The following is a 72,089-nucleotide window of genomic DNA, read 5'->3' as shown; positions in this document are numbered from 1 at the left end:
TCTGAAGTCACCAAGAGCCCAGAGCTGCCACCTCACACAGAAGACAAATTTAGTCATTCAAATAACATTTGTTTTCCTATTAAGGTACATTTTGTTTGCCTGTGCAGGTTATTGTCTTGTTTTAGTCTCTCTTGCCGTTTTCCTTGCATCCTCAAATATTAATTCACTGAATAATTTCTCTCAGGGCATCCACAGTGCCAAAAGAAAGACTAACATAACTCTGTGGAGCAGGAATTTTCTGCAGTCTGGCTTGCTGCTGATGAAGGGTTTGCTTTGTTTTCATTTCATGGGCTCAACGACTGCTCTAGAGTGCGACACGCTGCTGGACACTTTCCTGTTTGTGCAGTTTCCAGTGGAAAGTATCTGGGTTTTAAATATTTCTTTAAGACTTTTGAGGGTTTGCTACTAATTTTAAACAATTTGGTCCTTTCATGCTTGATTTACTTTACAGCAAAACAAATATTTGAGAGTGGATGTTAGCAGGGAAGGCTGTGAGACTGTTTTCACTTTTCCCACTTCCTTCATCTCTAAATGAACAAACACATGGTCAAGTAAGGAGTTCACAGGATGACTTGGCACTTATTTTGGAAAAGAGGGCAATAATGAACAAAGTAGCATATTGGTTAAAAAGGTCAAACAAATCATGACTTGTGCATTCAAACAGGAATCTAAGAGTCAACATTGATTTAAACAAACATGCTAAAAAATGTTCTGAAGTAGTCTGATTCATCATGGTTTTAAAACAGAAAAACTCAGAGAAAAATTAATAAAAATCTTTTAAAAAATCACTTCTGGATCACAAAAGCCAGAATGTTAGTACTGTCTGCAAGGTACTCAAGTTTGGAATGGGTTTCTGAAGCCAATATACTTGCCAGTAGGGACGTAGTTCCCTTTTACTCAGTGCTTTGTGTTATTGTTTTGTCCTGAATAAATGGTTCCACAAGTGAGCTAGTGAAATAAATTGCCTTTAATTTAATTCACAAAAAATGAATTGAAAACAAAAGGACCTTCACAGTTTAAAGGAGAAACATTAGGTTCTGGTCTTCTTGTATCTGAAAGTCCTGAATATCTTGTAGAAAAACACACATACAATATAAATGCTGCAGCAGATTTGTTTGCTCAGAGAATTTGCCTATTGACTCAGTATAAAGTGAATCCATTCTCAGCTAATACTCCAGCTGAGCCCAGGGGGTGAAATTATGTGATAACTTTGTAAAGTGCCTTCCATGGGTGAGGCTTGCCTTCAAAATCTAAGCATTTTACTATCATATATCAGAAATTATATTTCATGAAGTGGTAGCTAAAACCAAGCCACCTGTGGCTGCCAGAACAGTGACCTGAAGCACAGAATGTTCAAAGAGGGGTTAAAGGATTTGTGCTTGTTTAGTGAAGCAAAAATGAGGCTAGGATTCTTGCTGGCAGTGGCTGCTGTCTGCTCTTATGATGCCTGTGCTGTGTCTTTTGAGCAGGGGAACAGCAGCACACAACACTGGGACCAGGGGCCAATTGCTCAGGGAAGTGTCAGAGATCCAGAGGCACAGACAGCACAACTCAGCCACCCTGACCTCTTTGTTCCTTCTCTGACTGAAACTGCCAACTTTAATTCACCCACAGAGCGGTCAGAGCAAGGAGGTCACTGCACAGAGACTGGCCATGCTGCCAGGCACTGGCAGTTCTTCATTCCTTCCCAACCCAACTCATTTCCTAGATGTGACAGAGCCTGCACTTCACTGACTCTTCTGTGGGCAAGGCAGTCCTGCCGTACAAGCCTGCCCAGAAGGCTCTAAAGTAACACACGTCTTTTAACTGCTCAGGATTTGACCTCTGACAGTAATAAGAGAGGCAACCTTACATGAAAGTAAACAGCCTGAACCTTTTGAAGAGGGAATTCAATGTTGAAATTTCACTGTCAAGTTTCATACCACAAAAACACCCAGTTTATGTACCTTCCTCTGCTCTCAGAAGAACATTTTCCTCCTCCTACCCAGGTGTCCTGGTCATTTGGTAGGGTTTCCTCCTCAAGAATAACTTTTTTTCCTTCTTTTTTCTTTCTCCTTTTTCTTAATTTTTTATTTCAGAAGAAAGCAAGGAAAACACAAATCTGCTGAATGGCATTCAGAACCTCTCCTTTAGTCCCCCATAGGATGTTTATACCAACATTCCTTCCTGGACTTGCTTTTTCTGCATCTTTGAGGGTTCTTTTAGCCCAAATAAACACAGTGCATCCCAAAGCATGGATTTGCAGCACTTTGGTGCAGCAGCACGAATATCCACCCCTGGCACTTGGGATATCCTTCCCTCCCACTCAGGGCAACTGAGAGCAGAGTGCTGTGCCATTCAATAGCTGTGGCAGAAGCAAGGCAAGGAGAAAAAGGAGGGTGTCAGAACCAGATTTTTGTTGAAATGTATTTTCTTTCCTGGAGACCAGAGCTCCTCCTCCTCTGTTGTGTTTATGCAGGGCTGACTCAGCTCTGTGGACAATAAGAACTGAAATCTCCCCTCACAAGACTTCGTGCTGAGCCACCCACCTACTCAAATGTGCATCCAAGGCTGCCTGAAGGTCTCCCATGTAGTAGAGAGACAAGTTTATTTTCTGTTTCTGGCCTTTGGCTGTGAGGGTATCTTATGCTCCCACACAGTGTCAGAGGGCCGTGCTTCTCCCAGCGTACCTCTGACCATGAGAAGTCTTTGCCACATAAGCTGAAGGCCTGAACAATCCCTTTTCCCTTGCTGGTGACCAGAACTCTTGTTTTACAGCTGCTTACAGATAGTGTCTTATCTTTAATCCATAAAGGAAACTGTTTGAGCAGCATCTGGGAGTTGTGGAGATGAATAGATGTTTATCTGAGTCTTCCTCTTTCAGGATGCCTTAGCTCAGAGATAGGGGAAGGATGCTAAGCCCTTTATTTGTTTTCTAATGTGAAAAAAAAAAAAAAAGACTCTGGGGGATTGAGAGACTTTAAACAAGAAGTAAGGAGGCTTGAGTGAATGCAAGGAGTTCTTACATTTTTCTTGAAAATAAAAAATCAGAAAGTGAAAGAAGCGGAGCAGGGTGAAAAGAGTAAACAGGTCTGATAGGCAATGGAGAGAAGTAATGAACAAGACCAAAGCTAGACATAAATAAAAGGGAAAAGTAATAATTTTTCAAAATGGAAACACAGTTCTACATTCTTCAAGCCATTACCTCTTTCTGAAGGGGAATACTTGAACAGTAAACAAAAAACAAAGATACTGGGATATCTCCCATAGGATGTCTTCCAGCAGATGACTGTGGAGCTCCATCAGTGGGCTGTTGTCCTCTGTGGACAGGAATTCAGCTTTGCAGGATGCACAGGGCATCCCTAGGAAGGGAGGATGACTGCCCATCTTCTGGGGTTTTGGCTCTCATACAGGCTGGGGTTCCAGAGCTGCATAGGGAAGAAATTGGGATGGCAAAATGGTAAGGACATTTTTGGCTGCCTGTTACCCTGCTGGTTACCCAACATTGCTCTATCCTTCCTCTTGCTCTTCCTCAGGAGCAAAGCTGTGGCTGCCAGAGTCTCCTTCCTGCCTCAGTGGCTGCAAAGCCCCTCTCAGTGGAATCTGAGACCAGGAAGCCAGTGCAAGTGTTAGGGATCCCAGGACATAATCCTGACCCCTTCCTTTCCTTTCCCATGGAAATTATTCCAGCTGCTGGTTTTGTGCTTCAGATTCACGGTCTTCGTGTTTGGAACCTCACCATGATAAAAATTAGGTCTTCAAGAACAAAGAAGAGAAAGTGAAGAGAGCAATACTAGCAATACTAACAACAACAACAACAACAACAACAACAACAAATTATTATTATTGTTATTATTATTATTATTATTATTATTATTATTATTATTATTATTATTATTATTATTACTAGGAATATGTTATTTTGCAGAATTTTTCAGAGATAAGGCAGCTGGCGATGGAAAAAAGGTCAGGAAAGTTTTCTGGTGTGCTTTTAAATACCAAGGCCGAAGTTAACCAGAGTTTTTCCCAGGGAAAAAAAAAACTTTCTACTTCAGTTGCATTGTGTTTTCTTCTCAATGCAAATAAAAAACCCCAGAGCTCCTGCTGACATCAAGAGATTCTTCAAAACAAATGCTAATATGATGTTCCTCACTTCCCAGAGACAGGCTTTAATTTTGAACAGAGCTTGTGAGTGTTCCCAGTTTCACCCCCTCAAACTCCAGAAGAAATTAATCCAAGCTACAGTCTGGAAAGACAAACACCCACTTTAAATTAAGGCTTTAAAATTACTCTCTATGAGTACTCCAAATGAAACAGAGGATTTGTATTATTGTGATTATATGACTTGAAACATAGCTGGAGAATCTAATCTAATATGCCACACTGCCTTGCAATGCTGAAGTCCATTAAACCAAATTAATTAACCAAGGGGAATTAATTAATTCCTTTTGATACTACCAAGTTTGAGAGTAAGTGTTTGGAATTGTTTTTTAAACCTTCAAACGGGCAGCTGAGAGAAATTATTTCTTTTAAACAAACACAAAATTTAAAAATATGCATGCTGAAAATAATGTTTTCTCTGTATTGATCTAAGAAAACTTAGGTTTCTTCCTCATGTTGTAATTTTTCCTATTATTATCTTCTTCCCTCTACCATTCCAGATGTTGGGTTAGAATATAAACATTATTTTTATTGCCTTGGCCCAAAGTAAGCCAAGGCAATAAAATGTTGGGAACAGAACCTAGGTGTGAAAGCAAGTATGGAAGCAGTGAACTAAGGAGCCCTTTTCTTCTCCATTATCACTGACTCCATTATTTCTTCTCCATTATACAAGACTACTTTAAAGCATTTTGCTTCTGTTACTTCTTGTCTTGGCCCTGCAATCATGAAAAACAGCATCCCTCTATAAATTTGTATATTTGGGATTGTTTCTGCACTCTGTGTTTTCTTTAGGCCAAGGGCCTAAATCACCAATTTTTTTCAACCAACATTCAATTCCAGATTGTGTTTATTAGAGCAATGATCATTCATTCATACAATCTCCCCTGAAGTTTTCAGTTGCTTCACATCTTTTCTATGGTATAGTATAGAAAGCTCTGCATTGCAGTTCATGTGAAGTCAATGCTCAGATAACTCTCTGGATTTTATGGGTGATACCTCTGCTTATATATTTGCTTTTCCCATGACATCATGAATACGACATCATGATTTGTTCAATTGCTGTAACTCTTCATCTGTCTGAAGAACTATTACTTATTTTTCACCTTGTGTTTCTACTCTCAATTTTTGCTTTCTCATTCTGGCATCTCATTTTTTTTCTTTTTATGTTGTGTCATTAGAGATTTTTCCCAATCATGTCACCAATATACCAGAATTAGTTTGAATTCTTACCTTCTTCTCTGGTATCTTTGCAAGTGCTTCTACAGTTTTAATAAACATAGATTCTATTGCACTAGGAAGGTTATTCATGAAAATGTTAAAAGATCTGGGTGATACGCCTGCAGAATTACAGGCAAAATCCTATTCTTTTTGAAGATGGAATCACTGAATCACTACATTTCTCTCCCTTGATATCCACTGGATATCAGTTTCATCACAGAAGCCTCCCTCTCTCCCTTCATTTTCTTTTGCTGTCTCACAAAGTCCCTGTGTGTCCCTTTCCCTCTCTCATGCTTTATTTCACAACTGAGGACAGAGGGTAGGAACAGGAAAATGCCGTGTGAGGTTTGACTCTTCAGTGTTTCTCACTGCCTGCCCGAGAGGCTGCTGGACCCCATTTCTCCTGCTTCTTTGCTTTGCTGCTAAGCTGATACAAAGTGTACAACAAAGCAGCATCTCATTTTTTTTCCTGGGGCCTGGTAAAATGCATTTTCTTATTAAAGAACAGAGATAGTTTCCTAGTATTGTCCCCCCAATGATGACCCCAGTCATTTCCTTCTTCCTGGATGTACAAAATAATTTGTCCAGCCGTTCCAGACTCCCCTTGTCTCATTATTCAGAGGTTATGGGGACATGCTACTTGAGGGGGGGAACAAACCAAATATCTAGTCCAGATTTATTAGGAAAATTGAGCGGAATAAAGAACTGAAGTCTAGGCTGTTCAAAGGCACTAATGCAGTAAAATACCCTTTTTATTGTTGAGTGCCATTCACTGTGGTTTTATTGTGACTGATATATTTTGTATATATATATATTTGTGAATCCTAGCTAGCATTTCCAGACCACATTTAGACCACATACTGCAGCACTAATGCAGATTCAGTCCACATTATTACATCTACTGCCAAAAAACAACCAGCAATATAAACACAGGTGATAACAGTCTCATCACAGATGATCTAACTTGCACAGCATCTTAACTTGTAAATTCTTCAGGGTTTGCATCCATGGCTGAGGTTTGCTAGACTCCCCTTAGAGACAGTAGACAGAAATAGGAATTTCTCAGTGGTGTTTTGTCAGAGCCTAAATTGCATGTTTCAGAAGGACTAGATGAATCATGGCTTGCAAACACCTCTTGCTTTCCCTGAGTCATAAAATGAATCAACATGATTGGTACATACATCAATATCCAGACCCTTCCTCAGCCTCACTGCCCTCCTTTGGACCTGCTCCAACACCTGTGTCCTCTTTGTGGGGAGGGGCCCAAAACTGAACTCAGTGTCCAGGTCACACCTTGTCCTACTTCTCTTTGCTGACCTGATGGGCATAAACACACCCCTGGAAGTGTCACCATTCCCTGGAGGCTGCATTAAGTGTTCAAGCCCCTTTCTGTTGTGCTAAATGTCAGCAGAAGGGTAAGACCTAGCTGGATAATGTCAGATAACTCTGACTTTCAAAAGTGGGTCACAGAGGACAAAAAATTAATTATAAGTTCATTTGGCTAACTTTACTGTAAGAGGCAGCCTTCTGAATTGCTCACTTAAGCTGAAGCAATGTTTTACCAGGAAAGGGAAGACATTTATCAGGCAAGGAAGAGTAAATCACTTGAAAATAACATAAAGCATGTCTTTGAAGGCATAATACAGCATCCTTGGAAATTCAGGGTAGTGGATGTGACTTACACAGTTTTCACCAGGATTTAATACATTGTTGCGCATGGGCAGGTGGAGAATGAGATCAGTGAAGGCAGAGAAAAGAATGAGGAACTTGGTATGAAGAAGTCCAAAGATGTAACATTTAGGCATTGCAAGGACACAGAAATCATTGCTGGCAAACACAGCATGAGAATCTAAAGAAAGGAAAGATCTGTTGTTATTCATCCATGCTTTCCTTGGGATTGGTTCTGGATTGGTACAATAAATGGTAGCTCTGGAAAAAATGAGACTTGGTCAGGATACACAGGGTCAGACCCTCAGTTTGGAGCAGTCAAACCTTAATTGTACTAGTTGTTGAAACAAAATATCATAAAATTGCAAACCGTATTTGCTAGCTGGGAAATAACAAACTGATGAGGTGACAGATTTCCAAGTTTACAGAAAGCTGAAAAACAAACCCTCAATTTAGCAAAACCCCTCAATTTCTTTTAAAGGAACTGATGGGGCTGTGAACGAGCAATACAATAACTACATGCATGTATATTACTCAGTATTTTTGTGTTACAGACATCCAGAACCATGTTAACAGTGTCCAGCACAGAGCCAGGTGTCACTAACTAACAGCCCCTGGTAGATGAATGAATAGAGAGTGAACAGCCTCTGAAATGAGGAGAGGCCACAAAAAGCTCAGGAGAATAAATTTGCTGAATATAGGGAAGAAAACTGGTAGGAGATTTCACTACCATTTCAGACACCCTAAGAGAAAGTGCAGCTCTTTAGAGTGCCCCAGCTGGTTTACCTCTGAGAATCCTCTTAAACATTGGTCCTGCCTTTCATGGATCAGCTCCAAAATAGAACAGGAAGGAATGATCTGCTGTTTTTAAACAGGAAAAAACAGTGAGGACAACCTGAAAGCAGGCAGCAAGCACTCAGCTTGCTTCACCAAGTGGACAGCACATCAGAGAGACCAGAAGAGGCATAAAAGAAACTCCTGTCATTTTGGGATGTATTGTTTAGAAACATTTCCTTTCTGCCTGGACATTTAACATTGCTCTGTATGAAGTGGCTGCATATCCTGCAGTGTTGAGGGGCACAGACTCTTCAGCCTCTGTAAATTTTAGTGGCTGCTAGCATGGTCCCAGCCAGCACAGTGCAGATGTGTGACTGAAGACATGACCACTCTGCAGCAGTCACAAGACACAAGTGGGCAGATAACATCGGTCCTTGGCACCTGGAGGCGTTGAGCTGTGTGAAACATGCTGAGAGGGGCTGCCTTCTCTTCTGGCCTTGGATTGTGACACCACCAGAGAGAACAATGCCCCAGAGCTGGGACTTGGTCCTACTGTGGATGTGGTGTGTTGGACCTACACATGCTGAAAAGTAGGAGGAATAGTTGGCTGGCTGGTGTGCAATTGCCACTATTTTTTACATGCAATAAGTGTGTAACTACACTCACTTTGTTTCCACTAACTGATTAGTGTATCAGCAAACTTCACAGATAAAGTGATGAATTTCTGCCATAACCTTCCCCTCAAAGTTTTCAGTCATTTGGGATCTTGTTATTTATTTCTTTTGCCTTCAGATATTTCTACACAGACAGGAATTACAGGAATTTCCACATGTTTGGTACAGAATTATCTAGACATAAGAGTTTTAAAATTATGAAAAATATTCGTCACAGCAAAAGGAGTAATAAAAGACATCTCAAAATGCAAATTATGATTCAAGATTTTTGTCAAGACAGTTTTTACTGCTACACTTAGATAAGCAATGGCATATCTATATATGAAAAACTATAGCAGGTTCCTCTGCATAAAGGAATAACAAAATACCTGCCCAGACATCCACAAAGCAGCCTTTTTCTAGTGAAAACACCCACCAGCACTAGTCTGGAGAATGAATAGTAAGATTCATCATTGGGATTGCTGGTTTGGAGCCCTCCTTTCTGTCAAAGGGCTTTCAGTGACAGTTCATCAGCACTGGTCTCCATCTTTTTCTTCATTGTCTCCCAAGGATATATTCCCTTCCTGAAGAAATGCACACAGACCTTTGAAGTCTACAGGCAAATCATCATCTGCACTATGATACAAGGATTTTTCCAAGGGGGAACCATTTGTTTCCAGAGTCTGCAGCCCCATCCCAAGGCATACAGACCCACTTTGATACAAGCTCCTTCCAGAAACTTCAGTGGAATTGCACATCACGTAATTCAAACTGAGGAAATTTAGGGACATGTGCCCTCAGATTTGAAACCAGATGCCTCATAAATAGCATTCAGATGTTAGAAAACCCAGGGACTCCAGAGGACTTCATAAAGCATAAAAGGAAGAAACATTATTACATTGTTTGGAGAAACCTGGTGTCAAGAAAAGAGTAGATATTAAAAGCAAACATGAAAAAGAAATAAGAGTTGTTTTGAAGAGCTGCTATAGTGTTAAGCATTGGGAAGCTGTAAAACCTCCTCAGTCATTCTTGTTGCTTCATTTTCCTACATTGTTACTAATATCCAAGCTACTATAGTGATTTAATTTTACTTTATTGCACTGCTTTTCCAGCCCTTCTAATGAGATAAACATTTCTGACAGTGTTGAAAATTGAGGTGACAACAATTTTCAAGACAGACCAGACAGAATATGAACTACACATATTATGAAGTTATAAACAAGAGGGAGGAAGGGAAAAAAGAAGTATATTCTGCATTCCTTGGAGTCAGACCAGGGAAGAAGGACTCCAGTTCTCACTGCTGAGAACCATTTGAGGCACTGGGGGGGTTGGCTCAGTGCATGACTAGCCATAAATTTGGCTCCCACACAAAACTGGCTTTCTGATTACATTAAACAAGAGGATGGATGCCTTTGTGGTTCATGTCCTTGAACTCTGCTCAGGAGGATGACCACACTGAACCTCCTGGTCGACCTTTTACAGGGCACATAGAAGAGGCTTGCTTTGTGTGGGGAGGGCATGTCATGAAAAGCTCATTTATTGAGTAGAGCTACATCCAGCAGCAATAGGAATGCAGAGCTCTGCCAGAGCTGCTTTCCTTTCCAGAACTCCCCATGGTATTGGCACACCTGCCCTGGTTCTTGAATGCTGAAGGACAGAGACAGATAGATCATCATTCAGAGGTAGCTTTAGAACACTCCTACACTGAGCAGAATGGAAATAATCTCTCTCTTTTCCTCCTTTGACTGTTTCTAAAAGGAAAATTTCTTCTCCACTCCTTTTTCTTCCCATTTGCATCCTCCAAATCAGTTTACAACAATATCACATGATAAAATACTTCAACTACTACTATTTTTTATCTTGTTACCTTCCACTAAATCTCCTACTTCTCACTTCCAGGCACCAAACCATCCCTGACCCCATTGTTTGCCACATGTTTTGTCAATATAACCTTTGCTGGCAACACCACATCCTTCCGAGAGCATTTTGGGAAAGGAACAACAAGCAGGTTATTTTTGGTAGAGCACATTTCGTCACACCAGGGAAGAAGAGGCTGCACTGCAAGGACAAATATTTCATGATTTCCAGGGGACACCAGTGTGTTTAGGAGCTGTAGCTGCAGGTGCAAAGAGAGCTCATGGCATCGTCCACAGCAGGGTAGCAGAGAGAGCCTGTAGTGAACGACTCTGCAGCGAGAAATTTTGATGGCTTGGGCTCCAGCTGAGAAAAGCAGTTGTACTGAAATCATGGAATAAAGTAGAAAACAATATATCTTCCTGCTCAATTGTTCTCTCTGGGTAGTTTCTAAGTATTCTGAATACCAGGTCAGAATCTCTTTTATTTGCAAGTGAGTCCCTATTGCTTTACATTAGCAGAGAATTTGGCCCTCTCTTTCACACAGGGATGGGTGATATTAAATCTAACACCTAATATCACTCTTGGTTGCACAGTGATAAATCTGAAGTTACTCTATTCTTGAGCTTAGAGTACTGAGTGCAAATCCAACAGGTTTGTCCCACTTTTACAGGGAGATAACAGAAAATAAGCTGAGCTTTGGTGCATTAAGAACAGATAAAAAATACTGCAAAATGACCAACTTTGGACATAAATTATTTGTATTATACAAATACAAGAAATTAAAATTTTCAAAGGCAAGGAGAGAAGAGCTAAGGCACTCTGCCTGGAATTGCAATCTATTTTCTTTTCCCAGTAGAAGCTGCCCTGGACCTGATATGCCAGCTGCTGTCTGATATATGTCTCCTGCTTCCCCATATGCTTCATGTATATGCTTACATATCACTTTGCAGTCAGCCAGCAGCTTGAAAATGTCACAATGACGGCTTGCTTGGTGCCATCCCGCACCCTCTGTGCTCATGACTGAATGTGTAGGTCTCAAATCTACCTATATGCACAAAAAAGCAGAACAAAGAGGGTGGTTTACAGTGAGATTCTTGAGCAGTGAGCTCTGGAGTGAGCCAACACAGATGGTTTCACCTGCCTGGGGCCTGTAGGGACAGAGGAGACATCACGATTGTGTTGTTGGATACTCTGCCCTTTATAGGCCATAGATTTTCACTGGCTGATTCACAGATTAATATCTTCAAGGCCACTCCGGCCACAGAATGATATTGAACTAATAACTTATGCTGGACTCATAAATCTTTCAGGAAGGTGTCTGTAAGATTTCAAGAAATAGAAAAATTCACCCTTTTTCTCAGTGCTTTCTTCCAAATCTTGATTGCTAAAAATTGTCTCTTTCTTATCACTTGCATTGTTACAGAGTAATTGCACAATTGTTAACACTCATTAAAATTTACTCCTTTTAGTACCTGATTTTTGCTTCTCACCGATATCCTTGTGAGCAATAAACATATTGCTTCTTTCTGATAAGGTAAACAGAGACATTTCTGCAGCAAGGCCCTGGCCTTGCATGAACCATGAGTCCAATATACTTTAAGACATTTATCTTCCATGCTTTAAAGATGGGAAAGAGAGAGGTCTTCCATGCTGTTGCATCTTGTTCTTCAAATGTAGACAAGATCACAGAAGTTAGCTCAAGCCACCAGTTTCCAGAATAAGTAAGGTCAGCCATGGGCTGCTCATCACAGACTTTTTACAAAGAACTGCAGCTGATGAGGCATTTTTGTAGGAGAGGAAAGACACATTCAGTTTCAGAGAGTCAAATGGCCTAGCCAGGAATTTCATCCAGTATATAAAAGGGAGCTAAAGTCCCTGTACAGTCAACAGAGGAAAATTAAATGACACCAAAAGGCAAGTTAGTGAGCCTAAGAGACATATTCCTGTGCTCCCCTTAACCTCTGTTTCTCCATGGGGTGATCAGACCCTCTGACACTCCATGGGTTCCCACATGGACCTCCCAGCCTGGAAACAGCAGGGCTCAGGGAAACTCCAAATATGAATCCAAGGAAATCCTGTGCAGCAAACATTCCACCTTCACAATGATTAATGCACTATTCAAAACAGATGCCTGATAGTGGAAAAATCAACGAAGAATGAGCTCTAACCACAGCACTATGCCATGACCCCAGTGGAAGGTTAACTTCTCAGCAGAGAGTTATCAATATCTATCTGTGGCAAAGACATCAGTTAAGAGTAAAGTGGACATGACCTTAATTCTCATTGTACTTGTGCATATTTACAAGGAGACAGATCATGTTGGTAAAATTTTTATTCTGGCACGATTTTTTTTACTTTATTTATGTCAAACTAATGTGACTTCTAAATGGAGAAAAGCCCTTTATAGTTCAATATTGTAGGTATATTTCTCTTTATAGATAATATTTGCAGTGCAAGATGTTTCTAAATCTTTTTTTTCCCCAGTGATCAAAAAACTCAGCATTTCCAACCTTTTCTGGCAGTAAATTTTAGATGATGTTTTGTTCCTCTAAGGGATCCAAATAATAGGTCTCTGCCAGAAAATGGCAATTTTGCAATATCAGCACACTGGCAGAGTACAGAGAATTGTTAGAAACACATAATCACAGAATCACAGAATATTTGGGGTTGGAAGAGACCTCTGGAGATCATCCAGTCCAAGCTCCCTGCCAAGGCAAGGGTCATCTAGAGCAGATTAGGCAGGACCTCATCCAGGTGGGTTTTGAATGTCTCCAGAAAGGGAGGATTCACAGCCTCCCTGGGCAGCCTGTTCCAGGGCTTTTCCACCTGCAATGTAAGGAAGTTCTTCCTCATGCAGAGGTGGAACTTGCTTGCTTGTGTTTTAGTTCATGGTCATTGCTCTGTCAGTGGTCACCACTGAAAAGAGTCTGGCACCATTCCCTTGACAGCCAGTTTTGAGATATTTATATGCATTGATGAGGTCTCCTCTCCTCCAGGCTAAACAGGCCAAGCTCCTGCAGCCTCTGGAGCAGGAGTGAGGAGCCCTCCCACTGAGGAGGAAGGAGCAGCAGTGATAGCATCTGATGGACTGACACCATTCCCTGTCCCCCTGTGCCACTGCTGGGGAAGAGGGAGGAAAAATCAGAAGTGAAGCTGTGCCCTGAGAAGAAGGGTGGTGCGGGTAGAAGGTGGTTTAAGATTTGGATTTATTTCTTAATATCCTACTCTGATTTGATTGGCAAGAATTTTTTTCTTGTCTCCTAAGGGAGGTCGGTTTTGCCCATGACAGTAACTGGCGAATGATCCTTCCCTGCCCTTATCTCAATGCACAAACCTTCCAATATATTTTCTCTTCTCTGACCAGCTGAGGAGGGAGGGCTGGATCAGGTTTGCTGGGCACCTGGAGTCCATCCAGGGCTAGCCCACCAGAGCAGAACATTTCAGAGGACATCTGAGAATCAGTTTTTGAAGTTAAAAAAAAAAGCAGAAGATTGTGGCAGGTGAAAATTCAAATGGTGGAATATTGATAGAGAGTGTTAATTAACACAGAGTGTTTATTTGTGCTACATAGTGCATGTAATCAGTTACACTCACTAAATGAGGATTTGATTGCCCACTGCTCCATGCATACCAGCACTTTCACATCATAAAGACAGGGATTCTGTCCATTTGTATTTGCTAAGTACAAGCAAAATGGCCTCTGGGAGGAGCACAAAACAGTACCAGAATAGAAACAGCAAATTTAAATATTTGTAGAAATGCTACAACATCCTTTATGTCTGGATCTCAGCAAAGAAGGGTGTTGGCTTTTTCTTAGGGGGGAGATAAAATTTTGAATGTGATATAATCCATTGCACCCAATTTTAGCCAGAGAATGAATAATCTTCTGGAAACCACTATCTCTTCCTTTGACTCCAGAGAATATGCAGAAGACTAGGATAGATTATATGACTAATATTTCAAACACAAAATTTACATAAAATGACACAACCCCCTTATCTTTAGAAAGTTTCTTCAATAGACTGACTCATCATAGAGTCTAATTAGGAAATTTAATTTGGGTGATGATGTAGAGGAAGAGCCCATATATGAATATTTATAGGAAGCCTTTGGTAATCAGAAAAATCTTTCAGCATGCTTTCAGCTTGTAACAAGACCTAATCATGTACTTAAAACTTAAAGGAATCTTTGTGTTTTCCTAAATCTTGCTAGCCATAAGGGCATTCTTCAGTGCTTCCCCAATAAACTTTGAGCTCCCAGAGACGAATCAGTAGTGTAGCACTGTGCTACACAGCATTGCTCCAGCTCTTATTTCAATGTTTGAAAAAGCTGACAAGATCCAGGGATCCTAAAGATTTCTGAACTAAGTTTTTTCTCAAGACTGCTTGATATAAACCAATTCCATTCCTGGACTCTCCCTGTAACACTTTTTTCAGCCTGACTTCACAAGAGAGAATTTATATTTATCTCCCTCATAGAGAAAAGATATGTTTAGATTATTCAGATATTTTCCCTGTAGTTATGTTTATTGTTCTGAATTATAACTTCCTGGGCAGCTCTTTGATTTAATAAGGAAGAAAACTATTCCCAAATAAAGCATTGCATATTTCATAGTGAACTATATATATTTATCTCAGTTCAGTTTGCTTGTAGCTCACTTCAAGAAAGGAGTAATTTCTATACATTGTCTTTCAGCATCTCATCTTTCCCTTGCAGTTTAATGCTTACCATGTCTAACAGGAACACAAGGACAATAAAAAGTAGATCTGTGTGAGCATTGCTGAATTGACAACTGAAATCTTCAACCACGTTTGCACATGCCATTTAAATAAGGTTCGAGGAAGTCCATGACATTGTACCCAGAGGGAAATCATTGTGCCCATTTGGACTCTGCATTAAACAAAAACAAAACTCATTGTGCAATTTTGCCAGCAAAAGCATCCATTGTGTGTCCCAGTGCCCGAGTCGCTGTCAGCGTGAGCTGTTGCAGTCAGGCTTGCTGCCATCCCAGCATGTGCACTTTGAGATTTTTTAGCATTGTTTTGTTTCTTGCAGCTGTATATTCTCCTGCTGAACATCAAAAATCTTGAACTGGTGCCAATCAGATACAGCTGAATTGCCTTTACTGCAGTAAGAAAAATTATCAGCATGCAATTTATTATTAGAACACACCATTCTAAACTTTTACTTCCATCACAGCAGACAGCTATATCCATTTTTGTATAAAAACTCACTCAGCACAAATAAAAGGAACAGCAGATTAGCTGGCTTTAAAACCATATCCTATTTTCAGCTGGACTCACTGGAGAGTGGACCTCAAGGATAGCCATGTCCAGGGCATTTAGTTGCACTTGGGGAGCTTTTTCTCTCCCACACCCTGTATAAGACCAATAAAACAAATTTCTTATCTGTGGCTTAGGAATCTCACTTCAGTGAGATTAATATTTTATTATATAAGAGAACTACAACCACCCATTTAGCAGGGGTAAGCAGTAAGCAAAAGTTATTTCTACTGTAGCTGTAGTTTACCCCAGGGCTACGTGGATCCTATACCAATGGCATTTTAGGAGCAAAACAAACAGACAAAAACACCAGCAAAAACAAACTAATAAAAAAAGCCAAACCAACACTACCAACATAAAACTATTGATGCTCTGCATGCAGGATATGATAACCACTTGCCACTTTGGGAATTATCTCCAAGAGCCTAAGGATTTGCAAGTGTTACAGTCAGGAAGCAGAGGAGAAAATACCCTGAGGGACCTTGGGAAGACTAAGGTCTGTTCTAATCTCTTGTAAGCCCTTTCTTCCCCCCCTCCCCTCACAGGGCCAAGTTATTTGTGGTATTCTAATGAACTCCATTAGGATTGCTGACTGCATCTTCTAGTTCTTTAACTAATCACTTAACAAAGGAAGCAACCTAGGTCAGCAAACACAAACAAGTTGCAGAACGAAAGAAAAAATTATTGAAGTTTAAGGTTCTTTTAAAGTAAAACCAACTCAAGTCACATTATTTATGAGAAAAATGAAGTTCGAGCCTCCCTTGGGCTAATAATTTTGCAGAGTTATTTTTAAAGCAGTGATAGGAGCAGTGCTAAGCAACAGGGTCTTGGGGTCATCACACACATCCTCATGGAGCCCTAGTTTCATTCAGTGTAACGGTGACTTTACCACATGCCAGCTTTGTGCCCAGATAGAGGGTTGAAAAAGTAAACTTCACTGAAGGATCTCTGAAGAGAAGCACAAGATTTTTGCTCTTGCACTTATAGAAGAAAGCAATCTTAAACTGATGCCTTTTTCTCTGGAGAGAATAGTACACCCAGGCTAAAAGAGCAAATGCCTCAGTGTTATTATGCTTTAGGAAATACCATCAGCCAATCCAGCTGATTCTGTTTGGCTAAGTGTTGCTGCAAGGGGGGAAGCAGACTTAGGAATGGATTTTGAGCCCACACCCTTATCCAACACCTTAGTTGGATGTAACCCAGTTCGCACTGTGATTAGAAAGATCTCTGCTTTGGATGTATCACCTCTGTGCCTGATACGTCCAGGCTAGAAAAGGGTAGAAAAGAGGCTGAAGTGTTGGGAATTTAGAGACTGGAAAAGTACAAGGCCGTGGCTAATTCCAAGTCCTGCACCTGCAAGATAGCGTGTCCTTGGGCCTAGCTGACTATGATAAAGGAGTGGACAGAGAGACGTGAGAAGTAGAGAACGTAGGTCCAAAGGAATGAGGAAGAGTTGATGGTATAGTTTAACCAATAGACCGCTTGGCTTACAGAATATTCATAACCTTATTACTTGCTGTATAAGTGTCTGATGCTCTCTTCAATAAACGGAACTTGCTTATCACTCATATTGAGTGTCTGAGTCTCCCCTCACCGACACCCTCACAAAGGCCTCATTTCTGCAACACTGAAGCCCTTGCTAAAGTACAGGAGATCCAATCTCCCAGAGAGCTCAGGCTGAGACAAGCCCATTACTATGTTACATGAGGACAGGCAAGGTGCTGTACTAACAACCTTTGAGAGTATTTTCACCTATACTTAAATATCCACGAATGCAAAATTTAACGCTTAGGTAACAAAACACAGCAGGCTCCACAACCATCACAACTCTTGACTTTCAATTTTCTGGCCTTTGGAGTTATCACAGAATCACAGAGCATGCTGAGTTGGAAGGATCATCAAGACCAACTCCTGACCCTGCTCAGCAGCATCCCCAAGAGTCACACCATGTGCCCGAGAGCATTGTCCAAACGCTTCCTGAGCTCTGTCAGGCCTGGTGCTGTGGCCTCTTCCTAGGGAGCCTGTTCCAGTGCCCAGCCACACTCTGGGTGGAGAACCTTTCTCTAATATCCAACCTAACCCTCCTCTGACACAACTTCAGGCCATTCCCTTGGGTTCTGTCACAGATCACTACAGAGTGATCAGTGCCTGCCTCTCCTCTTCCCCTCACTAGAAGCTGTAACTGCAGTGAGGTCTCCCTGCAGTCTCCTCTTCTCCAGGCTGAACAGACCAAGTGATCTCAGCCACTCCTCACCTGGCTTCCCCTTGAGGCCCTTCACCATCCTGGCTGCCCTCCCGTGAATGCTCTCTAATATGCAGCCACTAAAAACCCAAATTATTGAAATTATGCTACAGTTACAGTCCCATCTATGCAAGGAAGAGTAATGATTTTTAGTCAAACTGAAGGTCCAGCTACACCAGATCCTCCAGGAATTACGACTTTCAGTGTTTAAATCTTCCTTGTGTGAGCAAGTCTTCCCTTTTGTTTTAAATTGCAGAATGATTCACTTTATTTATCATTCTGTTCTTTTGTTATGATAAATCCATGTGCCAAACCCTGCTCCGATTTCTTAACTCAGCAAGAGCTGATAGTATGATTCACCCTCTCCACATCTACCCAGATGACATTACCACTGTTCCAAATATGCACCATCAAACTGCATGTCAACATCCTGTTGACTGCTCTAGAGTGTGAGCAGATGTGCTTTCCAGTGGTGCTGGAAATTAGACTGGAGAGGAGACAGTGGCTCTAAGACATCCTGTGTGCCCTTTGGACATGATGACACTATAGACTTACAGAGACTCTGCACCACTGTCTGCTGAACTCCTGACCTTACACATCTTCCCTCTATGGTGTCATTAAATGAACCACAGTTCATGGAAAGCCAAGCACCAGGCTACATGGAAGATGTAGAGCCTCCTTATATTTCCATTTCACAGAGAGATGGCACGTTTGGAGAAGTATTTGCATTGTAGTGACACTGGAGGTTCCCCTGAGTACAGACACAAATGGAAAAGAGTTTGGCCCAAACAAACAGATTAAGTGGGAGCCTTAAACACAAACAGGCAGACTACATCCTTTATCTGCAAATAATTGTGCAATAAGGTAAAGCAGGGGATATACATGTTTCAGGGATAAGAATATATTCCAAAGGTTCAAGCAGAAGTCAGGGGAGTGGTAAAAATAAAGAGAAATGCTTGGGATGCAAAGTAGGAAAGAGAGTTGATCTCTTATCTCCAGGGTAAACTCTTCTCTTCTGGCCTTGTATGAGGGTCAAGAACTACTTCAGTGTTATGAATGCAGACAGAAAATTCCTCCTCTGTGTTCCAAGGATTTCACAATCTTGTCGCACTTAAAGTCACAGGCTGCATAGGCACCACATAAAACATGAGTTACACCAGCATCACAGTCCATCCTGGCTAATAAGTCTCTATTGATCCCTTCTGGCATCACAAAGGTTTCATTCTCCATGACTTTACACCAGATCTGAGATGGTCCACACACCCTATGGCAAATATTCCTTGCCCTTTCAACACAAAATTAAATGGGAAACAGAAAGGAAACAAGGTGGGGGGAGAACCCCACACACAAGGTAACAAATAAATAAACTATTATTCCTTACAGAGATGGACAGGAAGATAATCAGTAGAAAACAGTATTTCATGGGATGCCCAGAGCCAAATGCTTTTCTATTAAGAGCTCTTCATTCAGGATTCAGCCTAGCGGTTAAATCTCTGATTGTGCTTGATCTGCACAAAGTCCTCAAAATTTGGGATTCCACCCAACCTCACCCAGCTCAGCAGCTTGGCATGTTTAAGGCAGTCTGAAGTGTGTAGCCAGGAAAGGAGAGGAGGAAGCCAACACCAGCTCTCCTGCCAGCTGGCCAGGTGACCATGGCATGCAGCCTAGTGGCACACTGAGCCAGGGTTCATCTGAGTGTGCCCACCAGTTCTGCCACGAGGCCCATCCTGAACTCAGAGCCAGGCACAACTGCTGCTGCATCCTCTCCTCAAATGTCCAGGTGATGGATCCAAACACCTTCTCTGAAGCTTGCAGGCTGTGCAGGGTGGGCAGTGAAATTATTAATAACTTTCCACTCATCCCTTTTCAATCTTGCCTTTACAGGAGGAGATTACAGATTTTGCATTATGTTTTGCCATGAAAATCCATCGGAGAGAGGGATTTCTAGTGTGATGTCCTGTTGTTGCAAAGCACTTCCCGGAGAGAGCCTCCTTCCTTTGTTTTATTTATTTATTTTCCTCCAAGTGCAACCTAAACCCTCCCTTCCTGTTGGGAACAACAGCTGCAGCATGCACCATCAGCTTGCCAAGCCTGGATGACTGTGAAATGTCATTTATCTTGGAGCAAGATAGCATCAAAGAGAACAACTATGTGGGCCTGACCATGCATTCACTACATAGCTGTGCTTAGGAGGAGTAGGATAAATTGCAGTATTGGAGGCAAAAGAGGTCCCACTTCTGAGCTAACACTCTTGGACCTGAAAGTGCTGTCAAATCTGAAAGCACCGCTGAGAAAAAAAGGGAATTTTCATTTCCTTATTCAGAAAAAGACTCTTTCAAAGGCTGGAGATGCAAAAGTATTCACCAGGGCAGGAAAGCAATACTTGTTCTGTAGGTTAATGGGAACACTACGGCCTCAAGATCAAGTAATTGGCTGATGAAAACCACAGAGCTGACACAGATCTCCTAACATACCTGTGTTATCCCACAGACCTGGTGAATCCTGTATGAATGCCACAATCCTCAGATAAAAATTACTTTCAGATACTCTTCTGTTATCTTCTCCTTTTAACCCTTTAGGGGAGCTTTCATTTTTTTGCCAGAAGCAACTGCTATTTAAAGATTAGGGGAGAATTCAGTCAAATTGAAAATTAATCACACATTTTCCCCACCAGCACTCTACTCCCATCTTTTGCTCTGGGTTCCTTTGTTCCTCCTGTCCCACATGATCAGTTGGCTGAGAGCACTGAGATGCTTTTTGTTCAGTGCCCAGTCTCAAGGCTCCCCTGGAAGCATGCTGGGCTGCACGGTGCTTCCCTTGACAACATCACATATTTCCCATTAATGACGAGTGGAAAAGGTCAGGCAGGTCTCTTTAATGGCCTTTTTGAGAGCAAACAGCCTTGGGAAATGGCTCTCTGATTTCTGGGAACACCAGTCTATTCAAGAAGCAAAGACAGAAGTCCCTGGAAAAGTGAAGACAACAACATATTAAAGGGGACTTTCCCATGTGAGTTTGGATCTGCCAGAATCCTCCTACATGACTTGGGTATAACTCTTCCAGTGATTTTGGTGGGAGGAGAGCAGCATTAATGAGAACACAGACAGATGCAGAAGTGTTCCGCAGAGGCAGAGGGGTTGAGCACCAGGATCCAACAGTGCATGCCATTTTGAGTAGTTTGCCACAAAATTCCTGAGACAGTCCAGACCACTGGCTGTAACATAAAGCCATCACAACCATCATCCTTCACATCATCAGCAGCAGCTAGGGAATCTTTTCTCAATAGAAGATCTGAAATTCCTTAGGGATCATACAATCACAGAATCATACAATGGTTTGGATTAGATCACCTAGTTACAACCCTCCTGACATCTTACACTAGACCAGATTGCTCCAAGGCCACAAACTTGTCCTTGATCATGATGAAAGATTTAAATGTAAAAACTTCTCATGCCTCCTATTTTACCTGTGCATTTTGTATTTCTGACACAGAAGAAGCAGTAATCAAAAACATACCCATCAGTATTTTCACAGAGAATCTATCAAGTGTAAATGAATGTCATGCTGTGGAGCTGAAGCCAGTGCAGCAATGTCAGGAGTTTTTCCTATTATTTCCCTGTCTTTGTTTTGTGCCTTGCTTTGCTCCATCACTAAATGTTCCAGAGATCTCTACCACGAGCCCAGAGTGTGGAAATGCTGAGTGAAGTCATTTACTGCATCCATGTGCACAAACAAGCTGTTAGTTGCTCTTGGTATGTAAATAAGTCACTGTTCTTTCCATCCTATAGCTGTTAAATAAACACTGTGAGCCAAGTTCACGGCACTGATTTCTTGTAGGAGGTCACTGAGATGATTTTGCAGAAATATCCTGTGACAATTTTGCAAAACAGGATGGTCCCAGCCTGAATTTCATTACTCTGTTTTTTTCCACTTCCATCCTGGTGGTGACTGCATTTCTGCTGTCACAGGCAGGCTGTTAATTCATCCTGACTCCATAACAGACACCAGGAAAATGGAAACTTTGTCCCCTCTCCTTAGTGTTTAAGGTATATGCATTAAAAATTGCTTGCATTCTGGGATAACCTAGAAGTCCTAGTCCATGTCAGCTACAGACAGGCTGTGTATGCACATTTACAGTGACTACATGCCACTGACTGCAGCACAGCATGCAGCCAGCCAAACAGATAGCTTTAAATGGCAGCTATATAAACAAGGCAGCTGGCACCCTAGTCCAGGCTGAAAAACTCACAGTGGAGTATGCAAATTAACCTCCGCAGCCCAATAAATACATATTATTTACAAATAACATCTGCCTGTACATTAAAATAAAAATACCAAGACTAGGGAGAAACCAGGTGTCTCATCTTTATTCTACCAATGGCAAACTGGAGCAGAAATTAAATATTTTGCCAAAGGTGCTATAGGAAGCCTGTGTCAGAGCCATGACTGGAGTCACTTGTGCTTCAGCCTGTGCTGTAGCCACAGGTTCCTGCTTGTTTTGAGCACAGTATAAATTCATGGTACATGCTCATATAGCTACGTGGACCCAGTAAATGCCATCCTCAATTTTCACCTGTTAAAAGGACAGAATCAGTCAGACTGTGAGGGTGAAGGGGGATAATGAGCTACAAAAATTGAAAGTCCTACTTTCAATCTTACCCACTAATGGTAGACATTTTAGGAAAACAAGTCAGCAGCAAGTTTTGCACTTAAAAGAAATAACATCAACAGCACTGGATAGGGGTTTGGGAAGTGGATTTAATAGGTGTGTCTAGATTTGGCTAAGAATGAAAAGAGCATTTTCTTTCCACTGGTTGCTGGCTAATAAAAGCAGAGGGGTGGAATACATCCAACTTGCAAAACTTGAATACAGTTACTGCTATCTGCAAATGGGTGCCCCTCCCCGCTCATGTGAGCTACACAGGCAAAAGAGAATGACACATGTGCTGTTTCCTTTTCCAGTTGCAAAGGGGTCAGGAGCCAGGCAAGGAGAGCCCGAACAAGAGGAGCATTTTCCTGGGTTCTTCCAGCTGTTCTGTTCAATCCCGCCGTCAGTTCTGCGCAGGGAAGAGAGGCTGTCAACACAAATAAGGCATTTTTCAAAGGCGTAAATTATGAGTTCCCCAAACAATGCGACATCTCAACCACGTGAGTACCCTTACCCCCCTCCCCCCTTACTATAAGAGTGGATTTATCAGCCTGCCGCTTAAGGAACAGATTGCCTAATGCGTTTCGTATGGAGTAAAAAAAAAATAAGGAATGCCTGAGACTAATCCTGAAGGAAAAAAAGTTGCGAAGAAGCTGTTTTCTTTCTTAATTCTTTGTGTTTGTGTGCGCGCGTGTGTGAGGGAAGAACTGGAACAGGCTCTGCAAACTCTGGCTCCTGAACAGGACCCAGCAAAGTTAGCAACGTTTCCGCCTAAACCCCAGTTTAGAAAAGTTTCATTTGAATGTTTTTCCCTCCCCCCGCCTTCAGGAATGAAGTTATAGAGCATTTTGAAAGTGTGCTGACGCTTTTCTAAGATAGTAATGGTGCTGCCCAGCCTGCGTTTGGAGTCTCAAGCTGTCTGTGTGTAACATGAGACCCAAGCCACAAACTGACAGTCTATATTTAAAGCCACAATGTGTTTCTGCTCCTGGAAATTTAGAAACACGGGCTTAAGGACAAGCAAATTGGTTTTTCAGCAAGAGAGGGTACAGGAGAGCAAGTCCTGTGTTTGTGTAACTCTGCATATTTCAGTAAATTTTAAAAGAGAGGATTTGGCCCGAACAGCCAAGGCAGCACAGAGCCTCAGCTGCTCTATGGTAGTGTTCATTTTGGGACAGTATCAAAAAGAAAGGTGAAGGAAGGGATGGACTATGATTTGATAAGCTGTGAAAAACTCTTGAGTTTTTGCTGCTGCAATTTTTTTACATTATGGCTTTAGTATGATCTTTCTTGTTTCAATTCAAGAAAGTACATTTGTTTTATTTTTAATAAATAAACTGCCAATAGCAGAATTGTTTATCATACCATAGCATCAATAACAAAGGCAGAAAGCACAGACAGTTCTGCTGGGATCAGCCTGCAATTCAGAGTTTGATCCACATACTGCTGTAAGGATATTTGTTCTGTATGACTGTAGAGACTGACAGTGTTTCCCAAGCTTTGAATGAGGCAGGCTGATCCAGCAGAAAAGACACAGCAAGCAGAATCTCTGGAATCCCAACCAGCAATTCCTAGTTACCCTACAGTCCTTTTTGCAGATTCTAACCAACAAGAAAGATTAGATGCTACCTTTATATTTTATTCTACTTCATTCTGCAGTTTAGAATATTACAGCTTGTTTTCTACTGCAGCTTGTTTTCTGTTATAGCCAGAAAAGATACAGGCAGGCTCATTCAGCATTCTGAGAGCTTGGGTTTGGCCCAGCTTGTGTAAATTACTGCTATTGGTGCTCTCCAAGCATGTCCAGGAGGGTGGTCATGACTCACTGAGGTTCTTCTTGTGTATTGTGAAATATCAGCAAGGGTCCAGATGCAATGTTGTATTTTAGTGACAGGCTTGGCCAAGTGACACATCCAGGACCAGCTCCACAGTTCTGAATACATTACAAACAGCCTCTCTGGCAGACCCAGGTTCAGACCCCACAGAAGGCCCTGGGGGGACACCGGATGAGGAGTCCGTGCCCCATGGGGCCTTTTGCCTGCTCATAATGAAAAAAGGCAGATGCAACAGGTTCTCCGTGGTTTTTTTCCAAAATGTGGACAGGAATTCTCAACTTGAACTATTTTAAGATCATACGATTCTCTCTCCATGAAAATAAATTGCTTGCAATCCAGCTAGGAGTATTCTGGCTGAAAAATAGTCATAATGTATTGTCTTTGGTTGGGTGTTTTGGTTTTGTTTTGTTGTTTTGGTTTTGTTTTCTTTAATTATATGGATAAAGTTTATAGATTAGGAACAAAAGTTAAAGGTAAGTCTGATAGTACCATATTTCTGTATAATGCATGTTTGGTGCATTGATAACAGTTGAAGTTTTGGGGAAAGGTCTTTTGGAAAAGGTTCTTATTTCCTAGTAAAATTCCTGCTAATTTTGCAAGAAACAAGACAAACAATTGAAAGTTCAGTGTATTGACAGGCACTGCACAGCATGGACAGCAGATGTTTGCTAGAGAAGCAGAATAATTGGGAAAACAAATCTGCTTCATAGCCACAGTGAAAATCTTTGAGATGGGTGTGAAAATGCATAAAATAATAATCAAAACCTTTTTGATACATATTCTGAACTTATTAATTCTTTGCTGAATACCTGTAGGTGAGACCACAGAGCAGCTGCCAAGTGATGTAAACTGAACAGTGTTAAGTTACCTAATTGCTCATGTTCTTTGCTCATCTCCTTGTGTTCACCCACGGCTGATAAGGAATTTTATTCATGCTATAAATGCATATGATCCTGTCAATCCAGGGGGGAGCACGCACTGTTTCAAATTTTAAATATTCAGCTCTGTGGGGTCTGTAAATGTATTCTGCCCCTATATGGGGATGCCCCACCCTCTCACCTTGGGCACTTCCCATGCCCAGCTCAGCTATCCCCCAGATATCTGAGTGGGTTCTCTGTACCCATACCAGAGGTGAGGGAGACAGTAACTCTGTGGTGCACTTGCTTCCTGCTCACATGTACAAGCAGTAGCTGCCTGACTAAACTATGAAACCTGAGGAACTCCACAGGTTTGGCAGTCTCAGTTCAGCTAGCAGCTTTTGCCCTCTTCCTGTTAAACTGCAGTGACCCTATTTTGAGGCAGTGGGACAGCTCAGATGAGGTGAAGGATTAGGACAATAAACGTCACCAAGTCAAAGGTTCAGCCTGGGCAGGCAGTGATCTGTGCAAAGCCATCTTTATGGGTCAGAGGTGTTCACCCCTTTGGAGAAGGTGTTCTGCAATTTACAGGATTTCATCTGTACCCAACAGGCTGGGAATGTTTATCTGGGCTCTCTTATACTCCAAATGCCAGCTGTCAAAGTAGTTAGTGGTTTAGGAGAACACTTTGTGGAGGCTTTTCTTCCTCATCACCCATCAACAGATAAGTTCCTCTTCCTGGGGGGACAGGAAGCAGTGTGATGTGTGCACTGCAGAAGAATTGGCCCAAAAGGAAACCAAGAAGCAAGGCTGGTCTTCAGGCCATGCCCCAGCTGCAGAGAGAGGAAGAAGGTGAGGAAGAGGGTGAAGCAAAGTCTCCTTGAGCTGTATGCACTCCCTGTGCATTGCCAGCTGTCCTCCAGCAGTAACCCAGGCACTGCCCTGCTCAGGGAGCAGTCTGGTGCTGCCTCTGTTCCACGAGCAGGAGGCCTTGGCTCCATCAGCCCAAGCTTCTCCACCTGCCCCAATGACAGTCAGAGCTTCTGGCAAAGTGAGTCATGTATATCTGTCCCCTCAGAGAGGCTGAGACCTTGCAAAGGTGGCCTCAGATAAAGGCAGAGACTTCATGATGTGAATGGGGAGTGTGGTTCTGAGAACAGCCTTGCCACATCTTCAGCCTATAATGAGATCTATTTTGGGGCTGCAAACTGGTTCTTTTGTATGTTCCTGGAGCAATACCTCTTGCCTTTCACACAGGGCTTGTGAAAAGCCTTGAATGAACCCTTCAGGTTTTTAATTGTGTTATTCACACCTTGGCAATATATGTGATTTCATTGCCCTTAATCAACAGAAGTGCTTGCCTGTGACAGTAAGTGATAAACAAAAACAGGGGCTATTGATTATGAAAATCTGGTCTTCACTGGTAAACCTCTGAGCATTTATACACAAGGAAACCTACAGATTATAGTAACCTCTCATTTTTAGCACAGAAATCTCAAAACATATCCTACCAGCATTGATGTAAATTGAATGCCTCTGCTTGTATGTTTGTTTCCCACCACTGTGCATATGAATTGGAAAATTTGGCTTTATACCCCAGGGCTCTCCTGACACCCTCATTGTGTGACATATTTATGTGAAAGTCTGGGAATTGAAAGGCTCAGAATGCACCTAAAATTTCAGTAATTAACAGCAGAAATGTTGGCAAACCGCTGAGCTGGAGAGAATAGGGAGGATGTTGACCCAAATAGGAGTCTGCTGGTTTAAAATACACAATTTCAGCATTGCTGGGCATCATTTTTAAAAACAACAAAACACAGTAGATGTTAAAGTAGATGTTAAAGATTCAGGTTGTGGCTAGTTGTGTGCTTAAGCCTGTTAATATTATAGAATTATGCAGTGTCTGCATCTCATTGCTGCTACTGCTGCACCTTTCTTTCTAGGCTCTTGTGTAATATACTCTGTATGCATAGCTGTTCAAATGACTGAGTCCAATCAGCAAAGTCTTTTGTAAAACAGGCTTTCAGAACTGCATTGTCTGATGAAAGTCTGTTTGTGTGTGTGCTCTGTGCAGTGCCTGCCTCTATTGTTGGGGAGGGATCAGTATTCCTATAGCGTAGAGAAATCCAAGCCAGCAGAGGGATCTGACTGTGCTAGGTGCTGTACAGGCACATCTTCTTCAAAAGGCTGGTAAAGGGGAGAGATTACAGGTGGGAGAGAAATGACTGCTCTCCATGGACACTGCTGGTGAGGCAGATTTTAGCTGGGAAGACTGGGGAGGAAGGAGTTGGTTTGGTTCCAGCAGAATCACTGGTGCAACAGCTCTTTGCTTCCCACTGCCTAATTCTGTAATGCATGCTCAGGAAAAAAAACATAGCTCACAAGTTATTTAGCAACTGGCCTGCTTGTTTCCCACAGAAAGATCAAAAAACTTCTAAAACAGCATTTGACATGAGTAGGAAGTTTGTTTACAATTTTTTGTTTCACATACAAGTTGTGGTAGAAAATGCATGAATAACCCAAATGTGACAAGAATATAGAAACACCATAGGAGGGCAAGTATTCGGGCAGCAGACAATTGTGTTTTACTTCCTTAATTTTCTAAGTCAGATGAATTTGACAGCATTACCCCAATAATGAGTAGATGAAAAATTCACCAGCTGCTAAGCATTCTGAAAAACTACTTGGAGAATGGAGAAAATTGTGACTTGGAGAAATCAGGCCTTGTTTGCCAACAATTTGTGAACACAAATGGAGGAATAGCCTCTCTTCTCTGGGTAATTTATTTGTAACTGATAACTGCATCAAGTACCAACACTGCAATGCTACAACAACAGACATGCAGCTCATAATTTCATGCTGAAATAAGATCTGGACTCCTCTGTTTCTTGAAGAGTCAGCACAATCTAATTCACACCAGATTCCTATCTCTGCTATGTTAGCATGGAAATCAAATGCACTGTCTGTGCTAAACTGATCCCTTATTGCTGATGTACCTTGCACGTGTAGCTTCACCAATGAGACAGCTGGCTGAGTGATTTTCCTCTTAATTAATCATCTCATATGCAAAGGATGCCAGTTTCTCATATCTTCTTCTCTTCTGACATATGTTTCACCACAGGGTTCTTCCTGATGAAGCAGAAAACTTCACTAAAAATCTCAATGGGTTAAACTTGTTCTGCTGCATTAGAGTTTTAAAGAGATTTTTCTTTCCTTTTCTCTGCCTCTCTTTTTCATCTTAAGAGGGAAAAAAGAATTCAGTTATTTCATGAGGGTCTCTACCTCTTTTTTCTCCAGATAAGCCCTGGAACTGAGTTAAGCTTTTTATCAGTAAGTTGCAGGGGGGCATTTGAACACACCCTGAGACAGTTCTTTGTTATTGTGAGTGATAAATGCCTATTTTACTGGGGACTACATGTTTAAAATACCTAGTTTTATGAGACAGTCCACATCATACAGTACATGTTCATGAATAGTTCACAGCCATACAGGATCAGACATCAAATCATTACATATGTGCAGGTGTTTATAGTTGTGAGCAGGGACTCTTTCAGTAACACCAGACCTAAAAATCTAGTTTGAATTCTGTTCCCACATATATACACACACAGAGTGTGTGTATATACAATATACCTTATATCTGTATGCATATGTATACAAAGACGTGTATTTATACCCACCATCCTTTCCACTACTTATATGGCTTTATTTGTTCAGGTTTATAATCCTCTTCTAGCTCATCTGTGCTGGGAGAATTTGGTAGTTGCATCTTTAGCACAGTTTTCTAGAAATGGTGATCATATTAGTATATTCATAACAAAAATAAAGTTATTCCTTTTAAAAACTACTCTCCTTCAGAAACAAAATACTTATTCAAGAATCAATTCAATCCTATTACATAATTCTATGTAATAATTCTCAAACAGTTGAGAAAATTAATTTATGCTGGAAGAGATTTTACAGAATTGTTATTCCAGTTTAACTTTTTTTTGTAGGCAAACTTCTCTGTAGTTCATCTCAATTATTTGAAAAGTGTTCTTACTAAGACAAAAGTAAGACACTTCTTTTCTGATAATTGGATGTTTCAAAAATTTCAGTCCTTTAAGAAGGGATGAAAAAGTAGGTCTTCATGGCTGACTTTAGATGAACCAAATAATCCTTAGGTGAGACAAACAGACCACAAATCACTTAAACACAAGTGATTAAACAGTTATCTGTCTGAATGAGTAAAGGAAAAAAATATTTCTAGTGGATGGTGAAGAGTTACCATAAAATGTTGTCATCCTAGAGTTCAGGAAACTTGTATACATTTTCAAAAATCCTGATGTTTAAAATGACATTGTGGATTTTAATATTTTATTTCTGTCTTCTAGAATATATTGTTGAATTCTGCTTTCAGGATTTTCTTAGCATGTATTAGGGCTAGAAATTTACCAATTTATTATTAAATAGTCTAGTCTTTTATTTCCTGAAACTTTAAAAGGAGCACTCATGAGCTAGCTGAGGTTGCTCTTCTGTCAATGGTTCATGCCAGTGTAATGAGCACACTCCCTGTCCCATCCAACAAGCAAGCAGGAAATTAAATCCTTGATGTATCTGTGGCCTCTCTCACAGCTGCTCTCTCATGTTGTCTAGTTCAGATACCCTCTGCACCTCCTAATCCTACCTGTCTGTCCCTTTCTTAGCCCACAAGTAAATGGCCATCTCTGAACATACAACAGACACACAGGTCCCAGCTGTTAAATGCCATTTCCTCCCTTCTCTCAAGGACCTTCCGCAGTGCTGCAGTGGGAAGGAGGAAAAGAACAGGTCAGGAAAACATAGATCTTTCCCTGTCACCATCTGGGCTGAGGCTTTGTTTCCTTTGGGAGTTGCCCTTTCTTCCACTCTCTTCCCTGTTGATTTCTCTTTGCTCTCTCATCTTCACAGCTTGCTATGAAACAACACATCCCCTCTCCAGATCTTTCCTGTCATCACATAGCAATTTTTTATTTACAACTGGGACATGCTTTTTACATTCTGAATCGCACGATTGGGAGAGATTATTATTGTCTGTCTCTCTTGAATTTCCATAATTACGTCAATGGCCTTTGATTTTTGGACTGTATTGCATAAAAATCCAGTTTTCCCCACACGGAACTCATAGGGACCTTTTTTTTTGGTTTAAAGAAGCTGTGCTACCAGTTATTAATGGCAATTAGTGGAAAGAGGGGCTTTACACAAAATTAGTTTGTATCTCTCTCTACAGAAAACCCTGCATGATGTGTTGAGTACACCAGGAAACAAATGTGCAGTTGGGAACTAAGTCCCAGCTTCCTCTTTGCTTTGGAAAAAAAAGGGTTTTTCACTCTTTTGCAAAACCACTCAGTGTGCTCTGAACACTGTCACTTTTCCTGTTACTCAACCTATCCCCACTCCAGTCATGAAGAGGAGTGGAGTGAACAACTTCTGCTAACATCACCAAAGCCAGGAAGAACGCCACCAGGTCAGGGAGAAGAGGGCCAGGCTGGCTGGGACTTGGAGCAAGATGAAGCTGACCATGGGGGTGTGGTTAGAAACAGATGCTTTTTAAGGCTCCTTTCAACCCAACCCATTCCATGATATTATTATTCAAAGGCTGCTTCGTAGGTCCTTTCGTGAAGGCTGTGTCCACCTAATGTGAAAAAAATTAATTCTTTTGACACCTTGCTGATTGCCTTTGGCATTTTACCATCTCCCACTAAGAGCTGTCTACTCATCATACCTACAGCTCAGGCAATAGGTAGTGACTGAACCCACGAACATCCTTTAAAAAGGGAAAAATACCCTTCTATCTTATCTTTTCTATGATTGAATGGATCTGGTTCCTCACAATACCTCTTCCCAAGTCAACCATCCCACACCCTGACCCAAGAACCCAGATCTGATTTGTACTTGCTGTACAGGGGACAATTTGAAATTACTACAAATCCAAGATATTACCACATGGTGACTTGGCATGGTGAGAGATGGAAAAGCTGGTGTTGTACAGCCCCCAAAATAAGCTGGTTTTTTTATACCATTGGTTATCTGAGTCTTTCCTCTGTCTCCAGCTCTCCAATTAATGTCTTCTTCCTACTCATGATTAATAGCCAGCTTTCCACTCACATCCTTCCCATTTCTTCTTGACAAAATACAATATTCTTCATTGCAAAAGTGTATTCTTTTTACTTTGTTCAGTCTGTAAATTTCTCAGGGCAGAATGATCTCTCCCTCCATCTCCTTTCTAAACAAGAATCACCAAATAATTATTTGACACTTTGGTGCTCATGTGGTGCTGACCACATCTGTCTTCTCAAGTTACCTCATCAAGTTGCTGATTCTGGGTAGAGATTTCAGCCTCCTGAAGCATGAAGATAAAATGCAAAAAACAACCTTAGGTATGACATCAACTGGTAATGCATATCAAGCTGGAAGGATTTTAGGGGTTTCTCCTTGAAAATATTTTTCCCCTAAACACATATATTTGTATTCTCTGAGATAGTCTCTAGACTGTGGAGATCAAAGAGAGCAGAAATCCAGCAGGGTTTTTAAGTGTATTAAAAGTACCGTGTTTCAAAGCCACATGCCTGAACATTTAAGCACCATGGAAGAAATGAAGTAGCAGGTGGTAATACCTGTAAACATGATTGTTCTAATCCTAATACTTTTCAATTTGTCAAAGCCTAACTGTGTGACATAGAGCCAAAATAAAGGATGCTGTGTGCACATGCAGACACACACGAGAGCATAAAACCCAAGGACACCAGCCAGCTTTGTGTTTTCCCTTCCAGCCACATTTCTGATCTTGTAAGTAATTTAAAGTAACAAGGATGTGTATTTACCAGACTTATGTGGAACCTGGCAAATCTAAGTATGGAGTGCTTCTTGAGGGATTTGAATACAGAAGTGTAATTCCCTGCTGCACTTCTTTTTTGCTGAGGTAAAAAATATAAAATGCCATCCACCATAGAACAGTGGCATATTGTAAATATCTGCATATTGTGAATGTATAGAGAGAAACACAGTCTATAATGTTAGCAACTGAGACATTATATAAATATTTTCAGGTGCTTTCACAGATTCAGAGTGAGACAAAATGAGACTATTGTTCTTTTCATTACTCCTAAAGAAATGAGAAAATATTAACAAGTGGTGTCCACCAGATCTAACCCTTTTCCTACCATAGGTTTTTGTGCATGTTTTCTGCACAGCTCTAGCTGTAAGTTGAAAACTTCATCACCTGAGATCACCCGATGTCCTGGCCTGTAAACAAATACCCAACTATTTCTGTGTCCTTCCAGTTTCTGGTGTTTCTTTGGCATCCCTTTCTTATTGCAAGCTGCCATTGCAGTGCTGAAATCTGTTGTTGAGATACTTGTACCCCGGAATTTGACATTGCTCATATTAATTTTATTGGACTTTCTATCAGAATTTGCTGATTTCAGATCCTAATTTTTTAATACTACTCTACTTCAAATGCCTTGGTTTAGCTCACAGCAGCCTCATCTACTATCACCACAGATTTTATTGAAGGCAAAGTGATTTATGAATGGTAACTAGAGCTCTTGTAGGAAACACTATTGAAGACTGGGGGTAGTGGGGAGCAAATAAAGATAAACTGATCCTGTATGCTCCCAAAGAAAACTTCCTGCTGATTCAAGGTTCTTGCACATTAAGAAAAGATGTCTGCAGCTCCTGAGCTCATTCCCCCTGAGGATTAATGATCCATAAGGGATTCTTTGTGCCAAGGAGGAGTAAATCACCCCTCCTGCTTTTGGCAGGCAGGAACACAACTGGGGAGATAAATACTTTTACATTTCTCTGAACTTTGCTGTTGCTCCTGGGTAAAGGATTTCCCTTCTGGAATCCATTAAAATCTGTGAATCTCAGAAAAAGATTCTTCTTCCTCCTCCCACGTTCTGTGTGAGATGCTTAATCTCAGCATCCTGGGGACATAACCATTTGTGAGCTGGAAGCAGAGCATGGGCTGAGCCCTTCTGCTCTCGAGGTACCTCCTCTGGCTTCCTTTGCTTGCAATGAATGAAACCTTTCATTGTGACAGCCTCTGATTTCTGTCAGAAGGTTCATGACTGACTGGAGCAACAATGGGCTGGCAGAGAGGTATGAAACTCTTTAAAATGTGGCACTGCTTAATAAATAAAGATCAGCTTTAAACACAGGGGAGAAAGTGAGATGAGGTACAGCTGCATGACACTGCTTTTAAGACAAAAATGCAGCCTGGACTTTTCCTCCCTCTCCACAAATTGCATTTCCTTTAAGGAAAAGGTCATGCCTTCTTTCCCAGGCTGCCACAAGCCTTCCCCACACAGGAAGCACATCCTGTGTCCTGTTTTCCCCAGAGCCTAGCAGCAGAACAGACAGCAGTGTAACTTCCATGCTGCTGCTGTTACTGTGCTGTTTTTAAGTGACCTGAGTACCAAATCTGGCTGAATCTTCCCCCACCTCAGTCGTGGTGCAGCCCCAGGGCCTTGCAGAGCTGGCAGCTGCTGAAGATGGCCACAGGGAGAAATACAAGCTCCTCCCTTTGGACGTCTGGATCGCTATTTTTGTCAGATATGAAACTGCAGCAGTCACTGGGGGGAGATGTGGGAGGGGGAAAAGCACATGTTCTGTAATTGAAGATTGTGTCTGTGATTTATTCCAGAAGAGAAGGGTAGATTTTCCTCATTGAATGAGAAAAAGAGACTTGGAGACCATAGCAGGTAGCACATGCCCTTTTCCACCCCAGTGATTTCCCTCACAGCTCACACCTGAGAAGAAGCTGGGGACCAGCCCTGCCCAGTCATGCCCTGCTGCTTGCACCACAGAGAACAGCCCAGCACTTGTGGGTGGCCAGGGGAAGTTTGCCAGGGAAATAGGGATAAATGTGGGTGTTCAGCTTTGCAATTGATTTTGTTTTCCACTACTTGGCACTTCAGGGCACCAGCTTGCTGTCTGTGGACATGAGCATCCATATCCCTTAGAGGATAATTTCCTCCCACTCCCCCCTCCACTGAAAATATCCTTGGTGAAAGGAGATGTAGCAAGAAATGCAAACTCTGTCCCTTAACAGGCACACAGCCATGGCATGTCAGCTGTGGCCGAGGGTTATATGTCTCTCCAGACTCCCAGGGCCACACACATCTGTCTTTTCCATTCCCCTTCCTTGCTGGGATATTCCCAATCCATCTTCTAGCTAATGAGATTTGGTACCAATTTTCCCTGTCCTTTGTTTCACTGCCACTGCACAATGAAGTGATGCTGTGGCATTACCGGAGCTGCTGCCTGTGTGTCCCTTAGCCCTCACCAGCTGTTAGGTTACACCAGCATTAAGGAAATGACACTTCCTTTCCCAGGGACAATGGGAACAACTCTTCCCATCTGCTACAGAGTCCATGACAAGTGATGGCCAATGTGAGTTTGATCCTGGTGGTGCTGGGTTTTCTTGACTAACCAGGACTTAAAATCCTTTTAATCTCTGCCCATGGAAGTGTTGCATGGAGCTGATGGCTCTAGTCTTAGCCACTAGAGCCAGTAGCAGATGCTTAATGGAGAGTTAAAGCACAGGCCAACCATCAAGGGATCTGAGGAATGGGAAAGTTTTGAGCCAGAATTAGTAATTCAGTGTTTAAATGGGTGCCTTGGGGTATAAACGCTTTTGCATGTACCAGAGTTTCTCATATGAAGTCCTTTAACCTCCTGCTCACATCCAGGCTTGGCGCTTGGCGGGACTGAGCCTTGTCTGCCGCTCTTCTTGAACGAGATCTTTTAACTTGGACTTGAAAGAGTTCAACCTTTGAAGCTCAGCATTACTGAATGCACAGCTGGTGGCAGGGAGCAGGGAACTCCTCTGTCCAGTTCTCCCAGGCAACTCCAGTGCCTGCAGGGCTGTGTGACCATGACTTCATGATTTTGTCCCCTCCATCTGTGCAGCAGCTGCCTGCCCCAGCAGTGATAAAGGCTTTTGTCTGAAGCCAGCTGTGCACCCAGCACAGCACAGAGAGGTGCTGGTAAGCCTAGACCTTGTCTTGGAATGCAGCCAGGGTAGGGAACATCTCTGCCACCCCTTCTTCCCTCCTCATTAATCAGGCCTCCTCCTTCTCAAGCAAAAATATCCAGTGTAAGGTCTTAAAAAGTTAAAGCCAGGCTGCTGTGTATGACCCTTCTTTATAAAGCATGTGCATCTCCTAGGGAGCCCTTCCTGCTGGCTGTGTCCTAAAAGGACTCTTAAGAGCAAAGAAGCTGGAAGGACAATCCTTAGAGCTCCTGCTTGTGGGTTTAACACTCGTGGGCATAGCAGGGGAAGAGGGAAAGACTACCACATCCCATTAAAGGAGCCAAGTGGCTTTAGAGATGCAGACATTCAGGTCTTGTGGGAGAAGGAATTAAAATTGAAAGAGAGGCCCTGTAAAGCTGGGGCCTGAGGCCTGTTTTATCCATTCCTTTAAGTTTTCTATTTGATCTATGCAGACAGAACCAAAAAAATGCAAAAAGGAAGTGGGCTTTACTCCTCTCTTGTAACAGATACGTTCTTGTGTCCAAGCCCTGCCATGGCATGAAGTACAGCACAGCTCCCCCTGAAATAAATTGCAGCTCACACATATCTCAGGGTGGAACTTGGCTCTTAAACAAAATTTAATGGGAGTCTGCTCTGGCTGAACTCTACTTATGACTTCATATTTTCCAGGGCTGTGCTGCTGCTGTTGGCTTGTTCATTTTTCTTTATTTTTTTCTTTTCATTCTCTTTATAGTAATAGGTGTTTCAGTGGGATAACTTGACCTTTTGAGACTGTTCCAAAGCATACTTCTCTGGAGGCAGTGGTAAATAGTTTTGATATATTATAAAAGAGCTTTGAGAAATTTTCAGGCTGTCTCATGACTGCTTGAGAAGGCAGACTTCTGCAACCTGTTAGGCAGCATCAACTGGTGAATTAAACTAGGAAGTTGGAAAGCAGAGAAGGTGTACAGAGGCTATATATTATGTTTCTGGCTTGATTCTATCATGTTTCTCACACTCATAAAATGGAGTTTTCAAAACTTTCACCATCGGCCCAACTGAGCAGGTGGAATGTGTGAGAGAACGGATTTCAGAGGAAGCAGAAGCAGTTTAGCAGCGAGAGCTCTTGCAAATCCCACCTTGGGTGTGAACCCCTCCGTGTTTCCCTTGGTGTGCTGGGAACGTGCCCTGCTTTGGGCCAGCAGGGCCAGCAGTGAGTGCTGCAGCTGTGGCTTGGCCGCGGAGCCCCACGGCTGCTGGTGCAGCTGAGGAGCAGCAGCACCTCTGCAACTCTGCAGGGAGGGTGGCACAGGGTGACAGCTCTGCCCTGGGGTCCCCATCTGACACCTGAGAGAGGGGCCTGCCTTCTTAGTGCATTCCAATATAATCTTACACAGGAAATACCAAGCCCAGCTCTTTCCATGGCCTTCTAGAGCTGCTGTAGCTCAAAGGAGTCACTGGACTCTGAATGTCCAGAGTTCTCTGCTCTGCTCAGAGCACTCTAGAAAAGAAGTTTCCAGCTTCACCAGCTGCTTTTCTCTTTATGCTTTTCTTCTGGGGAACTTGTTTTTCCTGCAGGTAGATTTATGATGTACTTCAACCACTCAAAAGAGCATTCCTGCTTTTTGCCCTCTCTGTCTGCACCTAGCAAACCTCTCCCTGTTAACGACAGTCAGACTACAGATTGACTTGGGTCAATTTGCTAATAAGCAAATAACCTTCTAAATAAACAATAAATATGAATAAATTATATTAAATGGGGAAGGGGCTTTCCTTTTGATGAGCTGGTTTTCTGCTTGGAAGGAAAACATTTAGGAACAAGAATGACCTTTGCTGCAGGAATGTAGTGGCCAGCTCAAGTCACAATCCACTGTCAGCTTTCCTCCATGGATATTTCATACACTTGGAGCAGCCCAAATGCTTTACAGTAAATGAAAAATATGTTGATCAGAGAAGTACCATAGCAAGCATTTGTTGCTATTGAAAACTACTAGACCATATTTCTTTGCTTAATGACACACATTAATCCTCTATTGAAATTTCCAGGGCTGTCCAAGCTGAATTTGGCTTTAAAGGCTTAAAATGCGGTCCAGACTATAAAAATGTAGCATTCTGACCAAAAAAAAAAGGAGCTGGAAAAAAGTCTTAGCAATGTTCCTTTGTTTTTCCCTTTGCTGTTTAAACTGCTAAGGATGTAATCTACAAGCTTTGAAATGGTTTCAAAAACATGGCATTTTATAAATTGGTGACCAGAATATGAATATTATCCAAGTACCCACTGCTACTTCTGTTTTCAGTCCAGTTTCCTCATGAAATGAGTCTTATGTGTTCCTGCTGTCTATCTGTCTGCCTAATCATCTGCTCATCCATCTGCCAGTTCTCATCAGGAACTTTTGGGTCCACTGACCAGTCTCAACCAGATTTGAAAGAGAAACAAGAGCCTTGGAAATTAATGTAATTTTCCATGTTACATGAAAGTCAACACTGTCTACAGAGAGCCATTCAAGTGAACAGTAAAAAGGACTCCTTATTGGGGGATTAAATTAAATGAAGTTCTTTTCTATTTAAGAATGTAGCAGCACCAAGTTTTGGCATGATTAGTTTCCTTCCATAAACATGACTCCAGCTTAACAGGCAGAACACAGAGGGTGAGACCCCATTTAAGCACCTACAGAAGCTATCAGGCCCTTCTCACCAGGGCATCTTGAAAGCTCTGCAAAAAAAATGGGTCTCACTACCCCATAACAAGGTTAAGCCCTCAGCACAAGCTTTGGAGAGTGATGATTAAGAGGTGTTAACAATAATGCTTGGGATTTATTTTCCCTAATTACAGACTCTAGAAATCCAGCCTTCTTTAAGCTATTCTAAGTTTGCTTTTTGGTTGATGGGAAAGAAATTCCCACACCATACTCCAGGATTCACCACACAGTGTGGAGGCTGAATAGATCTTGCAAAAAGGCATGTCAGAACAGGACGGGACAGAATAGCTCCAGCTGGAAGAGACACACAGCTATCATCTCGACCAGCTGCCTATCAGTGTCCTTCTGCAGCACCTGTGGAGACAGCTGAGATCACACAGACTCCTTCCAGCAGTCAAACATCTCATCAGGATGGTTATTAGCCTCCCACCTACATGGTCTTTGACATTAGCAATAAACTGTTAATGAACTTCACAATGTAAATCTCTGCTGAGCAACATTCAGTGTATGGCTTCAGTGCAGGTCTTTTCATGCTTAGCTCTGTTAATCTGTTCAATATGCTATTTTCCTATTTTCCAAATAATTCCAGACAGTTGTCCAAAAATAATACACAAATGATCCTATTTCCTTTTTGCCCCAACAATTATTGCACAGTTTGTCTAGAATAGCTCAGATGAATGATAGATGGTAAAGAAGTTCTGCTAAAATTCCTCAACTCTGTTCAGACACCTTGAACTGATAATGTAAATGCTTTTCAGATAATAATGTGGCCTTTGTCTTTAGAGCAAATATGCAGAAAAAATCTCCATATTCATTGAAGAAACCTTGGGCAATAAGAAATATTGTTGCCCTGAGCTACTATTTGCTTTGCAAGTTTCTAAGGTGTTTCAATATGTTTTATTTTCTTTGTTTAATATGCGCAATATTCAAAGCATTTGGAAGATTGTTTCCACTACAGATATCTCCATTAATAATATTAATCTCATCTGTGCTCCAGGAAAGATCTCTGTGTGCCTGAAGAACATATGCTAAACAACCTGACATTTCCACTAGTGCATACTAGATAGCCTTAGGCAAGCACTGGTGTATGAGCTGGATGGAGCTGAATACAATTCATATCAAATAAGCCGGGGGACAGAGCACAGAGAACCCCCATTTCCAAGCATTATCACCTGTTGGACTGCTTTGCTACAAAATATTGACAGTGGGAATGAGCATAAATGAAGAAACCTGCCCATGTTGGGAAAATTATACTTTTCTAAGGATAGGAGCCTGGTACTACATTCTTTGAACTCTTTAAAGTATTATCAGGCTTTCACCAGTTTCCAGGTGGTTTCTAGGTGCCATTATGTGTAGTTTGATCATATCACCTCTAGTTTAAGCACAAGGTCAAGCTTTTTCATCTCAATGAGAAATAGGCATTTACCAGCCTCAATACAATAATGGCCGTGTTTCTATCTCAGCATGTCTGTGTTTATTAAAATCAGTTTTCTGCCAGCAACAGAGTCAGTGGAGCCCTCTTGCTTTTGGATCTATGCCCCCTAAATCCCACCCCCAGAATACAGAGCCTCCCTCTCTCAGCAGCTCCCCATGGGTTACTGCACTACTGACTGCTGCTAAACAGAGCTTAAAAATGCTGAGTCCTCACTGCCTTTCCTTTACTGCTGGGCCACTCTGGTCTCCCTTTTCGCTCCAGTCTGCAGTTTTCATGAAAATTGAAGCAGTCCTTATCTTTGCCTGCTTTTCCTTTAAAAACAGTTGGAGTTGAATAATGGAGTCAAAATTTGTGAAGGATAAAAGGACAGTCAGGCAGATAGCAGGAACAGAGAAAATCAGTACAAAAATGCTGTTGAATGTATTTGATGAAAATGTTTCCAATTCTAGCAAGTAGTTCTGACTGTCTTAGTTAGGGGGACTAATTTTAACTAATGTTTGTGTTCATGCCAAATTCATAAATGCTTAGTGCCATGTCCATAAAAGAGGGTATGTTTCAAATGTAAACCAAAACCTAATCTTTAGAAGTTATTTTGATCATAAAATCAAGCACAACAACATTAAGAAACAGAGATCACCTTATCCTCTTAAGAAACAATCAAAAGGCTTGAGAGTCTGGTCTGAGGCTGCTAGACCTGTTAGTACAAATTAAAAGCTTGTCTTGGTAAATAATTACAAGCAGTTTAGCAGTTAAGTTGTCTTACTGCTTCATGTAACCACTTACACAAGGGACTGGGAAGAATAATCACCTACTCCAAGATCTCTTGGCCTCTGACTGTTCATTAAAAGATTCTGACTCAAATCTTTATGCTTATGTTTTTAACTTGAAAAGTTTAGATCAGTGGGGTATGCTGTTTTCATGAACTGTTTATTGAGAATTATAAGATAATTATCAGCTGCTGGTCATGAGATGGGCTTTCACTATGTCTGTGGTCAGCTGCTTGGATTACCTATGGTCATCTGCAAATTTGCAATGATTAATCAGTTAAGCCAGCGACTCCTGTCTTTTCAGCTTTGACCTCAGTGAAGGAGCAAATGGCTGGTTTGTTCCCATTTTGGTTCAACAAAAATGAATAGAACTTAAAATTGTTGACTTTGGGGGAAAGTCAGGCCGAAATTAGCAAGAATCATCCAATTCACTGGATATTTAGTGTTTCTTTCAAAACCCTCTCAATTATAAAGCCTCAAAAGGAGTACTCTGCCCTAAGGAAGAGGGAAAGGTGGGAGGAGGAGAGGCAAAGGCAGGAAAATGTCCTGATCATGGACTGTATGAGACAGATTGATTCATACTCCATTTGTCACTCCTTTTTCAATGAAACAATTCCAGGTCAATTTATCTTCCCCAGGAAGATGTTGTATATGAGCTGGCTGTGACAGCTATAGAGGAAAAATGTAAATGATGGCCTGGTTACATCAACTTATTTTCATGGAAGAGTAAGGAAATTTTGCAGTGATGTAACTATACATATGAAACAGACAAAACAGGACACAACTTCCAGATAGCCACATGTAGCATTTTTTCAATAGATTGGATCTTCCTCTAGGTTCTCACACTTCATGCACCTTTGTATGATAAAAAGGCAACATTTGGTCTTCAGACACTGAGCAGCTTTGCCATAGGAGCACAGCAAACACGTGTCACTGCAACATTTATATTACTTCTAAGGAGGCATTGACCATTTAAATACACTTGCCAGATGGATTTAATTGCCATCAGAATTGGTGGCAATTCTCAGGGTTCAGTGACCCTGAGCAATGAAGTTAAAGTCTCCAGTAACTTCAAACAAACAAACAAACAAACAAAAAAAAAAAAAAAAAAAGTACATGGTTCAAACTGTTAAACTGTGAAAGGGGAATTTGAGGGCACTGTCAGTTCTTTTTCAGTTCTTTTTGGGGATAAATGGAAAAGTTAGTTTTAAAAAATCTGTATTTTTTTTAGTTTATATAATCCTTAATTTATAAGGATTATAAACTAATACACATTTTTTCCTCTTTTTAAATTTGATATGTGTTTTTTTATTTCAAAATATAGAATATATTTTCCCTTTAAAATATCCTTATTATTTTTAACCTAAAATAGTTTCCCAAATTTCATTAATATTTTCTCCTTTTCCCTCTTATCATTAAGGGATATCATACTATTATTTTTTTGACAAGATGACTTTTAGTGTCTCTCCATCTCTGCTTTTCCCAAGACCCAACAGCAATTCATCTTCACCAAAGAAGGAGAAACTGTGTGAATGAAACATTATTTCTGCAAACATTGTAAAACAGATTTTCTGTTATTTACTTCATAACATTTTAGAATGGTGAAAAACTATTTTGCTAACACTGTATACTAGAATCAAATGAGATTAAAATTATGTGACAATCTAATTAAACTAATTTGATAATTGCTTTTTATCCTTTCTGTGTTATAAAGTGTCAAAAATCTTGAACAGACCTTTATTTGAATGAAACTGTACTTAGTCTGTTTAGAATTAATGACAAAGTACTTGTTAGCTGGGATAACAAAGAATTGGACCCACTACAAAAATAACCCTTAATTTCATAGGTATTTTTAATCTGCACGATGTAACTTTCATTTTCAACACAATCCATTTACTTGTCCAAAAGATCATATGATTGTTGTTGTTATATGACACCATTATTTTCCTTATAATAATTTCGTATACAAGTGGCAGCCAAATTATTCTGTCTCTTTTCCAGATTGACAGATGAGAAACTGTTCCTTAATTTTGAAAGAGCAGCCTTAATGTGTTTCATGGTCTAATGGGAGAGGGTGATGACTTTTTCAGCCGAATATGTCAAATTGATGGGTTCAGGCTGATGACCCTTAGGGACAAGAGATGCCAGCTCTGGCAGGGCACTGCACACTTACTGGCAAATATTAAAATAGGTAATGACTTTTTTTTCACTCAGAATGGCCTCAGTGTGATGCATCTGATATTGTAACGGGCCAGAGAGCAGCTTGAGCAATTAACATATTTCTAACATGAAGTTTTCAGAAGTTGGTTTGACTCATTTTTACAGACGCAGCTGCAGTGAACCAGTTCTAACTATAGCTTGTAAATTAAATTGGTGTGCTGAGGTTAATAGATTAATGATTTTCTCATGAATGCAGTGTGTTGGCAAGGCACAAATATAAACCAAAGGGCAAGGAGGACATACCATAGTTGCATAAACAATCGAGGTGTTAAGACTTCATTAGTTTTTCTATACTAAGTGTGTGATAAGAAAAGTCCTGCGTCAGTGGAGGAAACAGGGACACATTAGGACCTGCTTTTCCAGACAAGAGGAACCATAGCTGCAGAAGAGCTTACAAAGAACAAAAAGAGCCCCTTGGAAAGGAACAGTTATGATAAATACATTTCTATATAAAGAATATTTTAAAAAATTAAATTGCAGTAGTTACAAAAAAGGTTTTTAACAACTACAAAAGCTGCCTGGTGGACTCCATATACTCCTCAGTGCTTTCAGAAGTTCATAATGTTTACTGAACCAAATCAAATACCTGAGTACCATCTTGAGTGTAGGCAATTAGAACCTCACCTAAATTCTTTACATAAAAAGGCAGTTCTCTTTTTAAATTACAACTTTTTAAAAATGAGGCAAGGTTATTATGGTATGTTGTGCTAGGTCAATTGATACAAGCCAAGAAAATAGACAAAAATTTATTAGACTCTGTATTACTGAGTAAACTGTATTTCATTTGTCTTGTTGTAACCAAAGTTATTTTTCAAATGTATGGAAGAAGTAAAGAACAATCAATACTGAGGTAAAACCCTCCTCTGAATTCCATCTCTATCTGGCCTGAACCATGAACTGGATTCATGAGCTATCATTCAATTTGAACATCTCCCTTGTTTACTAAACATGCATGGATAGATAGTAGGAATGTTTAAGACAAAACCATTAAACATTTAATAGCCAAATTCTAAAGACACATTTCAGCCTACAGACAGAGACTGCTTACACACCACTGCCTGCAACAACTCAGTCAGTATTTGGGGTGGTTCTGCAAAGCAGATCCCTGGGTACACTGAGGTAAGGGTGGCTTGTTCCTCACCTGGAAAGTCCCATTAGCAGCAGATTTTCATAAAGTGATTAGGTGAGTTGATTCAAGATGAAATCTTCCTGTGTGTTTCCTAGCCTGCATGCCTAGGAAAGCCCTGAGAAGGAAATGACTGCCATAAGGATTTCAACCCTCATTCACATTGAATAAATTTCAACCACTTCTCATGCAGTGAACAGGAACATCAAGAGAGAGAATGGGCTGCGAAAGAAAGCACTTAAAGACCTACTTGAGTGTAATTTAGCAGCCAAGGCTTAGTCTGAGATTGTAACCGAATGGAGCATCATGATAAGAGATGCTGGGGTTGTTAAGAATCAAAAGCACAAGCTTGTGGGTAGGAAGATCCTGAAAGACAGGAGCAGGAGCAGTGCTGCCTGACTGCTGTCGAGTGGCTTTGAAACCTGTGTTGTCAGAGCTGCTTGTCACAGACAGATATCTGTATATTCACTCAGCCTGACAAACTCCCAGATGCAGGATCACCCACGGCTGCATGGGAACCATGACAATGTGGGTTGTAATCTCTGGCTTTTCATTTTCTACTCACTGCCAGCTTCAGCCTGGAACTTCATCTTAGGAAATTGGAGAGGCCTTGAGAAGTCTGGGGTAAGGTCTTCAGTTACACCATCAAATTGCCCTTGTGGATTGCACAGTAGAGATTTGTCAGTTCACACCAGTAGATTAGATGTATCCTGTAGGGTCATTCCCATGCATTCCTGTCAAATGTGCCAAATGGGGGTCCCCTTGCAGATACGGTTTTCCTTCCATGCTTTTCCCACGTGTAAATCCATTGTAATTAAGCATGTAGGTGCTTAAATTGTTGATTAAGGTCCTGAATGCAGAACCATCAAGAGTAAAAATACTGGATTTTATTTTCTGGAAACTAATTCAGCAGGCAAAAATGATGCCTGAAAATTAGAAAGCTTGAAGCTTTCTACAAGTTTATTCTATGTGTCACAAATAATAACCACAGAATCACTTAAAAGTATTGTTTCCTGCAAGGAGCAAGATCTAAACTCAGAGCTTTCTATGCTGAATGGAAGAAAGTATTTGGGGGATGAATATGCCCTTTCTCACCACCATGTAAGTTGAACAGCTTGTCAGTTGGAATGTCTTAACATGGTCAGGCTTCTAAACTAGAAGTCTTGCTCACTGATAAGTCTTGCATCTTTATCAGGACTGCCATTATACTTTGTGTTTTCCTTAAAGACCTGTTCTCTGGTGTCACAAAATGATGCCAAAACCTCACTTTCCATCTACAAAGCACATTTAGTCCTTGGCATTGTAAAGAGCTGGAAAGATTTACTTGAATGAAGCTCAGATATAAAGAAAGTGAAAATTTAAACAAAAAATTTGTTTTAAAGTCAGTGTCATAATTTTGGGGCAGGAAGTGATTTATGGCTTTTAGTGGTTCAGATTTGCAATTTATAGAACAAAAGAAATCATTACAACTATCAGAAAAGTGCATAATGAGAATAGGAGAGTGCTGAACCTCAAGCAAAGATTTTCACTGCTGGACCTGCCCACTTCAAACAAGTGTTCCTTAGCCAAAATGGAAGGGTATAGATTAAAACTAGGGGGAGGAGGAGAACTACTGAAATTCATAAAAATCAATTTTTATTGGAAAATTGCACCTGAAGGAGGTAGTTTAACAAATTTACCAACAAATTTAGCAGGAATGAGTCACCACTGGCTTTGTGAACATACAAGTCAGTTGAACTGCTGTGCCACCTTGAAGCACAAAGCCAGAGATCTGCCTGCAGTATTTAAGTCAGGAGTATTTCTGGGACTTTCACAAGCTGCTGCCTTCTCAGCAGGATGTGATTGATGAGAATGAGAGAGGTAGCAATTGTCATTCTATTGCAAAAATTCCTTATCTGTAAGTTTATGAGCAAAACTGAAATTTGATGAATGTCAGGTCATGACAAAAAAGCATTTCTTTCTTATCGTTCTGGCTTTTAGAAACATACTTTCCAGCAACAGACAATTTGATTTGTGTGTTCTGTTCTTGATTTGGTCAACTCATTCTGATGGCCAGAAATTTTATGAAAAGCATGTTTCCCCACACTCTTTTGATTTCTGTGTGTCATGGTAACCAGTGGCAGTAAATAACAACAATGTTCAAGCACTTTCTGAACCAGATTGTAGCTGGACAAGGGCCAATATAACAGGGAGAGGAAGTTTTGCCATGACAATATAGCAACAGATAACACAAAAGGTGTCCTTGAAACAAAACAGTTTCGACAGCAGCTATTGAACCACAGACCTCTGAGCACTCTGCATGTGAAGAAGAGCAGAATAAAGAAGGTACAAGAAGACCAAAGCCATTGCTGGGCTAAATGTTCCTTCAGGAAGCTGGATGTCTTTTTTGCCTGAGAAAGTGAAGGTTCAGTCCTCAGTAGTGCAGGAATGCACTGTATTTCTCACACAGACTGAGTTTAGAGAGGCCATGCTGAGGTTCCTGGCCAAGCACGGGTTCCCTTCTGGACAGCAGCCACTGTTTCACTCCTGCTCAGGGAAGATGGTCCCATTCCATCCCACATGCCTTGCATGCTCCTCAGCCATATTTCAGGAAGGATGACACTGCTTGAACCTCGAACAACACTGATACTTTCACACCTGCCTAGCAGTACTGTAACATTGCCATGAATCACATAGCTATTTTTGGACAAAGTGATATTTCAGAGACAGTGAAACAGGATTTAAGAGGTGTCTCTGTGCTCTACATCAACATTGCTCCAAAACTGATCTGGGGAGCAGACCTTGACTGTCTGTCTGGTCATTGGTGGTATCTGCAATGTTCTGGCACTCCAACTGATGCAGCCAAAGGAGGTCTGGGAGCACAGCAAGCCTGTTCTGTGGCCAAAAGGAGACACACAAAGAAGTAGCCAGGCCCTGGTTCTTGTAGTAAAATGGGAGCTGTGGTGGGAGAAGCCTGCATTCTGCTGCAAACTTAGAAAGATGGAAACAAAGACTTTTCTGCAAAGTGATGATACTGTAATCCATTATCAAAAAGCACTGTGATGGCAAGTCCTAGAGATAAGGCTTGTTATCTGAATCTGAGAGGCACCTAAGAATGCCAGGTATGAGCAGAGAGTTACTCATGAACCTTTTTTTAATTAAGGGGATAATAATTTGATCTGGAATTAATGTTTGGCAGCAAGCTGTGTGGCTTGGGAAGCACTTTGGAATTCACACCTTCAAGTGTTTGCTGCTTTTTTTGCGTGCAGCATGTATTTGGTGAGTGAAGAAATATAGAGCATTTTGACCTTGAGGCAATTAATCTCTTCTGAGCACGTGGGTTTTGAACAGACATAGACATAATAAGAGTTTTTAAATTACAGAAGATGTGCTCAATCTTTCCATCGGTATAAAGATGAAAGAAAATGTGGGAAGGATCTCTGGGGGAGAGAAAAGCGCTGTTACTTTCTAAAAAAAAAGCACCTTCCATGTTTGAGAAGAGGTGGATGCTTTGAATCTCAGCTCTTCTTAGTTTGTTGCAAACTAATGTTAGAGATTGAACATGAGCAAGGAAAGAACTGCCGATAGTGTTTTGTCCTTGAATCGTATATACTGATATAGCAAAAGGCAACTCAGGTATCAACTATAGTGTCATTTTAGGGAAGGATTTGGAGTTACATTTTCACCTTTTCCAGAGAACTTTTCTATGTTCTGCATTTACCAAAGGGAAATTTTAAATAAAATTTTAAATAAATTATAATGCAATTATGTTATTTGATTTATCAGCACTGAATTCAGACTTACTCTACATGGGGACTGTGTTTCATACCACACACGAGAGGCTTGCCGTGATTTCAAATGTAAGCTGAGAAGAAAACAAATGCAAAGATTAAAAAGAGGACATTGCGGATAAATAAATACTAATTGAAATCAATAAATATAGATTAATTTGCACCAAATCAAGATCCAGACAATGCTCTGAAGAGCCATAAATGGGAAAATAAATAGACATCAACCTTTTTTCCGCAAAACTACCTTTCTGAGAGTAATCACAGTACCTAAATGCTCTTAATTTAAGCATTCACTGGAGGATGTTACAGGTAAGTGCTCATAATACACAGTAGGTGTTTCCCTGGGGGCCATGATAGTTTGCATAATGTGCTAGCTATTTCTTTTCCAGTGCTGTGATGGCAGAAAACTGTTACAGTAAGGCTAACTCTAATGTGAATTTTCATAACTGTCTTTTGCTAACAAGATCTATTGATTAAGTTCCAAGTTTCAAAGGTTAAAATAATACAAAACTGCCAGTACAGTCACTGCTCCTCCAATTTCGTTTTTATAATTAACTTCTTTATGTTCTAATCTATTTATAGATGGAGAAGTGGAGAGCCCCACAGCTGGAGCAGATGTGGCTGTTATTGGAGGTGAGTAGCAGACCATACTAAGCAGCACCATAAGAATTAAACCAGCAGGTTTGTTGATTTCTTGCATTTTGTAAAACCCCTGCTTTGCTGACAAGACAACATGAGCGGCGCAATTAGAGTTAATTAGGCCAGTGGGAAATCTGCTCCCAGAGGGGCTATTGGCAAGATAACAAGATGAGATAATGAGCACAAACCATACACTGAGCAGTGCCACCCTCATCCATTCCCCATTTTAGGACAAAATACCAAGCAGTCCAGCAGAAAAGTCAGTCTCTGATTTCGCTCAGTATTCACTGGATCAGGCTTGTCCTTCCGCACAGAGCTGGTGCAGCACCTTTGATTTGAGCGATGTTAGCTCATACCAGCTGACCCTTTATTGTTGCAGAATTCACCACACTCTATTTCCTGGTGTTCCATTAAAGCTCTCTCATGCATTTAAACTAAATACAGTTGTCAGAATAAATGAGCAGAGCTACGTTCACGGAGTGAACCTGTCTTTTTATTTTTATTGTGTTTGTTCATTTCCATGCTAACACACTAATTTCAGTCATTCACAAGGGGCTATACCAATCATTAGTGCAAATTGGTGAGGTTCTGCTATATTTCCCTCAGGTCCCATCTTCTGTAACTTTAATTTCAGCTTTCTATGAACAAGAAGCAGGTAAATTGATTTGTACTTAGTCCCTTAGGCTTATTAATATTGTCCTACATCTAAAGCCTATTAGAGCCTCTTGTGTCAAGGGATACCACTGAGGTCCTAAAAATTGATGAAGCCCACGCTGCAACCATGATATTATTTTCAACTTGAAGTTCTTTGTATAAGTGATTTCATTTCTGCTAGCAGTAACTTTACCTTCCAGAACCAAGCACCATGAAATCTGGGGGATAATGTTAAGGCATTATATATACTATATCTTTAAAGACAGAGTTATAATCTTTATTTGCCCTGCTAATATTCTGTCTATTCCTATGGTTTTATGCCAGTAGGGTATCAACACTCAGTTTACTGATGCTGATAAACGTAAAGCTTTGGAGATACCCACTCTTGCCACTTATCTTGAATATAAGATGCAGAAAAAGGGTACTCCACCTTCCTGTCGTTGTCTCTGCAGAAAAGTAGGCATTTCCAGGGAGCAATTCTTCTGACAAAACATAAAATTCACTTCTAGAAGAAATGACCCCACACACACACTGACAGCAGGGGAAGCCCTAGGAATGTTCTGTTCAAGTTCTTTTTGTTGTGTATTTCTTTAATATTTGGCTTATTCCTGGATTCATATGAATATAGAATCAGCTCAGTATCATGTACTCATACAGAATCACAGCAAAAACGTTTATAAGCATATTCTGGATCCATGAAAAAAATAATGTTTAAAAAATTAGAAAAGACACACAAGTTTAATAAACTTCAAAATACTTAATTTTTTTCAGAATTTTTAAGTCCATAATTTGATCTGGGAGGAAAGGGATAGAGTTTGTAGGTCTTTTAAGAATGGACTTGTCATGAACTTTTAATGGACTTCTACCTTTCACAGTGGAAAAGGATCATTAATTTACTTTTTTTCACTAGGATTGTTTCCATTCACCATTTAGTCCTACACACATTGAGGTCATCTATAGAAATTTTTGTCCAGTCAACACATAGCTGGAAATTAATCGAGAGGACAAGAAAGATCTACCTGGAACTCTTTCTTCTGCCAGGTGCCACTTTCACATTCATTACAATCAAACTTTCTTAATTAGAGCACAGAATGAAATGGCAGCTTGCAAATATAGAGCAGTTCCACAGCTCTTGCTATTTGTTTAATGTTCCCTATGAAATGCTCAGTGTCCTGAACATTTGCTGAAATTGAGAACACTCGAGAAGGCAGTGTTGGGTTGTCTGCAGCACCCCCCAACCCGGGTGTATGTTACCAGAAGGATGAAAGAAACCCATTGTTTTCCCTTTATGTTCTTTGATTTCTCCTCATTTTGAAATGAACTTTTAGCTCCAATATGTTCAATCAAATCAAGCCATTGGTTTAAAAGAAAGCTAGTGAGAATTTTTGTGGTATTCCTGTAGTATCTATATCCCACCTTGGGTTTTGTAGCATGTTCTGACTCTGCAACAAGCAAACCCCTTATGACACATGGGCTTTTCCCTACCCAGCAACTCAGGTCACGATGTCTGGCTGTGGGACACTTCTCATGTTTTACCACTGGTGATAGATTTAAGTGGTTTCTTTGCCCTAGGTGTGATTGCTGCCGTGGTGTTCGTCCTCATCTGCCTGCTGGTGGTGATGGTGCGCTACATGTACAGGCACAAGGGCACCTACCACACCAACGAGGCCAAGGGAACCGAGTTCGCCGAGAGCGCCGACGCCGCTCTGAAGAACGACCCCGCTCTCCAGGAGGCAGTGGATGAGAGCAAGAAGGAATATTTCATCTGAGAGGCAAGGATTTCCATGGAGACTTCCCCGAGGGAATCAATCAGAAATGTAACATCAACAGAAGTACTAAGAGGTGGATAATACGAGGATACAGGCGAGCATCCTAATTGAAAAGTATCTCTCTACTTTTTTTTTTATCACTGGGTTGTTTCTTTTCCTCTAGCAGTGAAGAACTAAATGCCAGATACTTGCCTGTTGATTTTATTAGCAACACAGCTGGTCACAGTTGAAATCAATATCAGATAAGAAGAAACAAAATCTCAGTATGAGTGATACACCAAAACCAGATAAAGATAGCAAATGTCAAGCCTTGACATTTGGTGAAAATAGCAGATGCCAAATGAAAACATCCTCTTAGAGTTAATGATGCATCCTATTCTGATATGATGAAGAACTACCTGAAATTGAATTTCAAATGGTAACAGAACAAACATTAAACTAGATAATGGTGATCTAGCTTGAAAAAAATAAATCTATAGCCCAGATATCCCCTCCCATCCACTTAAATGTGCATTTTTATTGGCACAGGGGAGTTTATGTTGGTTTTCGGGGGGATTTACACTGGGATTTCTTTTTTTAATATTTGAATTTTATACATATATAAAAATCAAAGACACTTCAAAGAAATAAAACCTTGGAAAACGTGGTAAAGGTAAGAGTGAAGGATTTATTACTGACTTTCTCTGCATGGCAGCTTGAGAACTGCGAGATGTTGGAATTTACACTATAGTATACAATACTCAGTAGATGTACAAATATGATTCCAATTAGTCTGTAGGTTTTCTGCACACATGCATAAGTAGATAGATACTAAAAGGTAAAGCATCCTGGTTTGAGCAGGCCCTTTGAAACAATGGAGCTCAGCTACATTTTTTCCATGTAAGATATTTTTGCCTGAATATTTATTTATTTATTTTGCATTAGAAAATTCTCTGAGTGCCTGCCAGCAGGATTGTAGATTTTTGCAGGGAGAGGAATGCAGTTCTGGTGCAGATATGAGTACATCTTTCACAAATGCAACCTTATGACTGTCACTATAAAGAAGCTTGTTCATCTGCCTCCCACTGGCTTTATTTCTCACTCTGTATGGCTTCTGTGTAGCCTTTGCAGTATGCTAGACCAGAGAATTACACTGACACCAGTGCTTTATTATAAATAAATAAATAAATAAATAGATTATTCATGGTGGGTCACATGAAAAGATCTTATTCCTCACCTAAGAATCAACGGTGATGAGTTTATTTACCCCAGTAAGCTGGCTTCCTAATTGAAGCCCACAATTACCTCCAGAAATAGGATAATTGTTCTCTGCACCTGCTCATCCACAGCTGTCATGGTGTCCTGGACTACTGAAAATAGAGGTGGAGAAATGCAAGATAACAAGATACTGATGAGCTCTGCTCAAGCTGATATATTTTTTCCTATGCTTTGATCTATGTGTGTACATTATATATAAAGTCATCTACAGCTGTGCTTTCAAGACACTGTTGCTGATCACTTGTGCTCATTCTTGGCACCAAAGCTCTGGAAAGATTCTGGACTCTGGTGTTCATTACTGACATTGGCCTCAAAAATGCTGTAAGAGATCTGAGCAAGGTAAGACTCTGAGGACCCAACTGAAGAAAGAAGATATTTTTGTCTTTCAATCACAGTCTCAGTTTTTGGTCAGTACTTGAAGAAGATGAACTCTGAATTATTTTTAGAATCCCAATACCTTTAATTTTGAATGTTAATCCACATGCGTTAGCATTTTAACCAAAGAATGTGAAACTTGTGCCAAATTTATTAAATGCTTAAGATACTTTCTGTAACTTACCATTGCAGAACCACATTGTATTCTGTGGCTAGTGCAGTATAAAATGCACAAAACACAGAGCTGAAATATTTGATATTATGCATCTATCTCCTTCTTAGACCCATTAATATTTTAATCAGTTTAAAATATTAATAATTTTTAAATCATTTTGCTTCTGAAATAGGAACTATTTTATTTCTCTAGGACAAGTGTTAGAAACAAAATCACCGATCTTAACTGTAAGACTGAGTTTATAAAACTGAAGACCCTTGATCCTCCAGTTCAATAAAAATATAAATATTTCCTTTGGGAAAAAGATAACTGGGGTGACTTGAGCTCTGCTGCATCTCCCACAAAAAGTGTGGGAACACCAAAGAATTTTCCTCCAGCCCTAGCAGGACCTATAGAGGACGACCAGCCTTTTGTCCCCTTTCATACATTCAGAACGTGTAACATTATCATAACTGTTAAAGAAAATTGACTTAACAGAAAAGTGTGATGGACATAGAGAATAAATTCCTGCCTCTCTTCTCAGTCATGAAATTCTGGCTTTTGCAAGTTGAGCTTGCAGATTTTCATTAGACACCTGTGTTGTACCTGTTACACATGGGAACCTGACTTGGTGTTTCTTTTGGTGTGGGTGTGAGCTTTTAAATTATGATTTAGACAAAATGCCACAGTGGAATTGTAGAGGCCATATTTTCTGTTGGTATAGCATGAGCTCAGCGGAGCTCAGGCAATTCTTACCAGTTCAGTCAACTTCAGACTTGGTGTCATTGCTTCCCTTAAATCTCAACTGAAAGCAGCTTCTGGTCTCTGACTATATCTCTTCTTTGTAGCTTAGTTAACAGTCTTTATCCCATTTTCCCTATTTATCTAGGCTGACAGACAGTCCAAGCATTCAGGAACAGCTTCCCTGTTGGTAACAAGCCACTTTGAATAGTTGGGAAGCAGCACTTCTGTCATGAGCTGTGGTTTTAGTGAATTTATTTCTTTACTGTGTCCTTCTGGGTTTCAGGGCCTTGTGTATTTAGAAATTACTCAAGCACACTCAACAGAGAGAAGAAATGGTTTGTGGAGATTTTCTGTTTCTTTGTTTTCTTCAGGAAAAACTTAGCTTTGTAATGAAGAAACCTCATGATATCAGGCGACTGGCACGTTCTAATGGCCTCATCCTGCTGTTTTTTACTCTTACAATAACTCTACTGTCTTGAGTCATTCAATTTAGTTGTAAAAAGAGTGCATTACAAACTTCCTATAACTTTAACAACTAATTAGCAAAACATCCCTCTGCAAGCAGCATGCTGTGCTAAAACAAACGTTATGTACAACGCTGACACATCTCAGTTGGCAGCCGTAGCTTTTCATCACTGATGGTTAAATGATTTTTACAGTTTGCTGCCTGAATAGGATAATTAATGAAACAGATTCTGCTTCCCCCACATCTGGGGTCCCTCTAATGCTGTGGCCTGTTGTCCTGCAGCTCTTTGGTGCCTCATTTTCTCAGCTGTGGCTGCTGTTCTTCCTTGCACTCCCTCAGCTCCCATCTGGATCTCTACTGCCTTCTCTATGGCAAAGGATTAGCTATTTACTTATGTAGTTATTTACCTATTTTTATCTATGAAGTTGCTCTGCCCCTCTGTGCTGCCCAATAAAATTTTTCAGAAGGGTTTTAGGTCTGGATTGCCAATGCTACATCAAATTTGAGCAAACATGACTAATCTGACCTGAGACAGATTTACAGAGTGATCACATATGCCACATTTTTACAGAAAACAGGTCTAAAAATAGCATTGTAAGTTCTGTAGTTGTTAAATATAGTGCTATTAATCTGCAGTGATCATCTCCAATGTTTCTCCCCAAACAAGGCATCATTATGATGATCCCTCAAGCCAGTTGATTTTGTCCTCATGCCTTAATGCCCTGTGAAAACTTGTTGAATCCCACTTTGCATAGGAAGTCACAGGTCCACATTTACAAGTATAAGTAAGTCATTTTTCAATGATGTATGGGAAAGCAGTGCACCAAAATGACCAATATTTGCTGAAGTTGGCAGGCAGAAAATAAATATGATCCTGTAGGAACACATGATATTTTTTTTAAGATACATGGAAATTACAAAAATTAAACATAGTATTTCTGGTGACATTAGTGAGTTTTAAGAGAGGGTTCATAAAGCTTTCAAATTCTTTCACTGATAAAAATAATCCCTTGCAAAGGGAAATTTATCTCCTTTAAACCATTACTTTTTGTCAGTGTTTCAAAAAAGTTTTCACAGATTCAATATTCTGACATTCCATCTCAACGTCTTGAGCTCAATTTCTTCAATGACTTTATGAGCATAACTGACAGTCCCCCCCTGCACAAACATGACTGCTTGCCCATCTCAGCCTCTGAAGCATCATTACAGCTCAGCAGAGTAATTCTGTCCAAAAGAATTCAGTCCCAATTGTGTATCTGGCCAGCCAGACCATGGACCTGGGGTGCATTTTTCTGGGGCTTGGCCTCTGCTCTTCCAGGTTTTCCTCAGTTCCCATATGCCACTGCACATTAATACAGACCTGAGGAGAATTTAGTCAGGCACTTGTCAAGGAAACAAGACATACAGAGATATACAGATGTGTAATTTTTTTTCTTTTTAGAATACCATGACCAAATCACTTTGGACTACTATTAAAAATAGGACTATGGTATTTCTCAGAACATCAAGTTTTCTCTTAAATCAAATCTAGGGATCACGGGGGTACACCAGTACATGGAAATAAAAATGACTATTTTCTTTCAACAAGGAATGCAGACAAAGTGCTGAAACATTTATAGTCCCAGGATAACCAGAAAAGGACTGCACTACTTAAAGCCTGCACAAATTCCTTACAGAACAGAGGAAACAATGAGACAAGATGCTGAGAAAATCAGTAAAAAGGTGCAGAGCAAGAGAAGGTAATCTGATGTCAATAGGGATGGAGAGAAGTTTTTCTTCAAATAAAATAGATATTGCTGTTTGGATAAATCAGTGTATTTGCTGACTGTAACTGCTGACAACAAATTTCTTTGAATTTTATGAGATGTTTTCTTTGAATTAAATGAGATGTTTGGATTCCTTGTGTGTGCAAATCCAATCAAAAAATGATGGTACATACACACCAAGAGGACACTCGCATTAAATGTATTAAAAGCTGTTTATTGCATTTTCTAAAATCTCTCGTTCTTCTCATAAGAAATCTTTGTATGTTTAGAAAGTGCAGAAGCCTCACAGCAGCAGCTCATTCAGAACAGAGTACTAAATACTTGAACAAGCAATGGACTCACATCTGATGTCTGGAAATTTGGGTATATAAAGGAAGATAACAATATCAAAATAAAACATAGATGGTGAGAAAAAATTCCAACCATATTATAAAGAAGTTAGTTATTTGTTGTAAGAGATTCTTCTCTAATTAAGGACAGTAGTATTGTAAGCAACTTAAAATAAGGAATCTTTATGCTACATGCCCATTCCCTTGGGACAGAATCCCACTGCATTCAATGGGACAAGCATTTTATTCATGACATTTATCCTCCCTGCAAAAAAAATTGTATTTCCATACAGGTCAGAAAGAAACACATTAAATTAAAATGCAGTCTTTATAAGTGCTGATCTTTCAGCACAACTTCTTGCCTTTACATCTTTTCTATTGTTTCAAACTGTATGTGTAATGGAAAATAGCTGATATGTTATACTAAGTCTGTTTGGATTGCAGCATTGCTATGAAAAGAATGGAAAAAAAGAGCATCCAAAGCTTACTGCTGATTTTATGTTAAAGCTGACTATAATGTTTGTATTTACCAAAGCTATTAATACACTGATGGTGTAAATCTACTATATTTTGAATGGAAAATAAAAGAAATTAATAACTTTATAATTAAAGTTCTAATTTTTAGCATTTAAAAGGCTCTTCTTGTATTTTTCTTCTTTTTCAAAACATCATAAACTTAGACTTGCCAATTACATTACTTTCATGTGAATATAGATCAAAAAGGAATAGTCAGCTAGAATTTTTCTTAATAGAGCATACAAACCCTAAAAGATATACTGCTGGTGTTTGCATTAAAAAGCCAGAGAAGCTTTTGATGGATCTAAGAAGGAGTCAACCTTCAAATGAGAAACCAAACAATTGTTCTCTTTGAAGAAACATTATCCTGTGGATGTTGGTGTGGACCTGTGCACTGCTCTGTAATCTAAAGCATGGCACTCTTAAAATTCTGGGCAAATTGTAAACATCTGATGGCTATTTGCTGTTGGCTGACCTGCCTTCCACCCAGCTGGTACCAAATGTGAATACTTCTGCTTTGTTCTTTATTGCTTTCCATGCAACTTTTATCTTTTATCTTAATACATCCCCAGTTTAAAAGTATTGAGAGGGTATGCCTGGTATAACAAGTGTTGGAATAGAATCATAGATTTGATAAGGCTGATGATACTGCTGGATCATCACTTCCAACCATTAACAATCTTGCCACTGCCAAGCCCTTTTTCAAAGATCACTCCTGTCAGTGAAAAAAGCTCCTTAGGTAATTTGTTATTCGGTCAAGATGTTATCTCAAAGGGGTCAAACCTGGAGGCTCCAGAAGGACAGTGGATCACCTCAGTTTTGATATCTGTACAGAAACTATTCCAATGGGCCTCTAATGTGCCATAGGATTTGATGTGTAGACTGGAGGCCAGCACCAGCCAAATGGTTCATCAGCAATGTTCTAATGCTGAAGCAAAGATAAGCAGAGAGGAAATGCTACTGAAGACTATAAACCAGATCCTTCATTATCAGCCAGCACACTGTGGAAATTGGACCTTGGCTTGGTACCACATCAGACAGCAGGATCCAGTGTTACTGGAGGTGCTTCCAATTTGGCAGCCCAAATCTGTGATGTCTTTTACTGTTACCAGTGGCCCTGCATGGCAATTCCATGGACACTGGCCACAGGCTAACTGCCAAGGAATTATCAAAGTGTGCTCACACCAAATGAATCTTTAATGGATGGCCAGTTATTGACAATCTTACAGCAGAAACAGAGGTGAATAAAGAAAAGATTAGCAGATAAAGGGCAGTACATGAAAATAAGAGCTTTCAGAATGAAGTGCCATCACATAGCATCACCTTACACATACATGTGATTTGCTTCATACTTACTCTATCAACCTAAACTTCAGCACAAGATATTTTGACTACATCAAGAAAGACCTCGAAGTAATAAATCTGTCTCCCAGCAAATATTTTGATTAACATTTCTATTTCAGCTTCAAAAGAAAGGTTTCCCACCTTAGCAACTAATCTTGCTAGGACTATACACAGAGATGTTTCTTAATTTCTGATGTTTGCTTAATGACCAGGAGCACCTGAATGGTCACTCACTTACCAGTACCTTGTAAACAAAGTGTTTAATCTCCCTGAGGGATTGCTACCAAATTCACTTGGAAGGATTTCTCAGTGTGACATATGAGTATGTTGATGAAATGCAACTCAGCATCACCTTCTTAGTTACTGGAAACAATCACCTTTATTCATTCTAACACCTAATGGAGTGATCAATAGGATTTTAATAAAGCCCTGTTATTCATATTTAACATAAATTTTATATTGTATTTCAATTAAACTTTCTGCCATTCTTTATTGTCAATTTTTTGCTTTCTTCTCCATTGATAGGTTTTTTGTTTCACAAATGCATGTGAGACCCTCAGGGCTCTCCATACCTTTCCTCATATTCATGTAATGTTCTGCATAAATGTAGCCTTGTGCTCAGAATTTCTTCCATAGAGAAGAAATACCTCTATTCCCTTCTGTTCAGCAGCAGCACAACTTACCTAGCAGAACAAAAGTTGAAGAATCAGAGATTATTACATCTCTCAGTTTTCTGGTAAAGAGATAAAGACCCTTGTTCCGTGAAGGGAGCTCAGGACTCTCTCAGTCTTTCTTCATGCATGACATGAGTGATGCTTCTGACACCAGGATGCAAGAAAGCAAAATGAAAAATGGAAGGCACAGCACAGAATCAGGAGCAAGTGCATTCCCCTGAACAGCAAGAAGCTGAACTCTTGCCAAAAGCCCCCACAGAATTATTTCTCTTTTTCTTCTTGTTCAATACTTCTCTCACCTCCTTCCCTGCAAAGAAACATCTGGCAGCTGTGCTTAACTTTAACCAGATCTCTGCAGCTTCTCTGACTGCAATGAAAAATGGATTACAGGCACAAGGATAAGAGCAAATAGTTCAGGATCAGATTACTTCAAACCTTATCAGACCCACCAAGTCAGCTCACTCCTAGCCTTACTCACAGGTATAAGTCACATGAGCTTTGAAAACCTGTCCTCATTTTTTCATTTTGTTCCAGCCCTCAAGTCCTGTTTTCATCCTCTCCTGCTATAGGATTAGGATTTTTCTTATTAGACTCTGGCTGAACTTTTCATGGATACAATCTTCAGGGGAGAGAAGAGAGTGTTGTTGTATTGGCTGTGGTGGGGTTTTTTCCCATACAAAAAAAACTTAAAACGTGAAAATATTGTTTTTTTAAACTCCAGTTAATCAGGCTTTTTGGTAAGGAACATAATGGAATAGTTGTGAGTGAAGGTCATATTCCCAAAGATCAACTGCCTCCCCAAAGCATAGGGGCATTAAAGATTTAAAAGAAAACAGTACCAGAATATTTTTCTGACATGGATCAAACAATATCTTTCCTATAAACTAAATTCTTGGCCAAAGTTGAATTGTTTCTGAAAAAAAATTCTCAGAACTCCTTATAATTATCTTTTCTCTGAAATAAAGAGTAAATAAATAATCAGTATGAAGAAAAAGCATTTTTAATCAACCAGATGAATAGAGGTCATTATTCACTAAAACAATTTCTTTTCCAGCAGTTCTGTGTTGTGCAGTAAAATTTGTTAAGACTGCACAAAGAAACTAATATTTGGTTTCATCTTCCCTCTGCAGGAACATTCATGAAATGTGTTTGTGTCATTTTAGCTAATAAACATTTTTTTTTGTGCAGTGTCTTCCAGGGTCTTGCCCTTTCTCTCTCTATGAATTGTATTTAAGGTGGAGATGGGAAAATATATATAATCATTCACTGTCTAGCTCCAAGTCCAGACAAAAGTTCCCACCTTTTAAGTGTTCTTTTTCATTTTATTGATTTTATTATGGCAAATTAAACTGCTGAGAAAATTCTGTACAGCTTCCTAAAATTGTATATTTAGTATGTATCTTTCTCAAGTTGGAATTCCCAGCCAAAAAGACAGCAGAGTCTACAATGAATTGGGAAAACAGGATGAGAAATTCCATTTGTCTCATAAGGAATGCCTCTGCATGTGCCTTGGTTTGCCCTGGATTTCAATAAAGAGGGGGAGGCTATGGGGTTTTTTTGCTTGTTTCTTTGTTGGTTTTTGAGGTTTTTCCTGACTGCAGTATAGAAAAATTGGTTGGCAAAATTCGTGATAGGAGTAAAATAAGATAATCCCTCCAAAGACACAGAGCGTTCTCCTCCAGCTGCTGGGTTGCAGAACACACACAGGTCCATTCTTAAAGTCTAATGCTAAACCCAAATAGAGAAAATTAAGCTTTGCTTCACTGTTCCCAGTAACACCATTCTGAGCAAGATCAGAGAATTATTTTTACCATTATTTCTACCATTTTTAAAAATTGTTATTATCAGGGAATTAATACACACCCCAGGTGTTTATGCCCTAATTTTGGATCACTTGAGAGCCAGAAGCTCTGTAACAGAGCAGCTGCTTCATCCCATCTCTGTCACAAGGAGCTCTGATATTTCATGTGTCTGATATCAGTAACCCCCACACCAACATCTGCCACCAACTTGTGAGGGTCATCAGCTACTGACAAAATGCTTTCCAGAGGGTCTTATTACCTGCAGCTGAAACAGCAAAAATGGACTTTGCATTAACTTTGGCAATAGCAGAAAGAGGCCACAGATGCTGGGCAGAGTCCATAACTTGTAGCAATGGGATCAGGTGTGGTAAAACCAGAGCAACCTATGATCTTGAAATGCTGTATTGATGAGTGAACACACAAACACATAGACCTGGGAAACCAATGAGTTTTCCCTGGTACCTTGGGAAGGTGAAAAGTGAATTCATTCTGCCTGCCTAGCACCTCACTGTGTAAACACAGCTATATCCCTGTATTCAAGAGCAGCATGGCCACAAAGACAGGCTGAATTAACCCAGCCCCCTTTATCTGTGGTTGTTCAAACTCAGCTACAACAAAATCTAAGAGAAATATCTTCTGACAGCTGAGTCAGAAAGCAGCAGGAATTGATGGCAATCACTCGCTGTGAAGATCAAGCTGTGGCTCTCACAAATATTTTATCACCATAGAGCACAGAAAACCTCTCCATGAAATTCTCTGCACCTGCACACTGACAAGCAAAGTCCAGGCAAGATGTCCCTGTAAAAGCTTTGTTTTCTTATTTGTGTCCAGAGGTTTGCCTCAGCCCACAAGCAGCTTGTATAAATTAACACAGGTCCCTTCCCTTCAATACCATTCACTTCAGCTAACTTGACTCAAAAAAACACACCACAAACAGAACCAAAAACAAGAAAACAAAAGAACATTCATGTAAATTTGTCAAGGGCCAATGAACACATTGAAAAGGGAGATCTGCATGAAGAGAAGTTATGAAAAGGCTTGAATCCAACACTTGGAGCTAAAGTGTACTTTTTGTTAGGCTTCCAGGAAAAATTAATGTTGCAATAGGTAAACTGGAGAATGAAAATGACCTTAAACACAGCAAAAAACCAGCATCTTTGAAAGCAGAGGGTTCTGATCCTTTCTAAATTATGTTGGCAGAGTCTTAATTTTGCAGAACTGATGGCTTTTGTTTTATCTCCTCACCACAGTTAATCTGACAATGTGCTACTGTAATTATAAGCCAACACAAACTTGCATGCATTCTAGGGAGACCATCATGAAAAAAAAAAGAGGAAGAAATATGCTATTGTGCATTAATGACTTCATTAAACAAAATTTTCATGATTTTGTGATGGAGGACTTGAAATGATGGGTAAAAATTATCTTCTTCAAACATCTGGGAGCAAAGCACAGCTGGCTCTCTATTGGAGTTTGGCACTCAGCGTGCTATGAGACATACTTGAGTACATAAGAGAGGCTCTTATAAAGCTGAATCATTTGGGCAATTAACACTCAAAGCAATTTTCACACAAGCTCTTGATACATGAAATTTGAGTTTTCCATAAGTGACAGGCAGGCTGCTGCGTGCAGACAGAGCCAGCTTTGCTGCAGCACTTCAAGGTTTATGAGGGGGAAAATACATTCAGAGATGGAAGGTGCTTTAAGCAAGTTTTCCTGCTCATTTGAAAAGGAAGGCTTACTGACAATGTTTTACTGTTATGGGCCTGTGCAAAGTTAGTTACCTCACAGGAATATTCAGATCAAGGGGAAAATTCTGTAGGTTTTACATCACAAGAGTTTAATGTCTTAAGAGGACCAAAAAAATAATTGTAATTGATTTTTCACCTATCGCACAAAATCTTGCATTGGGTATAAGCTGAAGAGTCTCTCTTAAGAAGGCAGTTGGTCATGTTTTCTGTGAAGAGTAACAGTATAAGTTAGTGGCAATAAATTGAAACAGATGAAAAAAAAAGGATTTTATAAGTGCAATTACTTTTGATCAAAATTCCTAGAAAGTCATTGATTTAGAAAAAATACATTTCTAAAAGCCAACTATATTTAAGTTTCCTATTACTGTTAAAAGGCCACATACAATATAGTTTCTGACTCAGAATTCCCAGTGATCTGGGAGTTGACTGATGGATTTATCATGCTTCAAATGGTTAATCCTGTTCATATGGCACCAGGAATTACCACACACAGAAAAGTATGGTAAAGTACGGAGTTAGTCACAGATAAAATTAGAAATGGAAAATAAAATTTGTTCTACCATCATACATCGCCCAAGCATTTTGCAAAGTAAAGACATCACCCTTAAATTTAAAGCATAAAATGAGAGGAAAATCAACATTCTTCTCCCACACCAGTCTGTGAACCAGAAGTGAAGGTCCAATGTTCACAAAATTAGTTTTGTTTATTTTTTAATGATTAGAATTTTTTTTCTTCTTCTTCTTTTTAATTAAGTGCTGGACTGAGTAAAACACAATCCAGAAGAATACTCTGAATTTTGCTGCTCCTTTGGTTCTGCAGAGCAGAACCAGTGATTTCAGGTACTCTTTGAACTGGAATATAGTGATTTAGTAGCAGCACAAGGAAGGTTATTTAGAAGACAAAGTCACATAGAGCAGTTGCTGCCCACCATTCTGCTCTTAAACTATCAGCTGGTTTTGATAAAGCTGCTCAATTTCCACAGAGATAACTGAGAACAGAAGCTGTCTGAAGACCCCTGACTTGATTAGAGTTTTTAAGTCAGAGTTGAACCCTATCTTCTGAAGCAGCCTTCCTATCAGGAGCTGCTTCAGAGTAAGCAATAGAGATACACAGCTGGATCCTTCAGACCTAAGAGAAAATTGAACAGAGGTGCATTGGAGAGGTAAACCTCTGCACCTGAGGTAGCTCAGAAAGCCTGGATTTACTGACAAGTAGGGTCAATACCCAAGACTTTATTTATGCATTGCTGCTTAGACTGACAATAGCACTTTGCCATTAAGTGCCTCAAACTCATTTCGCCTAAACTCATATTCCACCAAAGCTATTTTAGGCTTCAATGACCAGAAGCATTTTATCAATGACTCAGAGCTCCCAGCACACCTTGCTTCTTAACACTGACTCAATTGCTGCACACCTGGACTTCATTCCCCAAAATACTGCTAGTATCCAAGAGTCACGAATCCTGCGAGTCACCCAGGGTTTGCAATCTAGCACAGCAACTGGGTGTAGTTAACTTTCTGTGCTTGCTTCCACTAGGGAGCAAATCCTCTCTTATTTAGCAAATAGTCACAGCTGGGAAAAAGATTTTATAAGGAAGTTTTTCAGTCATCTTTTTATTTGACTAGAGGGGTGCAAAACAGCATGGTTTTCATTTGGGTTTCAGAATGTGTTTGTAGCCAAAAATGAAGTATGGAGAAAAGTTTGAAGGAAGAAAAACAGTAGTGTGAAAATACAGTGATGTTTAGTGAAGAGCACCTAAAAATAGCTCTTGGAGAACAGAACACTGAATTAAAGGACCAAGTCCATATTTCTGTATAATTCTCAATGGCTGTTCTATGTAAGGCTGATTTTCTGGCAGACTAGGATTCTTAGAGGGAGAGCAATTTCTTCCACCCTCCTTTTCTCTCTGTGCTCACCTCATCCAGTGTGGAGTGGACTTTTCAGCCAGACCCCAGCATTGCACCATTCCCCTTGAGGAATGAGCAGCCCACACACTCTGGTGTGTGCTGGGCAGTGCCTCTCCTACCCTGCTCTCCTGTTGTTACCCTGCTGCCAATATCTTGATTTTATCCAGCCCTTGATTCTTTGCTACCAGCGTGGTTGCTTCCCACCAGTGAATATTGAGTCTGCTTCCCTGTGTGGTGAGCTTTCGTTTGAGCTCATTTTGTCTCTAGTGACTCAGGTCAGCAAATCACTCCCATCTTCCTTGTAGTGACATCTGAGTGAACTTTAGAAGCAGTTAGAGGCTGACTGGTAATGTAGGGAATGTGTGTAGCCCTGTAAGACTGCTGCAGTGGGACACAAGAAAGGTCCATGTAGCCTGGTACCTCATCTCCAGATCTTTACTGATAGCAGGTCTATAAGGGAAGGCTACAAAAACAGAGGAAACTTACAGTGTAATTTCCCTAAAATGTACTCTGAATATTTATGATATAGAGATGTCTCATATCAGAGTAAGGTTGTATTTTCAGACTGTAAGGCTTTTCCTCCATTTATTTTTAATTCACTAATAATAGGTTATGTTTTGAATTAACATAATTCTTTTTTGTGTCTCAGATATGCTGAAGCAATAAGCTACACAATTTTATTTATTTAATAAAGCGGTACTTTCTTTTCTTTGTTCTGAACCTTTTCCTAAGTTTCTCACCAGATTCCTGAAAGTCTTTGCATCAGAACAGATGAGGAAGAGTTATTTCCATTAACTTCCTTGGTGGTCCTCACATCACTTGGAAGCCCTGTCCACCCTCTACAAAGCTATTCAAAACAGCAGCAGTAGCATGACATGTCTTGTGTGAGGAAAACCACAGCAGCAGTTTCAAAAAATGTTAAATTAGCTGGAAAGTTACGTTCTTTAGATTTTTTTTGTATTGCTCTCAACTTCCGTTCAATGAGTCTTTTAAAGCTTGACATCCATTCTCTGCATAATACAGTCAGCAAGACACCGCCTTTGTGGCAGCAGCTTTATTCAAGAATATAATGCTCTGCAATCCATGGCTTCTATGCAACAGACAGCATTTTAATCTTCATGTTATTATAGACCACTAGAGGGTTTTCAGGACTGTCTTCATGTGTAGTTTTGATAGTAAAAAAACCCAGAAATTTGGCTTCCACACTTTGTAGTAAAGCTGTTCTCTTTCCCAGATAATGAACAGAACTCATTGGACTGAACTGAGACAATTTGCAAGGCAAAGCACTGATGGGTACATGAGAAACTTGAGCCCTAAGTTTGTCTTATTTTGGATGGGCTTGGTTATGGTATCCAGATAAATTGGTGGCAGGAATCTCTGCTAGCACAAAGCAGTTGCAGGCTGCAGGTGGGGTAAATTCTAGTTATGGAAGTAGCAAATGTTCCACTAGCTGACAGCATGAGAACATTATCAGAATGTTTCACCCATTGGGGTTTCACACATCACTCTACAGTTTCTTTTCACGATCATAAAGCTGTTCTTTACCAATGTTAAATAGAACTTCTCTTGTGTTTTCATGAAACATGAATCAGCCCTTCATTAGAACCAGGAAATTTTGAGCCTGCAGAAGTCCTAGTCCACCTTCCCATGGGGTATCACATCAGGGAGCTGGAGGTAAATATAGAATTGCTCCTCATCAGTGATTTGATGAATATAGATCAATAAGGGTAGTTACAGATTTTGCACTTAAAGTTTGGCCCATCTCACAAACTCCATTTTCATTAAGTGAAATGTAATAATACTGACCTAAAGAAGTGAGGAACAGAACACTAATAACCAGTGTGAACTATATTTATAGTTCATAACAACAAAACAACTCAACATACTTTGCAAGGGTGATATAATGGGTGAGCACCTTCCTTGGATGCACCAGCAGACAAGAACTGCAATGTTTTTTTTCCCTATTTGGCCCTGCTCACCTGATGCTGACACATTTCCTGCATAGTGGAATGACATGTCCAGTTCTGGTGTTGACATTTTAAAGAGGATGTTGAAAAACTACAGGGTGTGTAGAGAGGAGTCACAAACATAGCTCAAGGGATGGAGGGAAATATTTATGGGAAGCGAATTTGATCTTATCTCAAAGAGGTCCTGAGACAACCATGACTGGTGCATTAGTAACTTTCCTCAAGAGAAAACAGAATATACAAAATCGTCTTTTAATCTTGCAGAGAAAGGCATAACAGAAAATTTACAGAAATTGAAATTGAGCAAATTCATATTAAGCATTTTTTTAATGACTATGATTAAGCACTGAAATACACAGAATCAGAGCATAGCAAGTTCTTCATCTCTGTGCCTGTGTCTGTGTTAATACTTAAAAAAAAAAAGGGCTCTCATCAGCAAAGTTATAGTCTTTCAGCCTAGATGTGGACTTAAATGGATCACAGTCACACTTTTATGGATTCAGGTCAAGACTGGGTTACACATTTCTGAAGCAATATGTAAGCCAAACACAGTACAGGCCGTTGGATTCCATCCAGGAATAAAAGTGGCCAAGCACTTGGTCTTTTCCATCCAAGGGTGATATTTTGTTACCAGATATACAGATCTTGACAGCCTTCCCTGTTCACAAAATGTCTCGAATACCCACACTTGGCCAAAGCAAGCCTGATTGCAAAAATCACTTACCATCCCAGAGGGCAAGTACCACAAGAAGTAATAAAACCAGCATCACAGTTGTGCCTCATGAATGAATGAAGCCAGTAACTATTGCCTCCTGGAAATAAAAGTGTAGGAGGCCTCTCAGCTTCTCAGGTGCTGTTTAACCTGCCGGTATTGTTGTTTGTGTTGCTTAACACAAAAACGCGTTAAGATGTTATCGCTCACTCCAGCAGATATAGCATTGCTAATTATCCCATCATGAGCTGCTTTGCAGTGACATAAATAGCCCAGTTAGTGTCATTTTACATTGTCTAGCAAAGAGCCTCGTAGCCTGCGCAGGGAGAAGAACTGCTTGAAAAGAAAAGCAGGTCACTTTAAAGACAGATGCTGTAATTTCTCTGTACATGCTTCAGATGCTATGGTTTGCTTGAATCAGTTCAGTAGAGAAGGAAAAGGGAAATGACAAATAGGGTGATGAGAGAGATTAATTAATGAATAGTCTTACTGTTGAGAATTCACCTAAAGCAGAGATGTAGAAGCTGATGCAAATACTGTTTGCCTCAGATTTCCCTAGATACAATACTTCACAGATCACCCCTCCAAATTAAATCCATAACCTGGATCCCTTTTCCCTGCCTGCAAAAAGTCATGTTTCATTGTTGCTGACAGAATGGCTTCTTCTAGAGCCTGGCCTTAGGCACTTGTTGTGTGTGCACCTGAGCTCTACCCCACACCTGAGAAATTCTGCTCTATCTGATCTGGGCTGCTTACTCAGCTTTGGTGCAATGGCAGACTCTATATGGGAGATTATGCCTGATCACCGGGACTCTCAAATTTCAAGCTGAGATTTCCAGGCTATAAAGATAAAATCAGGAATAAACTGTGAAAGACAGGATAGTTTGGGTCATTTGTGCTCATGCATATGTATGGAACAGCTAGAAATTCTGGACAAATTTTCTACATCCTCAAATTCTGTCTAGGTAAGATTTCCAGGCAGTAAACATATCTAAATGGGAAAATATGTAAAGAGTATCATTATTAATCTAAGCATCTATAAGAAAATATTAGAAAAACTGGGACATGTAGACCTATCTCTTGGATAGGGAATCAACTGAGAAAGTTATTAAAACCAAGCTGAGGGAAGGAAAATTTATTCTTAATGAAAATTTGCTGCTAGTGAGATATTGTGCTGCATATTTGAATCACTGAAAGGAGGCACTGTGGGCCTCATTTCACAACTGAAGAATGAAGAGCATAATCGCAGTTAGATACTGGGAAAAGGAGGTGACCCAGGGGTCTGAAATTTGTTTCATCTTTTTCCAAGTTCCATAACCATTGTTGCCATCACAATCATTTATCTGCAGTACATCTTGCTTGTGCTGTGTGTCTGGTATGCAAAGAGGAATTATTTACTGGGAGCCATAGGGGTTATTACCATGGCCAGCTTGGTTCCAGGGACACCATTTGGCTACCTCATGGCAAAAGGCTGGAAGTTCTTCCAGGCAGGTTGTCATCCATGAACTTAGGTAGCACAGGTTAGAGAAATGAGGTCTGTTATCTTCCAAGGATACTTCATTCTGAGATTGGCTTCTGTTCGTTCTCAGGTAGCTAATTTTCCTTTAAGAATTGAAGGAATAAATATTTTCCTGGTGTTTCTTTTCCAATTGAGCAGCCATGTGCATTGCCATGGGGAGAGTTGGCTGACAGCAGGAGGGAGGACAGCTCAGAGTGCATCCAAGGGTGGTTCCTCTCCTCCAGGGTGCCATCCACACTCTGGAAACCTGAGACCTTCTGCCCATGGCAACCACAGGAATTGGTCAGAATGTAGTAAAGGTGTCTTGACAAGGAGGTGTGGCATCACTGATTAAGTGGATTAAGGGCAATCTGGATTAACATCTCTTCAAATGTACTCATGGAAAGGATGACACTTCCATAGAAGGAAGCACTTCTATACAGGAATAAAATTTCTGTAGTGTTGGATGTGAAGATTTTCCCCAAACTTGCACTGAAGTTACCTACACTTTGTGTCATAAATTCTTTAAGCTGAGGAAACTCCACAACAACCTTAGCATATTCTTTTCTGAGCAAACACCTGTATAAGGAATGTTGTAAATCTCATCCTTTCCTTGAGATGACACTCAGGCACCTGCATGTCTCAAGAAGGCAGAAGCAAAGTTTCAAAGAGCTAGTGTGCAGTTGTTCAGGGAATTTTTCATTCATGTCTCAGGCTCTATTTGCTATGCAAATTGAATAGCAGCACGCCCAAAATAACTTACATGTGTCTGCCTATTTGCAAATTGAACTATGTAAGTTAATAGGCAGGAGAAAACTGTGTCCCCACAGCAAAGTACAGAGATCTACAACTCATATATCAGCAGGACCTCTCTGTTGCTGTCTCATAACTCAGTTGCCCAATGAAATTACCTCCCATCTCAGATACCTCTAGCAAATTTGGTTTTCATCTACCAGTCTTTCTAGCACCACCATTTGCAAGTATGCCACCCCTGCACAGGCTGGCTCCAGAGCCCAAGGTCAGCAATAGAAAACCTCTTATTTATTTCAGCAGCCCTTAGAGTAGGCAGGAAATAAATAGGCACATTTAACACATTGTCCTAAAGAGGCTTTTCTTCCTACCAAATTAGTCCAGGAACATTTGTGAGGAGTTCAGAAGTGTTTTGATGGGAATTAATATGTGTCCTGAAAAATCAAGAGAGCTGGAGGTGAAGTCCAGGAACTCCAAACATAGCATGTACTCTGTGGGGTTTTTTCTACAGATTAATTTACAGCACTTCTCCGGAGACTCAGCCTAAGTAGTTGTGACAGAGCAGACAGAATAACCCTTTTATGCACATTACCTTGACTTCTAGCAACACTTCTGTGATGTTCTTCTTAAGTTTTTGGTGTTTTAAAGAGAGATGGAAATTCTATTACCAAAAAGTTTTAGCTTTCAAAAAACGGCTGTTGTCTTTGAAAGAAAAGCTTTCAGCAAGAATTAGTCTATCTAGATGAAACTCCTACATGAAAAGCATTCTTGGTTGAAAAAAAATAAAAGTTTAAATTACCTATTTTGATGTGCCTGACTTAAGGTTTTATTGGCCACTCCATCAAAATTCTGTTTGCAGATTTATTTTTAGTAAAATAAGTAAAACTGAACTAACTGATGCTGTTTTGAAATTGCAGTGGTGAATTTTTTTCTCACACCAGTTCACAATCATAATTGTTTCTATTAATCAGGTTTTGCACCTCTCACCTGTGCACTGAAAATGTGACAAGATTATCCTTCCTTCCCACCTCCTGCTGACCTTCCTGGAGTTGGGAGAGCAAGGTTTTGACCACCTGTGTTAGCAGCTCTTCACTGATCCCTTCTTTTGTTCTGTGCCCATGCAGGCTGCTGCATTTTTAAATCCTTTAGCCAAGAACTTTTCTCTCATATATCCTGGATCACTCTTGCCTAGAGCAATGCTTCAATGGATCCCTGCCCTTTTCTTGGATGAAGTGCTCACTGCAGCACTGGGAGCTCTCACCATGCCTTGGACACAGAGCATTCTAAGCATTTTGCAGCCCTAAATTTAGCTTTTGCTGGGCTGTGAACTCAGCCCAATGGGCAGTACATGCCAAAAGTCCCGGCACACTTCCTGCCAGGTAACACTACAGTAGAAATAAGTGAAGAAGAAGGTATTTCTATACCTCCTCTGTGTAATTTTTCAGAAGCTTTTGTTCAGCATGAGTGCAAACAGGAGGACATGGGCTCTGGGGTAACTCTTGCAGCCACCCCTCCCTACCCAGCATAAATAAAATCCTTTTTATCTCAGTGTGACTTTATGACAACTGAGACATTAAGACTCAATTGACTGAAAGGTGACAGAAATAGCATAGGCCATGCATATCAACATAAACAGATTTTAGACCTGCTGACCACCCTCCTGCAAGGGAATTAAATACAATTGTCTGATACCCGATCATTAAGTTTTATTCCAGAATAGCAGGGTTGCTTTTATTTATTGCATAAAGCTCTTATGATCATAGGATACTTGATAACACAGATGAACTGCTCTGAAGTAGGCACCTACAGACACCTGGATTTTGGGAAGCCCAGGAGGTCTTACCTCTCTCTCTGAAAACTCTTACTTCTTCTTTTCAATGGGGATTTTGAAAGAAGAATAAAAGGAGTGAGCTTTCAGCCACCCCCAGTCTAAATCAGCATATTCCCTTTTGCTGCTGGGAGCTCATGTTGTGACAGGTCATTGTGAGCTCTGTAAATGCAAAGATTAAAGTAATTGAACCTCTTGAGGGAAAGGCAGAGAGGTTAAAGCTGGAGGTAGCAGCAGGATGCCACAAGGTGGGAGGGGAAGTCTAGAAAGAAACCTTGAGATTTGCTTTTCCCTGCGTGGCAGGGTTTGAGCTGCTCTTGTCTCCCCTGAGAAATCGCTGTTTCTCCGAATGGGTTGTTATAATTTGAAGACTAATTGTCCTTCTCTGAAAAAACAGAAAAAACTGGAGGTGTTGAGAGAGGAGGAAGCTCTAACAAAGTGAAACCTGGCAGAGACATATGACAGAGCCCCTCCCCATCCTTTTCAAAACCACAAATCTGAAGAGATCTCCAGTTATATTAGAGAAGAGCGATGCCACTATTCTACATTACCCAACCTTACCACATGAATTGCTATTTTCCAGCTCTTGGTGTTCTCTAAGCATGCAGCTCTCTAAGCTGATTGTAACTGAGCATGCACTGAGCTGATCATCCCTCCCTGACTTTCAGACTTTGAGTTTTACTAAAATTCAAAGCAGCGTGGGCTTAGGAAAGGGGAGATTAATTTTGGTTCTTTCATATGGGATGATTCATAACCAATACAGGAAAAATACTCAATTAAAATGTCTTTCAGAAGAAAAAAAATGGGTTTGCATAAGTATAAAATATAAAAAATAAAAATTAGATTTTTGACTTTAACAAAATTAACTACCCTGTGCCAATTTTGTCCTTTTCCATAAAAAAATTGTTTCCATAAAAACTGTGGTGTTTGTGGAGGACCACATCTCTTGTGTGCCTTGCCCCATCTTCGTATGTGTTGCAGGGTGTGATAGCATGGTTTCATCTCCAGTACAGCCCACTCACTGCTAAAAACAGCAATATGCTGCATCAGAACTGCAGATTTTGGGCATCATGCTCTGTGTGTGTGCTTGGCCAAAGCCTCTGACACTTGGGCATTAGTTGAGAGCACAGCTGCTGTTGTTGTTGTGACACAGCAATTCCTCTGAGTTCTGAGTTCCCTGCAAAATGAAAACAAAATCTCCAGCTGTGGAAGATGTACCAAAATTATTTGGTTTGTAACAAAAAGCATGTAGATAGAGCAGGAAACCCTGAAGAAAAGATCCTTCTTCATCATTGGCTTTGGCAGAATCAAATCTAGGTATGGAATTTGCCATAAGGAGCAGATGGAGGATTTCTCAGAAGAAATCCACGGGAGACACCATTAAAAATGTGTATTTGGTGACTTCATCTGGCCCAGCCTGACTCCTAACATTATGTGTGACTCACAGCAAAAATAAAAACTGGTTCCCTCTGAGCTGAGAAAGGATTCTGAGGCACAGTCAGGGAAGGAAGCTGGGAGTCCTCACACCCCCCTGTTCCAGCAATAGGTAAAATACACATGTACACTGAAGGAAACAGAGAAGTCTTTTCACTTTAAACACTGTTAGAGCTTTGGTGCAAGCTGTTGATTTTTATGGCCTGTCACTTTTGAGACAATAGAAAAATTATTGTTACCCTTATTGAAAACTGCATCTGCTTTTGGGATCAAGCACTGTGTGCTGTCCTCATGATAATGTGTGACACAGCTGAAGGTTCAGAGCTTGATGATATCAAGGGGACTTTTCCACTGACCTCCATGGGTACCATATAAGTCCTTTATTCAGCTACTTCATTAAATGTTTCTTTTTTACAGGGTTATTACTGTATTGGTCTGATGTACACAGGACACTGGAAAGCATTTTTACTGCCAGCCCTCTGTTTGAACCAATGGGCAGTTTGGAATATTATGGTCCATTATTTTTGACTGAGGCTCTAAACTTCACTGTAAAAATGCTGT

General features: G+C 40.4%; 1 protein-coding gene across 1 annotated transcript; it reads left to right on the top strand.

The window, feature by feature from the left end:
- The first annotated feature begins 22,806 nt into the window (after positions 1–22,806).
- Positions 22,807–55,917, top strand: GYPC (glycophorin C (Gerbich blood group)). The gene is made up of 3 exons (XM_058809951.1): positions 22,807–22,985; positions 47,774–47,824; positions 50,057–55,917. The coding sequence occupies exons 1-3, from the start codon at positions 22,952–22,954 to the stop codon at positions 50,251–50,253; spliced, it is 282 nt and encodes a 93-aa protein (XP_058665934.1). The 5' UTR covers positions 22,807–22,951; the 3' UTR covers positions 50,254–55,917.
- The last annotated feature ends 16,172 nt before the right edge of the window (positions 55,918–72,089 follow it).

Source organism: Ammospiza caudacuta, chromosome 8 (assembly GCF_027887145.1).
Source record: "Ammospiza caudacuta isolate bAmmCau1 chromosome 8, bAmmCau1.pri, whole genome shotgun sequence".
NCBI classification, from domain to species: domain Eukaryota; kingdom Metazoa; phylum Chordata; class Aves; order Passeriformes; family Passerellidae; genus Ammospiza; species Ammospiza caudacuta.
Note: the sequence above shows the minus strand (reverse complement) of the source record. Positions and strands in the feature narration are given on the sequence as shown.

Bases quoted from the DNA above. Each gene is read 5' to 3' on its own strand.
- GYPC (XM_058809951.1), top strand. From the start codon at position 22,952: ATGAGTTCCCCAAACAATGCGACATCTCAACCAC. The intron at 22,986-47,773 runs GTGAGTACCCTT...ATCTATTTATAG, and splicing joins CAATGCGACATCTCAACCAC to ATGGAGAAGTGGAGAGCCCC. The intron at 47,825-50,056 runs GTGAGTAGCAGA...TCTTTGCCCTAG, and splicing joins AGATGTGGCTGTTATTGGAG to GTGTGATTGCTGCCGTGGTG.